This window comes from Camarhynchus parvulus, chromosome 27 (assembly GCF_901933205.1).
Source record: "Camarhynchus parvulus chromosome 27, STF_HiC, whole genome shotgun sequence".
NCBI lineage: Eukaryota > Metazoa > Chordata > Aves > Passeriformes > Thraupidae > Camarhynchus > Camarhynchus parvulus.
Window position 1 is genome coordinate 329939 of NC_044597.1, and position 70874 is coordinate 400812.

Genomic DNA, 70874 nt, shown 5'->3' on the forward strand with positions numbered 1-70874 from the left:
GCAAAATGAAACAGGGAATTGGCCCCTTCTGTCTCAGAGGGGGGTGCAAGCACTCTTAGTGATCCTAATACATCCCCTGGATTCTCCTGAACCTGCCAGTTTGCCATGTAAATCACCACAACAGAGTTGTGGAGGAAAAAGACTTGGAAATGTTCTTCCTAAATGGAAGCTCTACTGTAACTCAGAGCAGCAGCTGCCCAGATCTCGTTCAGCTGTGAATTCAGTGATGGATTTCTTAGGGGTGGAAATTCATACCCCAAAATCCCACATCCAGCCTAAAACTCCAACCCAGAAACATCCCTCTTGCTGGGGCATCTTTGACGGCAGGGACCATGGTGGGAATCCTGGTTTAACCCCAATTGCAACTCAACCTCTCACATCCCAGTGGGATGGGCAAAGAAAATCAGAAAGGTAGAAGTGAGAAAACTTGAGTTGAGGTAAACACTTCAATAAGCAAAGCAAAAACTGTGTGTGCAAGCAAGGCAAACTAAAGAGTCCATTCGCTGCTTCCCATCACAGGCAGGTGCTCAGCCATCCCAGGAAAACAGGGCCTCATCCCTGGCACGGTGACTTTGGAAGTAAAAACCCATCACTCAGAATATTCACTCTCTTCCTTCTTCCCCCAGCTAAGAATGACTCCATATGGTCTGGGATATCCCTGGGATCAGCTGGGATTAGCTGGGATTCTGGCTGTGCCTCCCCCAGCTTCTTGGGCACCCCCAGCCTCCCCTCTGGTGGGTGAGGAGCAGAAAAGGCCCTAAAGCTGTCAGCCCTGCCCAGCAAAAGCAAAACATCCCTGGATTATCTCCAGCACAAATCCCAACCACAGCCCCATATGAGTTATTGTGAAGAAAATTAACTCTCTCCCACCCACATCCAGCACATGGTGGGATGGGGACATTAATCTATTATATTTAGGCTGATAGAACTGATTCTCTGTTTCAAACTACTTTTAAAAAAATCCAAAATTTTGGTTTTGTTTGGATTTTTCATTGTTATTACACAAGATTTAGGTTCTTTCAATTTCATTTTCCAGGCTGCCTCTTCCTGCCCAGATATCACTGACCAGCTTTACCACAAGAAGCTCTGACTGACCTGAAAATGCATTTCCACTGCTCAGATAATTGATTTTCACTGCTGTCTGCCAAGCGAGAGCACTGAGTCATTCCATCCCCACCAGCCTGGTCACAGCCTCCCCCAGCCAGGCCAGTAAAGCTCTCATCCACAGAGAGGACTTAGCAGAGGGTTTTTTCCTGTATGATGGGAAAACAGAACCTTTCTTCATCTTCTGGAATGAACTTTTTGCCCTTCAGTAGAGAGGAGACCAGCAAAGAAAACAGGGTAGAGGAATGGTGATATATTTCATACCATCAGAGAGTCCCAGACTGGTTTTGGTTGGAAGAAACATTAAGGCTCATTCAGTGCCACCCTTGCCATGGCAGGGACACCTTCCACTGTCCCAGGGTGCTCCAAACCCTGTTCAACCTGGCCTTGGACACTGCCAGGGATGGGGCAGCCACAGCTGCTCTGGGCACCCTGTGCCAGGCTCTCACCACCCTCACAGGGTCATAGTATTCATAGACAGTATTCATAGACAGAAATGAACTTGGATAAAAGATCTGTCTAGTCCAATCTGCATTTTTTTTTCCCCTCTGAAAGCAGACAAAATTATTCTTTAGCTTTTCTGAGCCTTGTTTCTCCCCCATCACCTCAGGTACCCTCTCAGAGAACATGTGATGAGCAAAGGGCTCAGGGTAGGACCCTCTTTTGTCCCATCTTACACAAGCTGAAGGGACCTGTTAAGTTGGGGCAGCTCCATGGAGCAAAATGCCCGAGCTGCTCAGCTCTGCCAAGAGCAGCTCTGGGCAGTTGTTACTGTACTGACTTAAATCACCTCCAAAGGGAACACAGAAATCTCATGTGCTCTTCCTCCTCAGAAAGGGCAAGGATTTAAGATGAGGTTTGTTCTCTCAGTGCAGAAACAGCTCCTCTGGGGTAGATAGAATCCTGCTGAGAGTAAATACCATCATCTGGTCGAGTTCCTGTCTCTGCTGCTTCTCAGCCCATTGAATACCCATGAACTAAATCCCCAACATGCCCAGGGGGCAGAGTATTAGGCCTATGCAGCACACTGGGGAGCACAAATTAAATTACATGTTCCAGCTGAAAGCATCTCACGTGGCCTCCAGCAAACTTCACCCCTTATCCATGACTCTTATTTCCATAAAGTTCTAATCATGCCACAGGACACATCTCCAGTGTATCAATCTGTCCCCACAGCAAACAGTCCTTTCAGTCAACTCACTTCAGATTTCTGCCTTTGGGAGGTCCACCTGCAGAGCTGCCTCCAGCTCAGGGACCCCGGCTCAGGCAGGACCTGGAGCTGCTGGGATGAGTCCAGAGGAGGCCCCGGAGCTGCTCCAGGGCTGGAGCCCCTCTGAGCCAGGCTGAGAGAGCTGGGGGGGCTCATCTGGAGAGAAGCAGCTCCAGGGAGAGCTCAGAGCCCCTGCCAGGGCCTGAAGGGCTCCAGGAGAGCTGGACAGGGACTGGGGACAAGGGACGGAGGGACAGGACCCAGGGAATGGCTCCCACTGCCAGAGGGCAGGGCTGGATGGGATGTTGGGAATTGGGAATTGTTCCCTGTGAGGGTGGGCAGGCCCTGGCACAGGGTGCCCAGAGCAGCTGGGGCTGCCCCTGGATCCCTGGCAGTGCCCAAGGCCAGGTTAGATTGGGTTTCGATCAACCTGGCATAGTGGAAGCTGGGATTTGCTCTCAATACAAATGCAAGCAGAAGTTTTTTACCCATTGGTCCTGTCCAGACCCCCCAACACTCCCACCCTGGGCATCCCTGGCAGCGCTGTCCAACCCCTCCTGGAGCTCTGGGACCATTCCCTGGGGAGCCTGGGCAGTGCCAGCACCTCTGGGGGAAGAACCTTTCCCTGATCTCTATCCCAGATCCCCCTGGCCCAGCTCACACCATTCCCTGGGTCCTGGCCCTGTCCCAGAGCAGAGATCAGAGCTGCCCTTGGGGAGGAGCTGCAGCCCCTGAGCTCAGCCCTCAGTCCCCTCTACTCCAGCTGAACAGACCAAGTGCCCTCAGCTGCTCCTCATGTGGCCCCTCCAGACCCTTCCCCACCCTTGTGTCCCTCCTTTGGACACTTCCAACACTTTTGGGTCTCTGGCACAGAGAGATGCCCCTGGGGACCCCCAAGGACAGCTGTCCCCTGTCACCTCCCAGCTCTTTGCAATCCTTTGGCACCAGGATTGCAATTAGCTTTAAGACTGTTTTTTTCTTGTTTTCCCAGATCAGCCATTTGAAGAAGGACAATCAGGGTTGCCATGGTAATGGAAGGATGACTTCTTAATTTGTGGGATTCTTTAATTATTCTGAGAATTGTAATCCCATGAAAACTGCCCCCTTTGGAGAAATTCAGTTAAGAGCTGCACAGGCACTGAAGGAGAAGTTAAAAAGAAAGGAAAACTAATGAAGATGGGTTTTGGGCAAAAGAATGAAAAAAAAATTTGGTGCATTTTTTTGCTTGTTTCATGTGCCAACAAGAACAAATGTCTGGTGTTATCAGGAAACAAGGGCCTGAAATGGGTCCTAAACTTGAATTATTAATGAGAAATTCAAGGTGTTTTTACAGACTTTCTGAGAAACAAGAGTATCAGGCAGAACTAACACATATAACTGAAAATAAAACTGTGTAAAACTTAATGGATAACAAGTAGGATTTCAAGGGCTATTTAAATGGAGAGGCACCAGAGAAAATATAATTTTTTAGTACATTTTTTCATCCCCACATCTTAAAGCTGAAGACACAGAACAGAAGCAGCACCACTTTCATTTTGCATAGGATGAAGAGACACCATGGCTTGCTCAGGGTGGGCAGTGAAACACAGGCACAGGAGGATGAAGCCAGTCCTTGGGATGTCCCAGCTGGCTTTGGAGCTCAGCAGGTGCCACCTGTGACAGGAGCACCTTGGAACCCCAATGAACAGAGCTCTGGAGAGGGGCTGGTAAATCAGTTATTGCAGAGAATGAGAATGCCAGAGGGAGCAGGGCAGCCTCTGAGTGCTGAGAAACACCTCTGAAAATCCAGTATTCCCTCACTGGGGCCCACAGCCTCCAGGGGAGTATTAATGTGCTTTAATATTTCTGCAGGAGGAGGAAGGCACCTGGAGCATCCTCTCTGCTGCTGGGGAGAAATCTTCCCCCCCAAATCATTCTTCCAATGGAAAATGCTGGTTCAGCTCTCTGCCAATATGATGTTTTCATCACCACCTCTCTTTGGAGGGAAATGCACATGGAAATGGAGCATTTAATTGCCTTACTTTCAAACAGCTTTGTTGCCCAGAGCAGCTGTGGCTGTCCCTGGATCCCTGGCAGTGCCCAAGCCCAGGCTGGACAGGGCTGGGAGCACCCTGGGATAGTGGAAGGTGTCTCTGCCATGGCAGGGGGTGGGACTGGATAATTTTAAGGTCTCTTCCAACCCAAAACAGTCTGGGATTCTATGACCTTTCTTTAGAAGGCATTTCATGCAGCCATTTAAATATTTTTTGGTTTCTTTCAAGGAGACTTCTTTTTCTTTTAATTGCTTTCATTGCTTTCATTTTATACCCCATTATAAATTCAAGCACAATATTAAATGCACTGAAATAAAAATTTCAATTTTCTCTATATATTAAAAAGCTGTTTAACTGAGCCAAAGCTACTTTGGAAGTGATCAGATTTAATTTCAGGGGAAACATCAACATTCAACATTCAGTTCCTGTTTAGAAAGGTGGACTCCTTTAAGTAGCTGAGTCCTCTCTGCTCATGGGAGCTCTGTGTCCCCGCTTTGAAGACACTGGCAGTCAAAATTTAAGTGACAAGAGAGTCCAAAAAGATTGGGGAAAGCCTGAGAAATGGAGGGGGAATTACAGATCACGAATTACTTAACCAAAGTCCTTCTTCCAGGAGTCATTGTGGTTGGCCCAACGCTCCCTGGCTTCCCTTCCAAATGCTTGTTGTCCTTTCTGCCTTCAGAGCCCATGGCAAGAGCAGCATCCAGTGAGATCCCAGTGGGACACTGATGGGACATTTCTCATCAATGCAACCACAGAATGATCTGCAGCTGGGCCAGGGAAGGATCTGGAGCAGCTGAGGGAGCTGGGAAGGGGCTCAGCCTGGAGCAAAGGAGGCTCAGGGGGCCCTTGTGGCTCTGCACAGCTCCTGCCAGGAGGGGACAGCCGGGGGGGGTCGGGCTGTGCTCCAGGGAACAGGGACAGGAGCAGAGGGAACGGCCTCAGGCTGGGCCAGGGGAGGTTGGATTGGACATTAGGGAAGATTTCTTCACTGAAAGGGGTGCATGGCTGCCCAGGGCAGGGGTAGAGTCCCCATCCCTGCAGGGGTTTAAAAGCCCTGTGGATGTGGCACTTGGGGACATGGTCAGTGGTGGCCTTGGCAGTGCTGGGTCAACTCAGTTGGACTCAATGAAATCAGAGGACTTTTCCAATCTAAATGATTCTGTGATTGTCAGACAAACCTCTTCCCTGGACTGCAGCCATCATTGCCTCATTGCCTTTTTTTTTTTTTTTTTTTTTTTTTTGTCTTTTTTTTTTAATCCTTTTTCTCTTCAAGTCCAGAGGGGAACATCAAAAGAACAAACTGGCAGAAAAAACACAGAGATTTCCAGGGTTAAGGAGAGGGCTCTGGCTCAGGGCCGTGGGGACTCTGTACTGAGCCACATGGGGGACCAAAGCACCTGATTTTCTTTGTAAAACATCCCTGTGCTGGGCCTGTGAGGTCAGTCCTGCGTTTCTCATTGCAAACCCTTTACCTGGGCTGTGCTCCCGGGAGGGCTCAGGTGGGGCTGTGGAAGCAGAGGGGCTCACAGAGGTCGGGACCCTTCTTCATCCCTTTTTCTTCCTCGAATAGAGCCGTTTCCCGGTGTTTCGGGGTGGGATCCCAAGCACTGCAGCAAGTGCTGGAGACACAAGAGGGCAGGCACAGGCTGTGCAAAGGAGAGAGGGCTCTGCACAGCCTGTGCTTGCCCTCTTCCCAGCCAGCCTGGCCCTCTCCACTTCCCTCCATCTCTGCAAAGGGGTGAAAAACAGAGATACGTCTTCTGGCCCTGCCTGGCTCGTCTGCTGAAGCAAATTTGAAGCAGCATGTTCTGCGAGGAACATCCAGGGGCTGAGGCTAGGCTATAAGGTCCCTTAGCAGCTCCACCTGCCAGGGATGCTCCCATTCCCGGGCATTCCCTAGTGCAGGTGTCCTTAGCTGGGCTCTGCAACCTCAGGGGCTTTATGCGACCAGCCAGGCTGCCTTTCCTCCCCTGCGTGGCCCTTAGAGGGGATGTTCACATGGGTGGCCAGAGGGGCCATCAGCCCTTACCAGCCCTTGCTTCCCATGTCCCTCACCCTTGCTGGTGTCAGCCCACAGCCCATCACCAGGCACTGCTTTCCTTGGCTCCCAGGACATGGTGGCCCATGGCAGCTCTTGGGCACAGCCTGAGCCACCAGCCCTCACCAGACTGGGACAGTGGCCAGACAGCTGGGGCTGCCTCTGGATCCCTGGCAGTGCCCAATGGCAGGCTGGGCAGGGCTTGGAGCAGCCTGGGACAGTGAAGGTGGGGTTGGATGAGATGATCCCTTCCAACCCAAACCATTCCACGATTCCGTGGTTTGTCTCCCTGGTTTGTGCCCATCCCCAGGGGCAGCAGAGCCCGAGCTGGAGCCGGTGCCAGGCAGCTCTGCTGGGCATGGGGCTGTTCCCTCCAGGCTGCAGCCAAAGCTCCCCGCACAGTTCAACAATAAAAGGCAGCAGATGGTTTATGGTGTGAATTACAGCAAACGGCATTGCAAAGGCAGCACTAACCGGGAACAAATGAAAGCATTAACGGGGAACAAATGAAAGCATTGACACACGTCCTGGCCAGTGCAGGTGGGGAAGGGAGGGGGATTTGCAGATGGGATGGGAGTGGGTGGGAAAGGGAGCCCATTCCGGCCAGGGATTTTTTAGAGGAAAGGGTTTTGTCCCTGACCATGCAGGGGTGATGAGCACATGGGGAGACCGGCAGTGAGGTCTGGAGCCAGGAGAAAGGGTGCTGTGGCCACTCTGCTGCTTTAATTCTGGGCCATAGCTTGTTTGGGTGTGCTCAGCTCTGCCTTTTCCACTCTCCTGGAAAGGGCACCACAAGGTGCAGGAGGTTTGTGCTCTGTCCTTGTCTGAATTTCTGTGTAATGCAGAAGGAACACAGCTCTGTTTAGCCACCAATGGACTGTATTGAGAGCCTGGCTTCACTCACCGGCACAGATGCCGAAGGAGGGACCATATTTTGCATTTCAGGGCTGATGTGGATTTGTACAAGAGCAAACCAGACTCTGGAGGCAGCTCCTGCTTCCTCTGCACCCCAGCCATTCATGACAACAGAGTGCTGGAGCCTTCTGGCTATGGAAGGAGGCTTCAGGGCAACCACCTGATACAAAAAGTTCTCCTGGGAAAACCACGTCGGGGCTCCCAAGTCCTTTGTCCCCTCTTTGCCTCAGATTCCCTGGTGTAAAATGGAGAAAGTAGTGTTGTAGCAGGGTATGGGTAGCTGAGACTGAGAGATATTCCCACAGGAATATCCATGCTGGGGGATGCCACAACTCCCCTCACCTTTGGCTGCCAAGGCCAAATGTGGAGACAGCAAAGCTGAAATTATCTCATCTCTCGGTGAAAACCGTCAGGAGGAGGACAGGGTGGCTGACGGCCCAGGGACAAGGGTCTTGGGGGTCCATCAGTGAAGTCAAGCACCTGAAAGGTGAAGGGGCCAAATGGTGCAAATGGTCTGTTGTCATGGTAACTGCACTCAGGGTTATAAATTCAGAAACTGGGCTCATTTAATCTTTAAAGGCGGCTGAGAGTCATGAGGCATTGCCCTGCAGACCCTGACAGGCTCTGCCTGTGCTTCAACCCTCTGCTCCCACCTCATTCCAACTGGGAAAGTCACGTTCTGGGCGCTTCCATGCTCGGGGACCCTCACCTGCTGTAGGGCTGGGTGCTGTACAGAGACAGAAATCCTGGGGCTTCGTTCTGGATCTGAAAAAAGGCGAGCAAAGCCCCTGCTGTTCATGGAGCCGATGTGGGAGGGAGTTACTCCGACCCTGCTCAGACCCAGCCCCTCACACCTCTGGTGTGGATCCCCCTCGTTCGCACTTCTGCAGTCGCACCACGCATGCACCGAGGCATCGTCACGCATCTGCAGCATCTCCTGGGTAGAAAATCCAGTTTTCCTCCCCTCCACCCCCTCCTTCCCAGCCTCCCGGCTGCATGCACATCTGGGAGCGCCTTCCCCAAACACATCCGTCACAGCTGCCTTCGGGGCACATGGAACATCTGGAGATCCTCCGGGGGCCGAGCCAGGAGCTCAGGAGCTGCTGGGCATAGCCCCGGCCTCGCCGAGGCACAGCCAGGGCCGGACGGCCCCGGCTGGAGCTGCGAGGCTCGGTCCCTCACCCTGCCCGGCCCGGCCCGGCCCGGCCCGGCCCTGCCCGGCCCAGCCCGGCCGCGGGGCTCCGGATCCCTGTACGCCGCACGGCTCCCAGCGCTTCTCCCCGAGAGTCCTGCAGGGCAGAGGAGCTCTGAGACAGCTCTGAGGCGGTTCTGAGGCAGCTCTGAGGTAGCTCTGAGCTCTGAGGCAGCTCTGAGGCAGACAGAGCAGAGACAGACATAGCAGAGAGCAGAGACGCTCCAGCCCCGCCGCTGCCCGGCTCTTGCCCTGGCTGGGTTTTGCTCGGAGCTGCCGTGTGAAAGAGAAGCGGGTTAATGCACCTCTTTCCAGTCTGCGTGCGTGCGTGCGTGCAGCTGAGCAGCAGTCCCCTTCTTTTATTTTTCAGCCTTTCCTTTTATTTTTTAGCCTTTCCTTTCCCCTCCCCCTTTTGCTCTCCTATTTCTCCCTCTGAATTAGCTGCCCACCTTTCCCTTGCAAATCACACCGACAGCACAGGCTGGGTTTTCGGGGTGGTGTTTTCTGCCCAAAATGGAGAGGTGGGGAGGAGGAGAGAAGCCTGAATCCTGCAGCCGCATCCCCGGAGCTCGGGGAGCATCTCCCGGTCGGGCTGAAGATATGCGGGAAGCAGCATGCTCAGCTTTCCGCACTAGTTAACAGCCTGGAAGCTGCCTCCGCTTGTTTTAGGCTCGCTCGCTTAATCTCAGCTCCCCTCGGCGCGTGTGTGCTTGTGCGTGTGTGTGCAGGGGGAGGACTTTATTGCCATTGGCTCAGCTTTCGCTGCCCACCCACATCTCTTCCACATCACCTTGGTGTCTCCCTAAATAAAACCAACCCTCCTTATCGCGCCGAGGAAATCAAGAGCAAGAGTTTGAATGGATTTTATATAAATATTTACCCCGACGAAGCTACTGCTGAGCTCGTGGGATAAACTCGCGGCAGCTGGGCTCACTCTGCTTCCCTCGCCTGCCTCTGAAAGGGTTTAATTACTTTGGAGAGGAGAGGGGAGAGATCCAGATCCCAGTTCTGGCTCCAGACTGACCCAAAAAGCAGGACCAGGATTTAAATGAACTATGGATCTGAAGGACAGCACCAGCGAGGGCAGCATGGGCAGCCTGCAGCCTTCCAGCATCCAGATTTTTGCCAACACCACCACGCTCCACGGGATCCGTCACGTCTTCGTCTATGGGCCGGTCACCATCCGGCGCCTGCTTTGGACCTTGGCCTTTGTGGGCTCGCTAGGTCTGCTCCTGGTGGAGAGCTCGGACAGGGTGGCTTTTTATTTCTCCTACCAGCACGTGACCAAAGTGGACGAGGTGGTGGCGAACAGCCTGGTGTTTCCTGCTGTCACCATCTGTAACCTCAACGAGTTCCGCTTCTCCCGGCTCACCACCAACGACCTGTACCATGCTGGGGAGCTCCTGGCTCTGCTGGATGTCAACCTGCAGATCCCCAACCCTCACCTGGCTGACCCTGCTGTCTTAGCCACCCTCCAAGAAAAGGCCAACTTTAAGCAGTATAAACCCAAAGTTTTCAGCATGCAAGAGTTCCTGGCACGGGTTGGCCACGACCTGAAGGATATGATGCTGTACTGCAAGTTCAGGGGCCAGGAGTGCAACCACAAGGACTTCAAAACTGTGAGTATGAGCAGACACTCTGCTTTTCTCTTCTCTCAGCATGTGGACCGTGGTGTTGCAGGACCAGGACAGCCCTGGAGGTCCCTGGCCAAGCTGTGTGGGTCCAGTGTGGTGAGACAGTGGCTGCCAGGCTCTGGCATGGCAGAGGAGGAGCAGGAGGAAGCCTGTTGAGCTGAAGTTTGTTTGTTGGAGTCCTAATGGGGGTTTTATGGGGCCAGACCTGCAAAGGGTTTGTAGCAGGTCCAGCCTCCCTGCTGAGTAAGGCCCATGGCTCCCAGTGTTTGCTCAGGGTCAGATGGATGCTGCTGAGCATCACAGGGGGCCTGAGGGTGTCTTGGCATGGCCAGTGGATGTCAGCCAGCTGAAGGAAGCAGAGAGGGCTGGACAGAGCCAACAAGAAGGGCAGGTGCTCGGGGCTGGTCTGAGCAGTGTCCAACTGTGTCTCTCCAGGTGTTTGCAGTGTTACTGGAACTCTAGAAGGGGAAATTTTTCTTCTTTTTCCAGGTGTTCATGGCTCATAAATTCTGGTTTGCTGCAGAATGTGGGTAGCAGCTGGGTACCTGCCTGGTGCTGTGTCCTTCCTGTGCTGTGTTAGATGAAAGGAGGGGAAAGAGAAGGAGAGGAAAAGCAACTGAGAGGCTGAGCTCTGATCCTGGTCTGCTCTAAGTGGGGGGGGGGAGGTGGAGCGAGCCGGGTGCTTGAGCATGCTGAGGGAAGTAGCTGCTGCTGAGTTTCCAGCTTCTGGCTGGCACCCTGATGGCCGTGCAGGCTGGCCTGGGTGCTGTGGTGGTAAATGTGTCAGTGTAAAATAAAAATTACTAGGAGGTTGCCTGGCTGAAGTGATGCCCCTCTGTGCCACTGGGGCAGGTGAGCGGACTGGGCAGGGGCTGCAGAGGGGGCTGAGCCCCATCCTGGCTGGGCTGGGGTGTGCTGGGCTCTGGGCTAAGTCCCACTGTGCTCTCAGGCCATGCTGGACAGTGCCTTGTCTCTGTGATTCTGGAGTCAGGAATGTTACAGGTTTCAGGTGGTTATTTCTTGGGAGTTCTGCTGGTTGTTCTGCTAGTTATGGTGTGTCCTGCAGAGAGCAGGTCCTGGGCAGGGTTTGTGATCCCCTGGCTCATGAGCAGAATCTTTGTCTGGTTTTGGGAGAGTGGAATATTTTCTATCTGTGCTGCTTTGGATCTCTTAACAAATGAGTCCAACTGACTCCAGCACCAAAGTCATTGCCATCTCCTAGGCTGTGCTCTCTTTACACCTCGGAGCAGGAACATAGAATTGTACACTTCAGCTATTACCTGTGCATAGCTCCGATGTGTGTCTATTTCAAACTGGCTATTCAGGCAAACTATTCCCTTATTTCTGCTCCCTAGGCAGGTCTGGGCAGGGGTTGGGTCATCCAAGCTGTAGGAAGGTGTCAGCCAAGTTCCAAGGAGAGGAGCTTAACTAAAGAGAAGCCATGTGTGAGCAGGTCTGGAGAATGGGATAAAAAAGCAGAAACAGATCCAAAAGTCCAGGGGGCAGAAGAGCTGGGAAGTGAGGTCAGAACCCAGGAGAATGGACAGACCTCTCTTGACTGTAGCAAAGTGTGGGGAGTGGGAGCTATTCTGCCTGTGGACTTGCCAAGAATGAAATAAGAACTAGCCAAAAGCAAAAACCTCAAAGCCAGGGACAAACCAGCATTTTCAAAGCACCTGCAGGGCTTAAAAAAGAACTTTGAAAAGCAGAAGACAGGAGCTCTTGGCAGCCCCCCTGGGACCCAGCAGGGTGTCACCCCTAGCTATTGAGTTTTTGAGATACTTGCTTCTGAAACAATGATTTTAATTTTTTTTTTCTCATGGGGAATACGGTAGTTTCCAGAAAGACAAACATTCCCTGTCTGCCAAATAAATGCTCTGCTAAAACAGATCAGGGCAAGCTAGAAAGAGACAAGATATTATGGACTGACAGCACTTGTCCTTGTCAAAGTGAGAGATTGAGTGCAATACTTCAGCCCATTCTGCAAAGCAGCTCCTACCTGAGCCAGAAGACAACATTGTCTCTCATAGAGGCAGGGCTTCCATCTCACTGACTCCAGGTAATCCCCCAGGTTATGGAAATCCAGGAAGTAGCACTCAACAGGGACACAACAACCTTGTTTTTCTTCCAGATTTTACCTCTCAGATAAAAGGCAGGGGAAAGTGTTTGAAGGATGAGTAGGTGTTTCCACAGGGAGAATGCTGTAAAGGTCTGTGAGCTGCCTCCAGGCTGAATCAGAGCCTCATGTCCTGGATGAATTTTGCATTTAATAACCACCAACCTGTTGCAGCTGCACACGGGCTCAGTGACAGCACATCCATCCTGCTGCAGCACCCGCTGGAGAAGAGTCATCACTGGAGCCTGATTTGTTTCCTGAAGGGAAACAGGGTGTAAATCCCAGGGCAGTTCTGCAATATGTCATCAGGGTGAAGAACTACAAGGGTTTTATATACACTGCCCAGATTCTGGCAGCTGGGAGCAGAGGAGGCAGGAGCTTTGCAGCAGAGGGCTGCACCAAACTGGAGCTCTGCAATAAGGTGCTGCTGGGGGAGTCCGTGCTGTGCTGCCTCTGGTCAGCTCTGCCCTCTGGTGCGTGGGGGGTTTGTGTGCAGGGTGTCCCTGAATAAAACCCACAGTGCTGTTGTTGCTGCTGCTGCTGCTGCATGGAGAGCAGGAGCTGAAACGGCAGCATCTTGGCACTTTGAAAACACTTGACTTTGTCCTCCTTCCTCCTCCACTGCCCTGTTTCAGTCCTCTGACACTGCTTTAATAACAGGACTTGAGCTGTGTTTTCCCTACACTTCCTGTTCCTTCTCCCCCTAATACCTCTCAGACAGCATTTCCCATGTTAAGGTCTGCTCACTGGAGTGAGTACCCACAGCTTTTTTTCAGAAATACCCCAAAGGGAACAGCCTGGTCTTAGCAGGATGTGCTGATCCTGTGCTAGCATTGCCATACACAGAACAGCAGAGAAGATAATGCAGAGCTCTGCTATAGGCAAAGCCAGTGAAGAAGAGAAAATTGGCAGAACATGCTTTAGCAAAGCTATTCCCTTGGAGTATGTGGAGGAGGAAAGCCTGAGAGCAGCAGTCAAGGAAATCCCCCCCTTGTTTTCTGCATTGCTCCCCCCAGGAGGTTCTGGTTGGAGCTGACCTCGCAGATGGCATTTCCTGGAGGAGCTGTGCTCCTGCTGCTCCATGTAACATCAAGGTCTTCATCCCACTGCTGCTGAGCCTGGCACAGCTTGGGCTCATCAGCCCTCGCCACAGCAGTGTGATGTTCTGGGAGTCCCTGTGGGTGTGTGGAGCAAAGCCTCTTTCCCAGGGTACTGGGGTGGCTTTCACTGTTCCAGCCTGGGATGATGCTGGGCAGTCACAGGGGACACTGGCAGGAGGATTTTGTGTGGGGCCCAGCAAATGTGGGGGGCAACGGGGAGAAAACCTCTGAAAACCCTTTCAGGGCATGGGGCAAACACGGAGTGAGAGATGGGATGGCCTGGGAGTGGATATTGGGAATATGAGCAGCAGAAGAATGGGATCCCTCAGTCCCCCCTTGCTGAGAAACGCTCCCCAGCAGCACAGCCCTGCCCAACACAGCCTGGCTGTGGCTCTGGGGGCTGTTCTGGGTGTGTGCTCTGGGTGTCTGGGGTGGTACCGTGTTCTGTTTACTAAATGCAGTGTTGGGCTGTGCTTCCTTACACGTCCAGTCATTCCAGCTAGCACAAACTTTTCCCTCGTGCCTGCTCTGCCTCATCAGGTGTCTATTTATTGCCAGTGGCCATGACAATTGAAGGATAGAACTCATTTATTTTCAATACACATTCTTCTGACCTACAGGGTCCACATAATGAAGTGTATCTCATGTGAATATAGCTATTTTAAGACACGAGTTTCTGTCAATCTATCTGGCTTTCTCGATACATATTTTTTCTGCCCTTCCTTCTAGTATATCTATCTAGCTTTGGCTTTTTAGACTAGCTAGTCCATTCTCATCTGTTATACAACTTTCACTTTTTTCAAGGAAAAAAAGGCAGGATAGTGCATACTTGATTCAGAAAAACATTACATTTCTTATTTACCAATTTTTCTGGAGAGTCACAACTTTTCCCAAAGTTTGCTCCACAGTCTGAGATGCCATAATGAGATCTGCCGTTCTGAAATGTGCAATAATGGGATGTGCAATTCAGTGATAACTTTTACACAAACAGGCTGTTCTTCCAGTAGGAAATTGTGTAGGAAATTCAGTCTGCACTGGAATATCTCAATTTTGCAGATACTGTTGAGGGTCTGGGTGTGGCCACAAGCACTGAGGGAGTGCAGGGTTATAATTTTGCTGCTGGTGGTATCTCATTGGGTGTCTAAAGGGAGGTGGATTGCTCCTGGCTCAGGTATCTAGCAAACCCTGCCCTTGGAAATGCAGACCCTTGTTCCGCCCAGTGGTTTATTGGATTGAATCTCTCTGTCCTGTATGGATTTATGGGTGTGGTAGTTCCCTGTTACACTGATGGGGTTTATATTTCCTTTATTTATTAAAAAATGGTAGGATAATATTTTATATTTTGAAGGAAGTTTCATGGTTGGATGCCAGTTGGGATCAATGCTCATGAAAAACCATTCCTGGGTTGGAATGGTCAATAGAGTTAAAATCTAATGAAAGCTCTGGAGCTTCAGTGGGGCCTTTTCACGGCAAATCCAGTTTTAAATCCTTTAATACTATGTGTTGGTTTGGCACAGCCTGGTTTTTCATAGCGGGGGGGCACAGGGGTGGCTTCTGTGAGAAGCTGATAGAAACTTTCACCATGGCTGACAGAGCCAGTCTCTGATGGCTCTGAAGAAGGACATGCTGCTGGCCCAGTTAGAGAGGTTGGTAACACCTCTGTGATGACATATTTAAGAAGAAAGTAAAAAACAGCATCCGCTGTTTTTCCCAGGGGTGTCCTGGCAGTGCTGCTGGGGCCATCCCAGAGGTGAGCCTCCCCTGCCTGGCTGCCCCTTGCCAGCTGTGCCAGGCAGAAGGGCAGGAGCAGTGGGGGCAGCTTCCCCTTGGCAGTGCCCTGCATGAGCAGAGGCGTTAATTAGCACCCGTGTGGTAGAGGTGGGGCCACGGGGCCAGCAGGGAAAGCACAATGAGCAATTCCCAAGGCAGAAGCTTGACAAGATCAACGTCTCAGTGCTGCAGGATTTTGCAATATCTTTGAATTGGTAGAACTTGTTGGCAGTGGTACCTATGGGCATGTCTTGGTTTGGAAAGCCAGGTGTCTGCTAAGGAAGGCAGGAGCTTCCCCTGAAATGGAAAATGTAAACCCTCCCTCTGAATTGCTATAATTTTGAAATGAAAAGGCTCTCAGGGAAGGATATGGGAGCATGAATAGCAGTTCTTTATTAGGGAAGAAAATAGAAATAAAATAAAATAAATAATGCAGTAATACAAACCAGCACTGACAGAGTCAGAACACAGCCTGACACCCTGTGGGGCAGGGTGTTGGGAGCAGTCCCATTGGAATTGTGGCTCAGCCCTCCTGCAGTGTCAGGGGTGGTTCTGCTGGAGCAGGGATCCTGGAGAAAGGTGTAGTTTTCCTCTGAAGATCCAGTGGAAGAAGCAGCTCTTCCTCTGGGAATCCAGTGGAAAGGCTGTTCTAGTGTCCCAAAAACTTAGATTATATCCAGGGAGGAATGCTTGGCTCCTCCCTCTGGGCGGAGCAATGGGATGCTCTAGTTCTTATTAGCCATGCAGTGACATTCAATAGCCTCTTATCAGCAGATGTCTCCCTGGAGGGAGGATTGGTTGTGGAAGAGATAAAGAAAACTGCTCAATTAACAGCAGATAACTGCCCCACCTCTGACAGATGGCAATAGAATACACATTGCCTTGCAATCTGGGACAGGGCAGCAGCTTTTCTTCTAGTCAGAGAAGAGGAGGAAGTGAGGACATGTGAGGGAAAAAACATGGTGGCACCAAGGTCAGTGGAAAAAGAGGGGGAGGAAGTGCTCCAAGTGCTGGAGCTGAGATTCCTCTGCAGGCTGTGGTGAGGACTGTGGTGAAGCAGGCTCTCTCCCTTGCCATGCATGAGGTCCACGGGGATGCAGAAATTCACTCACAGCCTGTGAGAGAAGTGGTCATACCAGAGTGGGTGGATGCTGGAGAAAGCTATGATACAGTGGGAGACCCAAATGCAGAGAGAGGGTTCTCCCTCTGTCTAGAGGGAGAGAGAACCCTTGCTTCCAAACTAGAGCAGCCTGTCTTTAGAGGACTGCACCTTGTGGATGAGTGACCCATGCCACAATAGTTTTGGGAAGACTGTTTGCCCGTGGGAGGGACCCCATGGCATAGCAGAAAAAAATACTCCTCTCCCTAAATGAACGGAAAAAGATCTGGAGTGCTGAACTGACCAAACCCCCATGCCCTGTCTCCTTGTGCTGTCAGTGGGAAGGAGGGAGGGGCTGGGGGAAAAAAAGGTGTTTTAGGGGCTTATTTTACTTCTCATTATCCTCCTCTGACTGTGTTAATAATAAATTTACCTTATACCTTTAAATTTAAACCTGTTTTTCCCTTAGAGTGTTTTTCTCCCAGTCCTTACTGGAAGTATAAATACTGGGTGAAACAACTCCAAAGGAGAGAAACTGCAGAAATGGGCTGTAGGTTGTTAACTTGGGGCATTGGTGCTCCACATTTGGGATGCTGATCTGACTGCAGACCTGACCAGAACAGTGACAATCCTCCTTAAGGATCTTTGAAAAGGCTGTGTTTGGATGTGTTTTGAGCTGTTTCGTAGCCAGGCGTGCTGCCCTCCCTCACTCAGGCTTTGGGATGGGAATAATTTAAACAAGTGGGAAGTGTCAGGAAGAGCCAAAGTGTCGGAGCCAGCTGGAGAGCAGAGGGGGATGGATGATGAGGGAGATGAGGCATGAGGAGGGCCCTGGGAGAGGAAGGACAAAGAATCTGTGTGTGTAAGAGCCAGATGTGGGCTCAGCTTCCCTTGCTAGAGCAGCTGGCACTTGGTTTGGAGGAGAGCAAGAGCCACTCCTCACTCCTGAGTGATTCCCATTTGTATAGAGTTATTTATCAGGAGTCCAAATGAGAGCTCCTCCGTCCTCCACACCCCACCTGCCCAGGGATTTGCACTCCAAATAGCAGCTGGAGCTGGAGCAAAATGCAAATCCGCCCTTGGGATGGGGAAGAACTGCTGAGCAAGGGGGGTGGCATTGGAGTTCCAAGGATAGAGGAGATGTTTGAGGGCTGCCAGGGTTTATCAGAATTGTCCTGGGAATTATGTGAGGCTTTTCTTAGTGTTGGAAGTATCTCTGAGTGCAGCTTCTTGTGCTTCAGCTCATTTCTCCTGGACAGACACTGAGAACTGAAGTGCCCAAAGCAGTGGAGAGCCAAGGTTGTCAACAACAGAGAGCAAATCTGATAATCATCTGGCACAGTGTCCTGGTGCCTCCTTTGCCCCTGGCTCTCTGTGACTAACACAGTTCATGTCACAGGGTCTCCCTGACAACTGGCCTTGTGTGAGTTCTCCTGGGTACAGTTTTCTGTCTGCAGTGGGTGGAGGGTGAAACCACAGGAAGGTTTCACGTGTACTTGTGCTTTCTCTACAGAAACCAGACTTAGTCTAGTCATGTTCAAAGCTAGAAGTAAAGGCCAGGAAAGACAAGGAATATATAAAAACCCCAGCATGGTTTCCAGCTGGAGAGGTAAAGTAGAGCAACAGAGCTTATCCATACCCCTCCATGCAAGTGCCCCTTGGAGTTTTCTTGGCAGATAATAAACAACCTCCCAGATGTCCCCTCTTGAGGAATCTTAGTGTTTATTTGACCAAATGCAGTGATGCCCTGGGAAAAATCATGGTATGACTGCTGTGGGTTTAATCTAAACCCTCCCTGAGAGGTTCTGACTACCAGGTCCATGATCCCCACGGACAGAAATGGGTAAAAAATCTAAATCAGTTGTCATGAAGTTAAACAGGAAAAATTTTCACTTGATATAAAAAAAAGAAAACAGGTCTGACTTCAGTGAGGGCCTCTGGCCTTCCAAGGTGAATTATGATTCTATAACAGAAAGCAGGTGCAGACCTACTGGGTCTTAAATCCTTTTGCTATTTTTGGAGCATCTAATTTTTTCATAGAAACATAGAACCCTGGAATGGTTTGGGTTGGAAGGGACCTTTAAATCATCCAGTTCCGCTCTCCACTATGGGCACCTTCCACTATCCCAGACTGCTCCAAGCCCCATTCAGCCTGGCCTTGGACACTTCCAGAGATCCAGGGGCAGCCGCAGCTTCTTTGGGCATCTTGTGCTGGGGCCTCCCCACCCTCCCAGGGAAGCATGTTCTCCTAATATCTTATCCAAATCTGCCCTTCTTCAGTTTAAAGCCATTCTCCTTTGTCCTGTCCCTACATGCCCTTTTCCTCCATCTCTCTTGGACCCCTTTGGGCTCTGGCAGGGGCTCTAAAGGAGATCAGTCTCTCCAGAGCTTCTCTTCTCCAGGCCAAACAGCCTTGCAGGACCTTGCACTTGGCCTTGATGGACTTTGTGAGGGTCACACATTTCCAGTTCTCCAGTCTATCCAGGTCCTGTTGGATCCCATCCCTTCCTTTCAGCATGTCACACAACCTGGTGTCATCGAGCTTGCTGAGGGCAGCCTCAATCCTACTGTTCATCACCAACAGTGATGGAAACCACAGCTCTAACCCTGAGCAGCTCTGCCCATCTCTGATCTGCTCTTGTGCTCAGTTCACCGTCAGCCTTCCTGAGAAATGAAAGACAGTTTGAGAAGATGATCACCTTCCTCTCTGTGAACTCTGTGCACGAGTTTGCATTATTGACCTAAGGACAAAAATTGGTCTAAAATGCAGAGTTGTTGACAGCTCTGTCTGCACTGGGCATTGAGGCATTCACAGCTCTGATTCCATAATGAGTCCACCACAGTTTCTCTGAGCAAACCCCTGTCTTTTCCCATTTTCTGAAACTATCCCTATTTGCTTTAGAAGCAGACAGTGGTGATTCCATGAAAACAAACAAACAAACAAACAAACAAAAAAACCTCAGATCCATCACTAAGCTCCTGCTGACAAAAAATGTGTCTGGCAGCTCCCGAGGAGCAGCAGGATGGGGCGGTCATGCTCAGCATCTCCATCTCCTCTGGCAGGGTCTGGAGTTCCTCCTGTCACTACAGGACACAAAATGAAACTACGTGGACATGCAGCTCTCCAAGGTAAAAAAGAAGGAAGTTTAATTTCTGACTCCAACATTTATAGATTTCCAAAAGTGACAGTGGATTGGAGGGTGACAGTGCCACCTCTCCAATGACACTGGACAAACCAGCAGTCCATCAAATTTCTCCTCCTTCATAAAATAATGCAAAACAATAATTATTTACATAAAGTGCATGAGAAAGTTTGTTACAAGAATGTAAACATCAGAAGGCTTAGAAAAACTTAAAAAACCAGGGGGACACCTCCTATGCCTTCCCAAAGGCATTTGTCACAGGATTTATGCCTGGAGTGCCATCCAGGCTCAGGCTGGCCATGCAGCAGAGTTCTGCACATCCATTGGCGTGGTCAGGGTGAGGGCAATGAAGGTGATAAGCTACTGCGATAAGGGGGGTGTGTGCGCAGGGTGTCAGGTGACTGAGTTGCTGCCACAGCTACACCAGCTCTATATGGGACTCAAAAATACAAAAACCACTCTGCCTGCTGGGCTGATGAGACCCTACAGCATTCCATAGGAAGAGCTCTTTGGGAAAACAGACCCATGGAAAACTTTCTTGCTTAGAAAGTGATGACAGCTATGAGAGGGCTGGGAGTGGGGAGGACTCAGATCTTCCAGAGGGAGGAAATGGTAATCTGTGGCTGAATGTGAAGGTTGTGAAAGTCAGTGTCTGTTTTGACACCTGCATCTGCTGAGAGGTCATGATGAGAAGCCTTAAACAGGTTGACTTTGTTGAGGGATGAGTGCCACAGAATGGTCCTCTAGAAGCTTGTTGGGACCTCCTGACCTATGGAAATCCGTGAGGAAACCTCTCAGGCATCAGAAGCTCAACAAGCTAAGAGGGAAAATGAGGTAGATGACGTGGTCATGTCTGACTCCATCTGCCATGGATTAATGTATGAGACCTGCACCAGGAAAACAAAATCACCCTTGGAGGTAAAAGAGACTGAGTTATTTCAGCACGACTGACACCAGTGTGCTCAGGGCCATCAAGAACCAATTTCCACCCAGCCATGAATATTTACAACCAAGCACATGCCATTACTTGAAGAAAAGCTGAATTGTTTTGATCATTTGTTGCTGTTGTGCCATGGAAGGAAGGATTTAGCTTGTGTGTTAAAGCAAGGAGCATGAAGTGAAGGAGTGAAGGGTAATGGAAAATGCATATATATTTGCTCAGGGTGAGATGGATGAAAGGAGGTTTAATCTGCACTTGGATTTCCCAGAGGAGCCCATCCAAGGGAATGGGGCCATCAGGGATTTTCATGTGCAAGAGGAGCTGCTCAGTTGTCTGCTCCTGTCAGAGGAGCTAGTTCTGCTTCGTGATTTCCTCAGAGACTGAAATTTGAAAAGAAAATCAGAAGTGAAAAAGACTGAGTCAAATTTCATCTCCTCCTCAGGTGCTCCCCCATATTGGTCTGACCTTGCTCGAGAAGGGGATTTCAGGCTCTTGTCTCATGCCAGGTCTGTAGGCTTCCCTTTCAGTCAGTCCAAAGGTTGTCAAGATCTCACTTCCAGTGTGAGTTTCTTGGGAATTGGAGTCTTTCCTGAGGGAAACTGATAGAGATGAGTCTGTCCACCTTGCCTATACGAAAAGAATCCCAAACTAAAACCCAAACCCCCAAACTAAACCACTGGAGGTCCAAAAATTTTAGAAATTTAGTGGGAACAAGTTTTATCTGCTCTATAAAATGGAGTTTTCATGATGCTGTTTCAGTGATGATGAAGACTAATATATAAATGTAATATGGAGATGGGCATGAAATTAAAGTAATTTAAAATGAAATTAAAATTAAAAATTATTAAAACTTATTTTGCTTTTTAAAGGTTTTGTCATTATTGGAAGAAGAAAATCAAAGCAACCCATTTAGACATTTTTTGGTTTCTCATTCCATTCATGTTTTCCAGGCTCTCTGAAGTCCCACACTTATGCAGTGGAGGAGTTGTGCAAAAATTTCACTTTATGAAAGGGGCTGAATCCCATAACAAACAGTGAATCCCATCCCATAATAGGGATTCAAACTTTTGGTTCACCTGAAGTTTCGAGGGACATTAATCTTAGGCCAGGAGAAGAGAATAAATAAACCCCAGCAAATGCTCTGGGTGATTCAGCTGTGTTACTGTGAGAGGGGTAATTGAAGGGCTCTGGGACAGGAGGTTTCTCCCAGCTCAGGAGAGGATGATGAGCTGGAGCTCTGGAATAGCAGGAGGACGGGGCAGGACAGGATTCACATGAAGTTGCTCCATGACAGCCCAGCAAACATCACTGCAGTTGCCATAGGCAGGACTAAATTAATTGCAGATGAGAGTTAATGAGCAGTGGGAGGAATTAATAGAAGCTTAACCCTTGGTTATCTAAACTTCCAACACCACCCTCCACTGCTCCCTAGCACTGAAATGGACGGTGACTCCTGAGACATCCAGGAAAGCCTCTCCATCCCTTCCAGGGCCTCCTGCAAGGCTTTGGGAGAGCAGCTCATGGCTCTGTCATGTGTGAAGTGGTGTCAGCAGAGCTGTGAACTCCTCAGCAGCTCTCCAGTGATGGAGGAACCTGTGAAAGCTGAACCAGGATGTCAGAGAGGTGTCAGTTCAACCTTGAATGGGGGATGGAATTATGGTTTGGGAGGTGGGGGGGACTGTAATGGGATGATTTAGCTGGACCATCCCATTACAGCCATCTGTTATAGGATGGTTTAGCTGCAGGGGACCTTGGATGGGAGCTGACATTCACCACCTGATTTCTTGGTGTTTCTGTGAACAGGTAAACGAGAATTCTGCTCAGAAGCACAGTTTCTGTTCATCATACTGGTATTTTTCTCTGGATATACTGCTGGGATTAGGGTTAGGGGTAGGGATCAGGATCTCACAGAACATAACAAGTTGTGTCCTCTTCAGCTCAGGAGCTGCTGGGGGATACAGTAGTCACACAACCCTGATATATAAATTTCTTCCTTTGAAGCATTTACTGTTTGGGGATTTTTTTTTTTTAATGAAAAGTGGCAAGTTTTCCCATAAGGCTTTGGGAAAACTGCTGCTGTGGACATTTCTCAAACGTTTCCATCTAAACCAATCTTTATGTAAAAGATGGGAGCAGTTTCCATGGATAGCATGACCAGGGTGTGGAGATCATGCTGGGGAGAAGGAGCTGCTGTGCTGGATGTTAAGATTGATCCTTGTTAATTGAGCTGCATTTTTCATCCTCTACCCTGGTCTCAGATGCTGCAGCCAGCATCCCTTCTGCAGATGCTGCAGGATCACTCTAAATAGCCATTAACTAATGCTAAATTATGATGAAGCATCTCCTGAAATACATGTGACTTGCACACGAATAACAAATGGATTTGTTTCTGTCAGGTATGGCAGGAGTTTGGAGCTGATCCACACCAATCCCAGCAAGGCCCCCTGTAATTCCAGGACAGGCATGGAGAGAGGAGGTGCTGGGCTGCACGTGGCAGCTCAGGATGAGCTGTGGGAGGAGACAAGTTCCAGGCTGCCAAAGCAGTCCCAGTTTATAGAACCCCAGTGGAGTTTGCCTCCTAAAGACATTAATGAGGGTGAGATCCCTTTGTTAGCCCCCACAACTGCAGCCATCCCTGCAAAAAGAATTCTCTCCTCATTATCTCGTGGTAGAACAAAAAGACCCTCAGAGGTCAGCCTTGTGATGATGTCTCTGTACATCTGCATCTCTCTGGGGAAAAACAGGTCAAGAGGGAAAGGATTTTTCTATGGTGTTTGTGCAGAAAAATGTCTAAGTGTCTCCTGGGATGAGATTTTCCATGTGAAAAATGAAGGCTTTTTGTCTTAAAGCATTTATATTTTCCATGAAATTAATTAAAATAAAAATCTCAGTGCAAAATAAAACACTGAAACCCTGGGATGCCTCATTAAATGGATCATCTGGTTCAGAATTAAGTCGTGGAAAAAGTGATGCAGAGCTGGGGAACTTTTCACCATGTGCTGCCTCTACATCTTGGTCTTGTAGGTCAGCAGGTTCTATTGCACCCAGGTTCTATTTTATAGGGGCTTTGAGGCAACCCCTGGTGTCATCTGAGTTAGTGGGGGGGAACCCTGAGTTACTTATTCATGTCTGGCTTTCCCTGAATAGGAGGATTTAATTTACTGCTTTCAAACGAGTCCCCTCTTTCAAAGGGCAGTCAGAGCAAGATGCTTCTGACAGCCTGACCTTTGAGCTTTCTGGAGATGGTTTTAGGTTTATTTCCTGATAAGAGAAAATTTCAGCAATTTTCCTTCATTTGAAAGAAGAGGAGAAGTCTCAAAACCATGTGATTTCTACGAGTTTCACAAAATCTGGCAGCTGGGAGAGACCCAAACTGGAGCCCAGAGAGGAAAAACAGGGTCAGTGCTTGTGTTTTACATAGTGTCTGACAGGGACCAGCTGGCCAACAAACACGTGCCCCACTTTCTCAGGGAGCAGCCTGGCAATAATGAGACAGCTCACGCTTCTCTGGCAGCCCAGCACAAGCAAGATCAAACGAGGGTGCAGAGAGCTGTGCTCCCCATGGGGCAAAGGGAACCATGCCAGGGGAGGTGTGGGTGTGAAGGCAGGTCCTGGGTGTGCAGGTCGGCTCCTCCTGGTTCCTTCTGATGCTGCTGTGGGGGTCCTGAGGAACAGAGCACGGAGAGGTTAGAAAAGAAAATCCTCATGAGCACGAGCTTCATTCATTCTTCTGTTTCAAATTCTGAATAATTCCCAGCACTGGGAGGAGGCCCACGGTGCTGCAGGACTCAGAATGAATGGAGTGACCTCAGCTCTGCATCCTACTCCTCAGGTCCTGGGTGGGAAATCCTGCCCTGCTCGGAGCCCCCCACAGCCCCCCAGGCTCAATCCAAGGCTCTCACTCCTCTCTTTGGGTTGGTAATAAAACTGCCATCTCCTTGGGACAAGGGCTGTTTTTCTAGTTTATGTTTGCCATTAAACATTTATTATTAAAATTGATTGAACTTTAACTGAGGGAGGGGAATTGCTTTAACCTGCTGCAGAGAATGACGCGGGCTGTGATTTTGTATGGACACAAGAAAATCCATCATTCCTGGTTGGAAGGAATTGAAACCAAACAAATTTTTCTACAAATGTCTTCACTCAAAAAGCATTTTGAAAGCCTTTCTTACTGCATTTGCAAATCAGGTACAAAGAGTACCTGAACACCCCCAGCTACTGCAGCTCTGCAAACCCCAGAGAGCTTCTGCAAGTGCCTGCAGGCTGAACAGCATCCTGAGGTAAAGCATCACCTCCCTTCCACTTCGGAATGTTGTTAATGTTGATGGGGATTTCTGAGCCTAAATCACTCCTCCACTGGGGGTGCCCATGGCTGTTTGTTGGAACAATTAATTGCAGCATATTTTCTTCCCATGTTTCAAACCCATCTAACACCAGGTGTTACAGCACAGTTACCACAGGTAAATTCGTGTGACAAACTATTTCTGGAGATCAGGCAAGGACAGTTCAGTTACTAGGGGCAGGGAAATATGGTGTGCATTAATTTTGTTGTAAATAAGGCAGGTTGGTACAGTCCTCATTTGCAAAGTAATATTGAAACCTGGGGAAGAGCTGTCAGTTGTTAACGCAGTTACTGTGAGTCCTTTGTGTATTCTGGTCTTCCCATGGTTTTTTTTGTTTTTTTTTTCTGTCAGGAAGAGAAAAAAGTGTCTGAGTCAAGTATGTTCTTGTAATCCCACTTGTCTTTCAAAAAAGACACACTTTCATTAAACCTAACAAAACCAGAAACCAGCACTGTGGTCTTAGTGCTGAGAAACCCTTTGGTTCACCCCTTCTCTGAGCTGTGCCTGAGCAGCTCCATCTCCCTGCAGTACTTCTCACTTGGAATAATTCCTCTCCTCTTTCAGTCCAGGCACATCCAGCTGTGTGATATTCCAGCTTTTTGGTGTGCACCAGGATTCTCCTGTGGTGTTTGTCAGTCAAGGTGTGGGCACCTGATTGTTAAAGATGATGATGGTTCAAAGATGCAGATGATGAGTTTGTATCAGTTATTGCAACAGTGATGCAGTAAATCCCAGTTTTAGGCATATGATCCTTGCTACTCACAGGGAATCTCACATTCCTAAAATATCAAGGGCAAGAGATAAAACAGCATCAAGTAGCTCCAAGGGAGGTTTAGATTGAATATTAGGGAAAATTTGGGAAAATTTCTTCACAGGAAAGGTTGTTAAGCATTGGAACTGAGGCAGGGCAGGGCACTCACCAACTGCCCCTGGAAGTGTTCAAAAAATTATGGATGTGGGACTTGAGGACAGGGTTAAGAGTGACCATGGGGGTGGTGCTGTGGGTTGGACTTGGTGATCTCAGATGTATTTTCTAACCTTAACAATTCCCTGATTCTGAGATCCAGCTGGACATCCCCACAGCAGAGGTTGGTGTCCTGTTCCTGAGCTGAGTGTCTAGAAGCTGGGGTTTTCTGCCCTCCCAGTGTGCACTTGGAGAGGGAGAAAGGGCTGGAGGAAGGGGAATGGTTGGGAGCAGTGCCTGGGCTGGTGGGGATGGGGAGGAGATGCAGGGAGGCAAACAGGAGCAGAAGAGGACATTGCAAGGGGCCACACTGGCATGGCCAGCCCATTCCTTCCAGGTACCAGGAGGGGCTGAGGGAGCTGGGAAGGGGCTCAGCCTGGAGCAAAGGAGGCTCAGGGGGCCCTTGTGGCTCTGCACAGCTCCTGCCAGGAGGAGACAGCCGGGGGGGGTTGGGCTGTGCTCCAGGGAACAGGGACAGGAGCAGAGGGAACGGCCTCAGGCTGGGCCAGGGCAGCTCAGGGTGGGCACAGCAGGAATTTCCCCATGGAAAGGGGGGTCAGGCCTTGGCACTGCCCAGGGAGGGTCGGAGTGCCCATCCCTGCAGGTGTCCAAGGAATTCCCGGTCATGGCACTCAGGGCTCTGGGCTGGGGACAGGGTGGGGATCAGGCACGGGTTGGACTTGATGATCCTGCAGGTCTTTTCCAACCTCAGTGTTTCTGGGATTCTATGATTGCTGGAAATAATGCTTATCTATATTCTTTCTCCACATTTTTCATGCCAAGCTGACATAAAGAATACTTTGATGCTGCATTTCATGCCTTTCCTCCCTCCCTTACCAGTAACATGGAATTATATCCCCATTCCTTTAAAATTCTGAGGTTTAGCAAGTGCATAAAGTACACTTAAACCCAAGCCCTGACTGTAAAGCAAATATTCATTTTTCTCTCAGGAAACCATTTCTTTGACTTTTTATTTTGAGCTCCATCATGGTTGTTGCATGCAAAGGCAACTTTGTGAAAAAGAAGGTTAAGTGCTAAGGTTAAAACAGGTTCAAGTATAATCCAGAGTGCCCTTGGCAAAGACAGAAGGGTTTTAGTGGGTCTCATTTATCATTGCCTGACTGCTTAAAGTGCTTGACTGGCTCATTATTGTTTTTATATGCCTGTAGAAGAGCTGCAAAAGAGCCAGTGAGAAAAGTATCGCTGTTTTCCTCGTTTAACCCACACTCAAAACGGAACAATAATATTTAAGACTTCAGAGTGTAAAAGGTTTCCTCTTCAGAAACCAAATTCCCCAGCATGAGCCACGTGGAGCAGCTCGGGCTCAGCTCCAGAGGGGAGGTTCCTGTTGGTGTGGAGTTACATCTATGGAAGAATTTTAGAGGTGAGAGCCTGGAGCTGCTCCTGCCAGCTGGGGTTCCCAGGCCTTGCTGAAACCACTGCCTGACCTTCAGCCTTTCCTCCTCGGCCATTCTGCCAAAGCTTTGTCCTCCCCCCACAGGGGCTGTGGGCTCTGCAATGGAAGGAATGGTTGGACCATCCCTGGAAGGCAGGGAGCTGCTGGAACAGTTTTCCCAGGAGGTTGTGGACTCCCCATCCCTGGAAGTGTCCAAAGCCAGGTTGGACAGGGCTTGGAGCCACCTGGGACAGTGGAAGGTGTCCCTGCCATGGTAGGGGGTGGGAATGAGAAGAGCTTTAAAGTCCCTTCCATCTCAAACCATTCCATGATTCTGGGATCATGGAACACTAAAAAGAATATTTTGGAGCACAGATCTCAAATATCAGTGATCAAAGACCTTCTCCATGCTCCATCCTTGCCTGTTTGTTTTGCAGATGGATCCTGGGGGATACAGGCAGTGCTTCCAGTGTTCTGCACCTGGCTGTAGCATTCACATTCTCTGAAAAAATCCCTTTGCCCAGGATTTTTCTCCTGGGAAGCTGAGAAGCCTCAGAGAAAAGGAAAACAATTCTATCTCATTTGCTTCTCCTGTGTTATGCTCATGTGGAATGTGCTTGGAGATTGTTTACCCACAGGTGATTGTTTCATTGGATTCTGCTGGGAGTTGTTTTCACTCTTTGGCCAGTCAGGGCCAAGCTGTGTCAGGACTCTGGAGAGAGTCATGAGTTTTCATTGTTATCTTTTTAGCATTCATTAAGTATCCTTTCTGTGTTCTTTAGTATAGTATTCTTTAATACAATATAGTATAATAAAGTAATAAATGAGCCTTCTGAGAACACAGAGTCAGGTGCATCATTCCTGCCTTCATCGGGGCATTCCCTGCAAGTACAATACCTGGGGATTTGTGTGCAGTTGTGTAAATCACCAGGATGATATGGCAGAGGTCCTGACTGGGAGTGGGAGGTTTAATTAAGTGTCTGCTTTAATTCATGGTACCTTGCCAAGGCTCTTTACAAAGCTCTTCTGGAGCTCAGGAGGTGTTAATGCCGCTGGAAAAGGCAGTGGCTTCATCCCACAGCAGCTGAATCCAACCTGGAACAGGTACAGAACAAGACTGGGAGGAGGATTAAGGAAAAGAAGCACCTGTTCTAGAGGGGAGATTATGAGAATTGAGCTTGTTTAAGTGAGTCTGGCAAAGGCTGTGTGAAGGACTGGGATAACTCTGGAGAAATCCATCAAGGGGATGATGACTGCAGGGTGGAGAAATTGAGCTATTTCAGTCAAATCATGGTGCTGGATTTGGAGCAAATGGTACAAATTGGTCATGGATAACTTGGTGCTGGAAGTTGGAAAGGTTTTTTTATTGTTATTATTTCTTGAAGGGACAAAATTCTGAAGTAACGGGGATAAAGAGCCCAGCAGGGTTTTGACCAGGATCATCCCTTGAAGGTGGGATTGTGTGAGGTGGCTGCCAGGAGCAGGAGGGTTCAAGGACCTCTCCAAGTCCATGGACAAGCTTGTCCTGGACTGAAGGAATGGGTTGGGTGCACACCTGGATTGTGGGAATCAGGCACCTCTCACCTGGGTTAAGCAGAGTGGTGGGGTGCCTGAGAAACCTGGAAAACACAGCCATGTCCTGGAAAGCTCTTTCCCCTCAGTTCCTGGAGTCACACAGTATCAATTCTGTGTTTCCTGATCCTGAGATTTTAATACCCAGCTTATGAGTTCTCAGAATGCATTTAACTCAGCCCCTGTCTATGTCTGCATGGAGACAGGAATATTGAGTCCATCGGGGTGGAAATCCTATGAGTGCTTAACCCTGGCCAGGGCTGGGTGAAGATCCCACGTGGAGGCTGCAGCAGCTTCCCTTGAGGGTGTTCAAGCTGCCTGCAGTGAGAATCGCCCCAAAACAAGACACCCCAACTGCAGACACTCTCTGGTCTGAGCTTCCCAAAATTACAGGTTAATGTTAATGTTGAGGACACCCATGAGTGTTACTCAATTTCTCCCCTGCAAGGGAGGGTAAGAATACCTTGGGATCCTGTTAATGGCCAATCTGACTGAAGTCAAGGCATTAGATGTGGCTGGGTTTTTGTTTATCCATATTCATATCCCATCTGGGAGCCCCTGGGATGCTGTTGTATTGGACATCACACAAAAATGGAGCAGAAATGTGGTCTCTCCTCTGCTGCTTAAAAAGAATAAAATTTTTTTCTCTGATTTATGGGCTGTCTGAGCAGCAGGGGAGAAAAGGGAGGGACAGCATCAGTTCAGTTCATTCGGACCAGTACTCACAACAGAGACAAAGGGAAAACCTTTTAAAAAGTATATTAATAAATTTCCTCTGCAGAAATGAGTTACTTGGGCTCAGTTTTACCCACCTGGGAACTCTGATTGTTGTCTCATGAAACAGAGCACCTGCTCTGTTATCCCATAAATAAGGGAGAGCAAATGCATTGTGTGCTCATTCCAAAGCCTGGCTCCCCCGCAGGGCTGGAATGTGCTGCAGCAGAGGGAAGAGATTTGGAAGTTTGCCCTCCGGTTTCCTAGAGAGACAAGGCTGTGGGAGCAGTTAGCGAAACATTCACTCTGCCCGCCGGGGTTCCCTCCGTGGCTCAAAAGTGGTTGTTGCTGCTGTTAATTAGAGCTGTGTGGAAACATCCCCGGCAAAGCTGGAGCCGCAGCAAACGTGCCTGGCAGGGTTTTGGTCCAGGCTCCAACTGCAAATCAGCTGCCCTGCAAGATTTGGGAGGGAGCAGGAGAGCTGGAGCTCTGGCATCAGTGATGTGGGAATGCTCTTAGGACAAACCAAGGTCCAGATGTGGACTAATTAAGACCCACTATGTGTTGACTTAGTGGATATTTAGCTAATGAAGATGGGGCTGGCAGCCCAGCTTTGTGCTGAATGTGCAGTTCAACCTCCTTTCTCTTGCTTTTAGTGGCAGCACTGGGAGTTTGCTCTGAGTCCATCCTGTCCCTTTTGAATCCTAAATTGTGACCTCAGAATCTCCACTGGAAGCAGGGCAGTGATGACCCTGCTAAGAGTCATTTGTGCTGACGTCAGAGCTGGTACTGCTGGCACCCTTGGGTGCTTTGCAGGGTTCTGTGACCCATCTCCAGAGGGATTATCCTGAGGTAAAGGATGGATCAGGCTGCTAGAGCTGGGCTGCTCCTGCTGCAGAAGGAGGGATGCTTTGCTTAGCCAATGCAGAGAGCCTAAGAGGTAAATCCATGCTGGTTGTTTGGGATGAGGGACAATAGAGCTGTCAGAGAGGGAGGGGGTGGCTTTGCTGGAGCTGCCTCAGACACTGAAATCCCATCTGGTTAGCAGTACCAGGTTCATGCTGTGAACACAGCCATAAGTGTACAGGATGTGCCCCAACCCACAGCTCAGCCTCACCCTGAGATCCATGTCAGACTGGGAAGTGAGAGCTTTCCATCTCCTGCTGCTGTGTTCCAGATCATTTGCTGTGACTCTGGGCATGTGTTGTCAATTCACCAGCACCTTTATGCAGTCAGTTATAATTCACATTTGCTGGGTTTTAATGAATGTTTGTTCACTGGAGCATTTGCCAGGGAGTGTGCGTGGTGTGCAGAGCCAGCCCACATCCCAGCAGCCTCCAACTTGAGCTGAGCTGAGGAATCAAGCTCAGGAACAAATCAGGAATATATTTTGTGACACGCACTGCCTGCGGTGTGAGACGGAGGGGACTCTGTGAATAGGAGTCTTGCAAGAGAGTCCCAGCAGCCACATGGATGGAAGACTTTCCTGCCAAAGCAATGGAAAATCCCAGAGATAACCAGGGCCCTGCTGAAATTCCCTTAAAATCTAAATAAATACAGGCTCAGTCACTACCACTCTGGACCACCTCACTGTCTGCTGCTCCCACTGCCAGGTTTGTTGTCCTGCCTGGTATTCTCATCGTCTGGATGGGGAATGGAAGCAAACCAGGACATATGGAATGCATGGTGATGAGGGGCCTTTGAGGAACATCCCAGGAGTCCCAGATTCTCAGGAAGGCATTGAGAGACACAAGGAACACTGTGATATTTTTGGGGTCCCCAGGATGAAGGAGGAAGTGACAATCTGACTCCATGTTCTTAGAAGGCTAATTTATTATTTTATGGTATTATATTATAATAAAGAATGCTATACTAAAACTATACTAAAGAATAGAGAAAGGATACAGACAGAAAGCTTAACAAGATACTAATTAAAAACTCCTGACTGACTCCTCAGGGTCTGACACAGCCTGACCGTGATTGGTCATGAAGTAAAAACAATTCACCTGTTGGATAAACAATCTCCAAACCACATTCCAAATCAGCAAACATAGGGGAAGCAATGAGATAATATTATTTTCCTTTTTCTCTGAGGCTTCTCAGCTTCCCAGGAGAAGAATCCTGGCAAAGGGATTTTTCAGAAAATGTGAGAGTGACAGAATACAGACAGAGCTAAGGCTGAATGCGATTGTTGTAAAGATGCAGGACTCACTCAAAAAGGGAATGTGGGGATTTGGGAAACACTTGACAGTGTTTTGGGAGCCCAGTCCACTTTGTTGGTAGAGACAGCAATAGAAATTCATAATTACTGTAATAAACGTGTGGGAGTTAATTACTTCTCCCATTTGCTGGCTGTGTAAAAGATGCAGTGAGGAACAGGGACTGCTTCCCCTGTCCTTTGACTGGGAGAGCCAAGGCTGCAGCCTGTGCCAGGGAAAGATGTGTCAGGAAAACCAAAGAGCTGACAAAAGAGTAGGCTACAAAGTTGAGCAGCTCTGAGTCCTGCTAGGCAAAAACCTCTGACCAGGAAACTGGATTTCAGCAGCTTCTCCTTCCATCTCTTTGCCTTCCAGTGCAGCTGCTGCTTGGACAAAATCAGCCTGGCTTTAAAGTAGGTCAGAGCTGAAGTCATCTCAGGATGCTCTTAGAAGAAGAAATACATGTCAGTGTGGCACCACTGTGGCTTTTAATAGAGTTGTTCTCCACTGGCTGCTCCGTGGGACTCAGATCCAGAAGAAAAGCTGCAGCCAGGTGGGACAAGCCATGGATCACAAATCCTACCTGAAGGGATGCACTCCAGCAGAGACGAGGACAGCGCAAGGGGAAGGTGGGAGTGGAGGTCCAAATTCTCAAACTACTTCCAAAAAAATGGACTTGGAGAAGCATCAGGGTCCTGAGCACCTTCTTAGCAGCTTTGGGGTCCCAAAAACCTAATTATCCACTCAAGAGTCTGGTGTCGTATTGAGTAATCCAAGGGGCTTTTTGGACAGACTGACAGCCATCCAGTCTGGGCTATTTTAGTAGCATGAAGACATCCTGGGTGCTGCTTTTAAGTCTCAGACACGTAATTAGCAGTTCCAGGTTCTGAGCAGCTCATTAGTGTTTGGGCAATCAGGAAGTACCAATGAGTTGAAATCATAACCAATGAGTTATGATTTCAAGCACCTGCTCAGCAGCTGGGAGTTTTGGATCTCTCCTGATAGCGATGCCAGCAAGTTCCAAACCTGCTTTCAGGGAAGCATTTTCATCAGGCTGGAGAGAAATTCACACTTTTTTTCCCTGTCGCTGTCCAGCAGCCAAATTCTTGTGCCTCGTTTCCTCGGGAGGAGTGCTCCAGGCTGAGCTGCAGTTTGACTGGGCTCTAAAAGCTGCGTTTAGCTGAACACATTAAGCCCATCTGCTTCCCAAACCCAGCAGCAACTCCAGCCCTCCTGGGCAGCTTGGCAGCGCTGCTGTTCTGACACAGCTCGGGCAGGAGGCTTTTTGGGAAGGCAGAGGAGGGAGGGAGAAAGAGGAGGAAGATGTGAAAGCAGATCAGCACAGCACCTCAGAGGAGCTCTCCCTTCTCCCGAGCCACCCACCACACCACAGACACACAAAAGAGAGGAGAAAACCAGTATTTACTGACTCTCTGAGGAATGCGAGGCTGGATCGAGCTCCATGTGAGGGATCCATGCATTATTTATGGCTCTGGGCTGTGCTATCCCCTGCTGGATGAGCCAAGTGTTCTCTCAGAGAACGGCTCTTACCAGGCAGTTTAACCCCCTTCCCTCTTGTCTCTGCTGAGCTGACACTGCAGGACACAAAGGCAGAGCCCAGGTGAGCACAGCCAGGAGGGTCTGAGCCGTGCCTGGGATGGGATCCCCGGCCCTGGAGAATGGAAGTGCTGCCAGTGCCCCCCAGTGCCCCCCCCAGTTCCCCCCCAATGCCCCCTCCAGTGCCCTCCAGTGCCCCTTCAGTTCCCCCCCAGTGTCCCCCCAGTGCCCTCCAGTGCCACCTGAGCCAGCAGCGCCCAGATAAAGCAGCTTTTTGGGACCAATTCATGTTCTCTTGCTCCATAGTGCATGTAAAATCCATCAGAATAAAAATCAGAGCAACACGAGGTGTGGGCTTGTTTGCATTTTACTCCTTTATTACCATAAAATATGGAACTGTGTTATAACATGATAAGGTTTATACTGTGTTACACCTGGCTTCATAGCTTATAAAGAATTTGTATTAAATATGAGGTTAAGTAGGTTTCAAGCACATTGTATTAAGGGGATATTTAGTATATAACAGATGATTTCATTATTATAAAATGCCATCAATATTTCAGTACAACAACCTGTTACAGATTAGAGACAAGTTGGAACTGTCTGTTTTACCAGCCCTGAGTAAAATACTTCAGCAGTTTTGAAACTAAACAAGAAAACCCATGTGATTCATTTGGACTTTTGATCTGAAGTGGATTTCACTAAATCAAATTGACATTTTGCAGTGAAATGTTAGAAATGAGATGAGACCACATTTTCCTCTCATGGGTTTTCTGATCTTCATGGAAAGGGTGGTCAGGGATTAGAAAGGGCTGCCCAGGGCGCTGATGGAGTCCCTGTCCCTGGGGGGTTTAAAAGCCTTGTGGATGTGGCATTTGGGAACATGGTCAATGGTGGCCTGTCACTGACATATTTTCTGAAAAATCCTTTCACTACGATCTTTTCTCCTGAGAAGCTGGGAAGCTTCAGCTTCTCCATGTTTTGCTACTTTAGAATGTGATTTGGAGAATTGTTTACCCAGCATGTGAATTGTTTCTAATTAATTGCCAATCACAGCCAGCTGTGTCAGACTCTCTGAGTCTCATGAGATTTTATTATTCATTCCTTTCTAGCTTTCTGATGTCTCCTTTCATCTATTCTTTTAGTATAGTTTTAGTACATAATTTTCTTTTAATATAATATAACATCATAAAATAATAAATCAGCCTTCTGAAATGTGGAGTCAAGATTCTCATCTCTTCCCTCATCCTGGGAACCCTCAAACACCACCACAGTGGCCTTGGCAGTGTTGGGGATGGTTGGACTCAATGATCTCAGAGAGCTTTTCCAACCTGCACAAAGCCATGATTCTGTGATCATTTCCCCACACAGCCCCTGCCCAACATCCAAGCCAGGGCCAGTGGGCTTTGCCAGGCTGGCGGCACAGTGGGAGCCCTCAGAGCAAAGGCTCTGAGAGTTTGCAGAGGAGAATGTTCAGTGCCTTGAGAAAAACAGCCATGTGTGGGCTCATCCCCCTGTGCCTCTGCATCCTTGTCTCCTGGGCTCTCCACACCACTGGCATTCCCCAGGCAGCAGAGGCAGAGCAGCAGGGCTGTGGGAGCTGCTCATGTTGCGTTGTGCATCCAGAGGGAGCAGGGGAGGGTTCTCCAGGAGAACAGGAATCCCAAAAGACCCTCCATGAGCTGGGAGTGACCTGAGCCCCTGATGCACAACATTCCACAGAGACACAGAGGGAACACATGCCAGAAACACACCAGCACTGATCCAAACTCTGGGTTTGTGGCGACTGCTCTGGGGTGGTGGTGACTGCTCTGGGGCGTTAATGCCTAATGCCTTCCTTGTTGGTATAAGCCTGTCTGAGTGACGGCCTGGGACAAAAGGATTTGTTTTGCTTTATTTTGTCTCTGGATGTTGGATTTCTAAGGAGCCTCAGGAAGTGGAGCAGAGAGAAACTCAGTGAGGCAAGAAGCTGTTTTGCCTCCCTGGAAAAGGCTCCAGAAGGCTCATCCAGCCCCATCCAGCCACAGGAAAACCCTCTGAGGGAGCTTTGGGCTGAGTTGGGGCCTCAGACACTGCAGTGGTGAGAGACATCTGTGCCAGGGGAAGGCTGGAGCTGTAAGGAAAGCTCTGGCTCGGGGATCTGCAGGGATCTGCTGATGTCTCTGTTTCCTGGCAAGACATGGACCAGGGGAGGCCTAAGGAAAAGTTAACAACAAAGGAGTGTGAGTGCTGGGAGGCAGCAGGGACCTCTCTGTGGCACAGCAGCTTCCAGCAGGAGGAAGAGAAGGGAAGTTTGAGGAGCCATGAGGAATTTCTGAGGCAGATGCTGATGGGTTTGGGCTCAGACAGCTCAGCAGATCTTCTAAATACATCCTTCAAGGAAGGCAGTGAAAAGGTCCTACAATTTGGGCCAGCAGATCTGAGAGTGCTTCGAGGACATACTTGATTTTGGAGCTCCTCACCCTAAACTGGACTTTCCCCAGTAAGAAAGGGAAGCTCTGAATCTTTATTCTTGTTGTTAAAACAGGAACAATATGAATGTGATTTCTTAATCAGTGGACCATAAACAACCCTTCTTCCTAAGGGATGATAGCTCTTATTTTTTTTATCCATGGGGGAAGTAGGAAAGAGAGATTTCTTTTGGCTCTGCAACCCATCTGTGATAGAGAAAACTGTTCCCTGAATCCCATCCTGTCACTGATCAGGGTCTGTGTACAAATCACAGACGGGACAGGACTGCTGGGGACGGCGTCTCAAGCTGTTTTATTTTCCAGCATCAGTCTCATTACATGGTGATGACAATGGGAAGACGCCAGCAGCTCACGTCCCCAGCAGCAGACCAAGAACTTAATGTTACAACTCACTTTAAAAGTTTTTTGACCAATCACACAAAGCAAAAGCACATTGACAGTAGTTCTATCCAACCACTATAAGCACAGGTACCTTTGGTTAAAACAATGCTTGGTTATTTCAAATACAATACCTGCTTGTGAGCCTTAAAACACAATGCACAGAGCTCCATTATTAAGCTTAAAGCTTTCTTATATCTTGCTAGATAAACTTTTCTGTAGCTTAGGGAGTTATTCTAGACAAGCGTTAATACACAGATCATTGTTCTATTTGTCCTTGCTTTTCTACATTTTACATAATTTTTCTGCTGATCTATCTCATGGCTACTGCTTAGCTCTAATCACAGTTCTGCTGTCTCTGAGGCCTGCCTTTTACAGCTTTCCCAAAACTTTTTGATTTATGGATTCCCACGCACCCTGATGGTTCAGCCCCTGCCAAAGCCCCTGGTTATGGGCTGCCATGGGGGTGTGCAACCAAAGAGATCACCTTGGCTTCCAGCAAGGGATAACTCCTGGCAGAAGAGGAAATACAGGATATGAAGGGGTAGGGAGGTGTCAGAGCTTGGTCCAAGCACCTGGGAGGTTCTTCTCCTGACTGCTGGAGGATTGTCCCACCCCCTGGCTTTGGAGCCAGGAGGAATTGGTTTTCCCAGATGCATTTGTCAAGGGCTCCATGGCACCACAAAGAGAAGCACTGCAGATCTGTCAGCATGGCCCTGGGAAGACATCTCCAAGGAAAGCACCATTTTTCCTCTCTCTTCGAGGGTCTTTCACTTTTATCCCATACCCACACAAGGCAAAGGTCAGACTTGTGCTGCAGAAGAAACCCCTCATCCTTTCCAGGAGGCTTTCAGCCAAAGGGATGGGCTGTAAATCACCCTTGTTTCCAAGTGCAGCTCTGGGTTTTATGTTCTGGGCTGAGGAGATAAACACACTCCCTACTCACAACAGAGAGAGTGTGTAGCATTTATTTCCAATCCTGTCCCCCCACATGCCCACCCTGGCATGACAAATCAGAGGCTGTAATTTTCTGGGAGGCAAGTTTTATGGGAAGCAATGCATTTTTCTGTCCCAGCTGCTAAACAGTCTGTGGCTCTGCAGCTGATACCAGGTTTGGGCAGTTTATTCTCTGACAGACTTGCCATGATTTTCCAATTCACTGATGTAACATGGGATGATTAAGAGAAGTCTTCCCTTCTTGCTACTGTCATTCTTCCCCTCCTCTATGTAATTCTTTCCCAATTTACTTTTGAACAAAGAGGGCTCTTCTGTCTCCACACAGGTCTGAGTTTTTTGTTTTCTTTCTGTCTTATTCCCATGTCCCAGAGAAAGTTCAAGGAGCAGCTTTGTGTGGGTGTCTCAGTCCTGTTGAAGTTCAGTGTTTTCAAAGCTGGGAATTGGGTGTTATTTAAGGTCCCTTCCAACACAGGCCATTTTAGCATTTTATGAAACCTGAAGAATTTCTGCTGTGACCTTTAACTCTTTAAAGCCATTTAAAAGCACAAGCTCCCCAGAAGAGGGGGATATGCAGCAGATGACCCCAAGTCTGAGGCACAACTCTTAGCTGTGTTGAGGATGTTTAGCTTTGGATTAAGATAAATCAGCTCCTGAGAGTGATCTGTGCTGCCACCAAGCACTGTTTTATTTAAAACAGCCCCAGGTCCCACCAGCCGCAGGGCTCTGTCATTTTCAGCACTGTTTCTGTGGAATGTATTGGCATGTTTGGCTCTTTCTGGATCCTTGTGCAATCTCTGCTGCTGATCCTGGCATTTAACTGGCCATCATCATTATCCTGATGCAATTTGAATGCAGTTGTGTGGTTACAGGTTATAGTGCAGATCTTTGAAGCACAAACACAGTCCTGTTCCTCCCCCTGGGAAATGACAAAGAACTTATTAAAAAATATCTGTTGTAGTGAGGTGAGGCAGGGCTCTTCTCCCAGCTAATGAGTGACAGGATGAGAATAAATGGCCTAGAGTTTCATCAGGGTGAATTTAGGTTGGATATTAATAAAGATTTCTTCATGGAAAGAGTTATCAAGCACTGGTACAGGCTGTCCAGAGCAGTGGTGGAGTTCCCCATCCCTGGAGGCATTCAAAGAAGGTGTGGATGTGGCACCTGGGGACAGAGGCAGCGCTGAATGTGGTGCTGGTGCTGGCCTGATGGTTGCACTTGATGTTGTCCAACCTCAACGATTCTGTGATTCTATAAAAAGGGTTTGGGTTTTTTCCTGATGGTAGAGAAAGAATTACAGACAAAGACATTGCACTGGGTTCCAGGGAAGCTGAGATTAAGAAGACCATTTCCTGCTTTTGTTTTGAGCACAGCATAGCTGCATCATTCAGGGGAATGTGGTACCTTGACTCTCCTGTGCTTTTTATTCACTCTCTGCACTGACTGGAGGTTGCAGAGTGCAAGGACCTGAAGGGCAGGCTGTGCACACTCTGTGAACTGACGTGGGAGCACAGAGCCAGGGATAAATTCCCTCCTGTACTACAGGAGCGTGATAATCTTCAACACCAGAGGTAACAGGAGCTACACAACTGAGACACAGCAGCACATTGCCAGCCCAGCCTTGGTGGCTCCTGCTGCATTCAGAAACAGCATCATCCTCGTTTGTATTTGCTGTGTGTGTTTGTGTTTGTGTTGCTTCTGCTGAGGGATGAGAATGCAGCAGGAGAGAGAGCAGGGAGTGGCAGGGGTTATCACTGGCCTGGGGGCAAGTGGAGGACACCACTTGGGACTGAGAGGGAAAAGGCAAAGGCAGATCAAGGCAAAGCATCTCAAATGGGGACACAAGAATATTAATGCAACTGTACATGAAGAAATTCCAGTCACAGGACCAAGAATGGATTTCCCTCGACCCTCCTCAGGCTGCCCCCTCTGGCAATACCCAGACCTGGCAGCAGCTGAAAAGCTTCAGCAATGACAGCTCCAGAACAGTGACCACAATGTCCGTTCCCTGGCAGGGGCTGTTTGTCCATGAATGGATCATTACTGACCCAGCAGCTCCTTCAAACACAGTTGGGGGCTGCTGGGACAAGCTGGTTGTGGGAGGGAAATATTATCTTAAATGGGAAAGTTAGGAGAGCCCTTCAGCCTGTGAAGCACCTGCAGCCAGGTATCTGTGTCCCTACAACTTAGTGGGATGAAAGATGGACCTTGAGCAAGGCCTGGCAGTTGTCCTTGCAGTGAATATCCATAACACCCTTTCATCCAGTGATTTCTCTTCAAGGCTTAGCTAATACCAGAACAATTTATCTGTGCTACATTCTGTCCTTGCAAATGTAGGGTCATCTGCCCCTGTTAAAAGCATGAGAGTGGAGACAAAGTCTCTTATGGCAAGGCCTTAAATCTAGAGAGAAGCCCAAGTGTGCCCCAGGTTCTCCCTTGAGAGCCCGGCCTTCCAGCAGTCATTCATTCAGTTTCAGGCCCTTCCAGCAGTTAATTAATTCAGTTTTAGGCCCATCCACGTGCTTGGCTCCAGGGATGCCAGTTGTACCTGTTCATTGGATTTGCAGCTCACCCTCTCTGCTGGCCCAGACAGGATAATCACTTCCCATTATTTATTAGTGTACAGCATCCTTCTCATCTCCAAAGGCATTTCCCCAGACTGTGGCTCCCCAGTCATAGGGGTTTGTGATGGGAGATGATGCTTGGGCTGGAGCTGCAGCACCACAGAGAAAACCTCAATGTGTTTGTGCTGCATTTACAGGCAACATTCCCACAGTTCAATCCCATGGGTCTTTGATTCCCAAATACAATCAGGTGTTTGGGTTTGCATGCCACAAAAGGTACTTTTGCCCCATTTTGGGGTCGTAACTTGACAGATGGCACAGGTGGTATGAAGTGAGCCAGTGTAGAGGAATCTGTTAGAACTGGAAAAAGGGGATGGGTATTTCCAATGCTCAGAGTGTCCCAGCTTCCTCTGGAATAGGAATTGCTGCATTTTCCCCAATATCCTGACTGCAGAGTTGAGCAGCTCATTTCTGTCAACCATGAGAAAACAGAGCAAGGAAGACAAAAAGAGACAACAAACCACTACTAGGTTAAAGGGAAAAAAAAGGCAGGGAAAAGTGTCTTCTGCCTTTGGTGTGCCACAATGGCTGCAGCTTCCAACAAGATTCAGGAAGGGATGAGATAAAGACAGCAGAAGAAATGAATGCCAGGCAAGACAGGCTCTGATCGTTGTAGGAATTTTAACCCAGCCTGAAGCTATGCACTACAAAAGTCTGAAAGCATAACCTCTCCCTGACCTTGGAAAAGATTTTCCCCTTCTTGAAAATAAAATTCAGAGGGGAAGAAAGGAGGAAATTGGTAGAAAAAACCCTGCAGCCTTTAAATACAGGCATTATGAACACAGCGCATGCAAAGCTTTCTGAATGCCACAAGCAATTCCTTATGAAAAGCCCTCCCTGTTCCTGCATCTCACCTGCAGCTGGGAGTGGCTGGCAGGGGAGCAGAGCAGAGACTGAGCACCAAGGTTTGCAATCCTTGCAGCAGGCAGAACAGAGGAAGGCTTGGGATGAGGGGTTGTGCTGTTACCTGCCTGCTTGAAATGCAGATCCAGCTTCTGCAATTCTTGCCAACACCTCCAAGCTAAAAATAGAAACATTTCCTTCACAGTTGGCATGCAGGAAGAATCTGAGTCTGGGGAGTTGGGCAATTATGAAGTTTTATGGGAACATCTCTCCTGTGCTGCGTTGGAGCAGCAATGGCAGAGCAGCAGCAGCAATATCAGAGCATCACCAAGAAGAGTTGGCACAGAGCCTACAGATGCTGCAAGATCTAAGAGCACAAACTGAACATCAGAGATGCTTCTGTGGGAGCAGAATGTCGGGCAGGAGGCACTTGGCCTCTGCAACCCACGGGAATGGAGCATTTTAGCTCCCACCTCCACCCTCCCTGAGTGACACCAGATGCCCAGAGGAGCTGTGCCTGGGTGTTTCTTTGCATTTAAAGCTGGGACAGGTCCCTGCAGTGTCCCAGCCTGGGCAGCTTCATGGTGTCTGTGGATGGTGCAGCTGGAGTGGCCAGAGCCCTCCTGTGTCAGTTCTGGGGACAACTCCAGAGACTGCTGAGGGCAGAATGAGCTGGAGAAGGTGTAAAAATCCCACCCTGGCACTGGTCATAACCAGATTTTGGGTCAAGGTGAGTTCCTGACAGGCCTGTCCAAAGAAAGCTTGGCTGGGGAGGGCAAAGGGATTCCTACCATGGTTACTAAAGGGAAGGGAAGGTGGAAACACACCACACTTAAACCAGTTTCTGTACTTTATTCCATGATCAAACCACTCTCTACAATCAATTCACCCACATCCAACTCATTAGCCCAGGATCCATCTGACTTGCCACCAATGCCATCCTTGCAGGTGAGCTGGGCCATGATGTTCCCTAGACCACACTCAGCAGTGACAGCTCCTGATATTTAGCAGCACTCCCTCCTCCTCCAGCCCACTGTCCACAGGATCAACATCTGGACTGCCAATCCCCAGCAGAGGATGCCTGGGGGCTCTGGGCCTCTTTGGGAATCTTTGCCCCTCCTTGGGACCTCTGCCACAGAAGGACCAGCTGGACGATGTCAGCAGCCTGCCAGGAAGAACAGCAAGGCAGCTTCCATCCTCTGGAACTGTAGGAAAACCTCAATACCTCTTCAGCCCTGTTTCAGCTGCCCTCAAACCCTGGTGATCTGAGAGGATTCTCCCTGCTCTCCTGCACCTGACACTGCAGTGACAACAGTGCAGGCCCTGGGAACCCTGCAAGGGCTGTCACATTTGGGCTTTCCCAGCCTTCTGAAGGACCTGCACCCATTGCGGTTGTTCAGAGGGGACAGAGGGACTCTGAGCTGGCAGGACCTGCTCATGGAAGGAAGCCAGTTTGGACTGTCCTTGTTGAAATACACACTGTTAGAGTGTTGCTGCGTTGTCATGTTTGTTTGGGGCAAAGCATTGACTGGGAGTAAGTTTCATCTCTTTGGGGTTTGCAGTAGGGGAGCCCCCTTCTTTCTCTGTGTGTTGGTGAAACTCTCCTCAGTTTCATTCATGAGCAGGGTGACCATGCTGTGAAATGCCCATTTACAGCCACACTTGCTCTTTTTTAACAGGTCCTTTTGCTCCAGGCAGGACACCCAAAACCCCCTCAGCAAATGTTAGAGGCCGGAGGCAGCCCAGCTCTGCTTTTCCTTTGGGAGGCTCAGCCCTCCCATCCGTGTGGTCCTGCTGCCCATTGAGGAGCTGAGGGGTGTGTGTGGTAACGTGTGGCCCAGGAGGAGTCAGGTCCTGTTTTGTTTGCCACTTTCCCAGTGATGTCTCAGGGATGTGGCACAATCTGTCCCCCATTTGTTAGACCAGAACCCTGGGGTGGTGTCAAAGCATCAACAGGATCAACCTGAACCTTTTGGACGTGGTTTGCTGTGGAGGGAAAGGGGGAGGTGAGGTAGAAGAGATGGAAGGGAAGAGTGCAAAGCTTTTTATGCCAAAGGGAGAGGAGATCATGACCCTTTCACTTGGATACTCTCCCCCCCCCCGACCCCCAAACCAGGCAGATCGGGATGGTGGCATGGGAGGAGCAAGGATTCTGTCAGTGTCATCTGTTTCCTTTCTCCACAGCTGCCACTGGATGGGAGTAACATGGAGCCCCAAACAGCACAGGTGTGTGGTGTGGCCATGCAGGGAGGAGGAGAAGCCTTGAACCCAATACTTGGCACCACCCCAAGCTCGGACCAGCCATCCAGGGAGGGATTCACTGTGGGTGTCTCCAGCACAGGCATTGCCCAGAAGGTGCCATCTGCTCAGGCACTGCTGTGAGAAGAGGACAGTGGTTCAGGAGTGACTGCAGGAGGAGCAGAGCACCCACTGCACTGAATCCCACAGGCTCTTGTGAAGAACCAGTTCACAGCCTGTGCTTTGAGGAGAGATCATTATACCCGAGTTTGGATTTCAGACAGCCTTTGGATATCATCTTTCCCTGTTCCCTGAAAGAGCTGTCATCTCTAGGTTAAGAAATAACTAGAAAACACAATGTCAAGAGCAAGGCCTCCTCCACCAGCTCCCAGAAGATCCAACTGCTGCATGACAGACTCACATCATCACTTGAAAACTTTTCCCAAACACAGCTCCTCTGCATCATTTGTTTCTGGCCCAGGTGGACACCAAAGTGCAGACACTGAAATGCTCCTGAATGCATCCCTCAGTTCCTTATTCCTGTGGCTGTGGTGGGATCTCTTGTTATTGTGTGTCAGGTTGATGTGAAGGTGCAGTGTGAGGTGCCCTCAGGTGCAGTGTGAGGAGGAGAAGCTGCTCTCCCATGAGGTATCTCCTCTGTGGCTCTAGGTGGGGATGTCTGGCTGATGGCTGCAAGATTTGGGTGATGGTTGCAGGCAGTTCTTGTTCAGGACAGCTCAGGCTGTCCCCTCACTCTGTAACACCACATTCCTGTCTGGGCTGAGCAGGACTGGGGAACAGATGGGCAGGTGAAGGTGGCTGAGCCCCCTCTGGAGAGGGGTCAGGGTGGCATCTGCTCCCAGGCCTGCTCTGACACCGGTGGAATGTGCTGAAAGGGAGAGATTTGGGTTCCCTACTTCAGTACAGAATGGGCTGGGAACACAGAGCATTTATCCAGGTGTTTCACAAGTGATACTGGCACTGAACAAAACACTGATGACAACTGCAAGGATTTCACTAAAAACTCTCCTGGCAGCATGGTGCCTCTTCAGCTCCAGGAGTGTGCCCTTCCTGAGTCTTTGGAAATGTCCCTCCAGCTGCCAGATGCAGAATCTGAGGAGGACAGGCACCAGAATGGGGGACAAAAATGAGGATATTTGTTATTATCTGGTAAAATTTTAGGAAGCTGTGGAAATCAGGAGTATGGTTCAGTTGCCCCATGATCATGGAGTCATGGAACGGCCTGGGTTGGAAGGGATATGAAAAACCATCCAGGGCCAGCCCTGCCATGGGCAAACACCTTCTACTGTCCCAGGCTGCTCCCAGCCCCAATGTCCAACCTGGCCTTGGGCACTGCCAGGGATGCAGGGGCAGCCCCAGCTGCTCTGGGCACCCTGTGCCAGGGCCTGCCCACCCTCCCAGGGAAGGATTTGTTCCCAATATTTAATAATTCTGCAGAGAACAGACATTTCCCAGCCTGTGTCAGTGCATGATTGGAGGGGTTGATGTAGCCCCTGGAGCCCATCACAACCACCCCAGAAAGAGGGCACTCCTGTGTTCCTTCTGGAGAAACCTTTTATGGATCCAGCCAGCCAAGCCAGCCTTCCCATGGATCCAGGCCAAGAACTACACTTGCTAGAAGGTGCTGCAGAGATTTCATATTCCCAGAGAAAGGGAGGCATCATCCAAATGTTCTGTGCCTGGGTTTAGAAGAGAAAGATTGAAATGAATCTGCACAGAAAATGGATTGCTTTAAATCCTGGTTATTTTAGAACTACATCAAGCTCATGACAGAAAACATGTCTTGCCATGGCTAATTCTGTCTTTGTATTAGCTGGGCCAGGGTGGGGAATTGAGCCAAAAGGAGCCAGAAACTCCTGCTCTCAAGCACTGGCTCCCATTTGGGAACACCACAGCCAGCTGTGCTTGTGGGATGCTGGGCTGTCACTCAGGAATGCCTTGCACTGATCCTGGCTCCTTGGCAGACTCAGGGAAGGAGGTCAGCAGGAGAGCAAAGGAGGCTTTGGAGGCTGCCCTGCTAAACCACACTGGGGCTTGAGGCAGCAAAGCTCCCAGGGGGAGCAGATGGAGTGGGAAGATCCCCCAGCACCTCCAAACCCTTCTCATGTCCCCGTGCCAGGGACAGCATGGGCCAGGCAAAGCTGGAAGTGACCATTCCCTGGGGAAAGCCTGTGGGGCTGGAGCTGGAGCTTCTCCTCTGCCAGCACAGAAATCCCTGAGCTGATGGAGCTGCCTTCCCTCAGGGCTGCATCCTGCACAGCTTTCCTTGGCAAAGGCCTTGGCTCCACCAGCACAGCTGGCTCAGGGTTTTCCAGCTCAATTAGCTTTTGTCTGGTTTATTGAGATTTGGGGCTAAAGTGCAGACTTTTGCTATTTTTGAAGGTAAGTTTAGGAGGAAGAATATTCTGTTTGCCACTGGGACAGCAAATCCTGGATGGTTTTGGTTCACTCTGATGTCAATAAGATTTTTCCTTTTTTTATAACTTCCTTTTTTGTTTTATGCAAACCCCTACTCAGAATAAATAATCTCAAACCAAAATATTCCATCTCAAAGAATTCCCTGTCCCTCTTCACCTCTCCATTTTTGTCCCTCTCCACCTCTCCATTTTTTGCTTTTTTTTGTTTTATTTTAATTTCCGTTTGATTTTACTTTTTTCTACAAAGAGAAACTGGCAAAAAGCTGGGATTTTCAGAGAGGGTTCTGAGGATTTTTTTAAGCCCATACCTGGCAGTTCTCTGCAGTCTCAGGGAACACAACCCCAATTCATCTATTTCTCCTTTCCCAGGGGCTGAATTTCCCTTTCACCCCACACCTGCACTGAGCTGAGCAGAGGAGCAATTGGATGGTGACTAAATTGCTGGTGACTAAATGATATGAGGAATGATCCTCATATCATTAATGAATTGAAAAAATAATTTTAAAAACCCCTGAGAGATGAACTGGATAAATCTCTTACAATTCTGGCATTTCTTGAGCAATTTTCAGCTAATAAGTCCAATTGAAGGAGGTTTTGAAATGAAACATCACTTCAAATGAAAAATAGAGCTTATTTCTTCTCAAAGTGCCAGATTGACACTAACACTAAAAACCCCTGAAATGTTTATGTTCTTTTTTTTTCCAATTAACAGCATGAATTTACAGCATGTATTAGTAACAAAGTAATTTAGGTTTTTTAAACTGGAAAAATTGATTCCATCTTCCTTTCTCCGGACTGACAGAGCTTTACCTTCTCCTTGTTACAGTTTTATTCTGCTGCCAGATTTCAAACAAATCACAGATTTAGTGTCAAAAAGCAATCAAAAGGGAGGAGCACCCGATAAAGCTTTTTGCTCAGATGAAGTGAGGCAGTTGCTTTGCACATGAAAGTCAGCATTAGGAGTAAACTTGAAAATAGCCCTTTTCCCGAGTCATGCCTCTAAATCAATATCTCAGCCGAGGATGTGTCTCAGATGCTGAGCAGCACATGTAGCACTGGCTGCCACAGCCTCTCCAATGGCCCCTTCTCCACCCTCCTTGAATAAACTGCATGGGGGCTGCAGAAACTCAGAGGTGTTTGGAAAGCAGCGCCCTGCATGCCCCTAATCCTGTCCTTTGCCCCTAATCCTGTGCTTGATGAAAACCTTCTGTGGTGGGGAAGTTCAAGATGTCAGTGCTGAAGGGATGGGATTGAGGGGTGGCACAGGGAGCTCCTTTCAGGACACTCCCAGCTGGGGAAGGCTGTGCCAGATACCACAGAGAGCATCACAGGATGAGTTTAGACTCTGAACTTCTGGATATTTGAAACCCAGCAAGAAACCCCACACTCAGCTCCTCTGCTGCCATCCTTTTTTTTTGGAGATAACAGCAATGCTCTGTTTTCCAGAGAGGTTGGAAACATTAATGCAGCCTTCAAGTGCAGGAGGGAGAACAGAGAAGAGAAAGGCAGAATGAGTTCTCCTGGCACATGGGGGACAAGAGGAGGAATAACCTCTTAAACAAGAGGTTTAAGTTGTAGGAAAGAGATTTAGGTTTGATGTGGAAAACCATCTAGGAAAGTTGGACAGACAATTTGAGCCCAAGGAAGCAACACACAGACCATGGGACCCTCCTCTGGCACAGGCACCTGCTCACTCCACACACATTACGTGGGGCACATCTCTGGGATAACACACCTCCCTGGAGCAGGGTAACTCACACCTCCCTGGGAGCAGGATGGAACACCTTCCCTGGAGCAGGATAGAACACCTTCCCTGGGAGTGAGGATTTCTGGAGCACTTGGAGCTGTGCCAGACTCCAGCATCTGGTTGAATGGTCTCCTTTGGCAAATGACAGAGCTGTTTCTACCCCTAGAGCTGAGCAGGAGCTGTTGTGCCTGAAAGGGACCTGTGTTGAAAGTGCTGAGTGTAAGCAAGTGATGGCTCTGACAGGTGTGGAGCAGTCCAGCTCTGAACGAGTTAAATGTTTCCTGCTGAAATCCTGGACTGCTATATTTTATTTCTGTTTCCCTCCAGTGGAAAACTTGCTTCTGAAATCATTTATTGGACATTGACAGAACGTTTCTCTTCCTCCTTAACACAAAAAAATTTGGGAGGTAAGAATTAATCTTGTGTGTAAGTCACAAGTTTGGCACTGAAGCCATCCAGCTAAGTTTGGGCTTAAAGTGCCTTTCTCAGCTTTAGTCCTTGAGCTGGAAGGCAGAGTGCAGGCAGCAGTGCCAGTCTGGAGTGCACACACAGGAGATCTCTCCAGGTCTGATCCCTGTTCCTCACTGCAGCAGGAACAGGCAGAGGCAGTGCTGAACTCCCTGGGTTAGTGTCTTTGGAGAGCTTGAAAGAGGAAGGACTGTTCAGGAACTGACAAACCTGGTGCCTCTGAGCTCTGGGCTTGTGGCCTTTGATGAATTTGCTCAGTCATCTCAGTGTGAATGTTCTGCTCTGCCAGGTACTGAAGAACACAGGCTTTGAAAAGCCACCAAGGCCCACCACACTGTCCAGGGTGCAGAGAGGCTCTGCCCCATCCCCAGAGTGCCCGTCCTCAGCCATGGCAGCCCCAGCCCCAGCCCCATCCCAGGGGCTCTGCCCCTCCTCAGCCATGGCAGCCCCAGCCCACAGCAGGGCTGGAGCCTTTTGCAGCCCCTCATGGACTGAACCCCATTAAAGCACCCACTTCCCACAGCAGAGCACAGCCGCCCCTCTTCAGGGCTGGGGTCTCCAGAGCCAGGAGAGGCCATTCCTGCACCAGGCCCTCTCTCCAGCCTGGCTTGCCTCACTCCATCCCAGCAGGAACCAGGCTGGCAGCTGGCAGGAAGGTGCTGCAGCCCTCAGTGCTGAGCTGCACGCAGAACATCTCCCCATGCTCAGGGAGCTGGGGCTCACAGGGGCCCAGGGCAGCAGGGCAGTTTTTAATCCAGGGCTTTCTGAGCTGCTGATGTGCCCTGAGGGCTCAGGGGTTTCTGTTCATCAGCTGCAGGTCGGTGTCTGGTGCAGGTGGAGGTGTTTGGCTCTGCAGGGAGGAGGATCCTCCCTCTCTGGGCTCAGGCACTCCTCCCTGCCCATCTGGGGTTTAGAGGGCACAGGGAATCCCACACCCTGCTCCGGGTGGGGGCTCACTCACACTCCCAGGGTGTCCAATCCCAGCTGGGTTTTGGCAGTTCTGTGCTGGGAGAGGGGCTCATACAGGGGATTCAGCCTGAATAACCATTGGGCCTGCCTGAGCCAGGGAAGAGGCAGAAAAAAAGGAGAGTTCCATCCCTTTTGAGAGAGGGGAGGAAGAATAGGGGGTGTTTTCCCCTTTCTGAAGAGCAGTTTCCTCAGCAGGACTCTGACAGCAGGAAGGGGGTGCCTGGTTTGTCTGGTTGGGACCTTGACCCTGTCTCTTCCCAGTATCCCTGAAACTCAGGATGTCACCACAGAGTATCCAGAGGCAGGACAGAGGCCCCAAAGCCCCTGAAAACACAAGCTGGGGAAGATTCTGCTCCCAAACCCTCCACTCTAATCCAGGCTCAGCTTCCAGAAGCATTGCCCAGGGCAGGTGCCAGGTTTGGTTCCTCCTCAGAAACACAATGTGCTCCTCACAGATACATCCTGCCAGCCAAGCCTGTTGCCTCAAGGATTATCCATGGCAGAGACAGAAAGACATTCTCATTCCCAAAGGGAGCAAAAGAAAATACTTTATTTATCAGCCAAGTCCAACAAAGCAAATACATCCAGGTTAATGAGCATCCCAGTGGCACACACCTTATCTAAGCAGGTAGATATTTCTGACCTAATTGAAAAGAAAAGCTGTTCACTAGGCAAAAGTTCTTTCAGGGACTTTCTTTATGCAATTAAACTGCTAATGAGGCTGCTTAGTCCTTCCTACTTTTCTTGCAGTATCTTCCCAGTGAGGCACCCCCATGTTCCCAGGGACCAGTAGACAAACAGAGGCAAGTTTCATTTCTTGGAGGCAGCTGGTGGAACCTGGGGGGCTCAAGGCTGGCAGGGAGGGGGGTGGCAGGATCTGTTCCTTCTGGGGATCAGGGCTCCAGCTGTAGGCTCTGATTTCTCTGCTCTTATATCCACAAATCCAGCTAGAGCTGCTTGTGTCTAAACTCTTCCTTGGGGTGAATGTCACTTTTTCCAGTGACAGCTCTGTCTATTTAAGACATTGGAGGTGCCTATAACCATTCCTTGAGAGTCTCCTTCCCACCTGAGCTGCTGGGCAGAGTCTGCTTCTCTTTAATGCAGTGCTAAAGGAGATGGATACTGTGGCAGGGAGCTCTGCTCTCTAATCCCTTAAATGCTGTGAGCCACAGACCATTTGTGCCTTTCAAGAGTGAAAACAAACCAAAAAATAATTTCCTTTAGCCTAAAACTCAGAACCAGGATTTCCAGCCCAGGTGAAATAAGGAATTTTCTATTCCCTGCAGTGAGACTCCTGTCTTATCCAGAGGGGGGTCCTAGTTGGGCTTGGGGTTCAGCAGGAGCCTTGCAGTGCAGTTTCCTTATTCTGCCAAGCACTGAGGCTTCTGTGGATGTGACTGGGCTTGCAAGTGCTCAAACTCTTCAGGGGAATTGCTTGTCATCCTTGGCTGCTTTACAGCTGTAAACATCACAAAGACAAAGGCGTTGGAGTGCTGTACTCACATTGTACCTGCTCTGCTCATAGTTAACAGGAGATGGACTGCAGAATAAATAACAGCAGAATTCACAGTTCTCCTTTTCTTTTTCCCTCCTGAGTGGCAGTGAAATCTTTGCTATCTCCCACACCCACTGCTTTTGTTATTTTATCAATGCTCAGCACTGCCACAGAAGTGATGGAAACATGGGATGGGCTTTATGAGCCACCACCAGGCATGGCTACAGATCTAATTATAGATTCCTGAAATTTGCATCAAAGTGTTTGGAAGCCCTATGGAAGGGCAGAACACAGCTGTACTAAATAGGAACCACAGCAGCCTCTTGCCCAACATTTCAGCTTAAGTAGAGAAGGCAAGAAAAACATGGGGATTAATTACCTGGTACCAAATATGTGGTGCAGGAGGAGAATGGAGAGCAGGTGAGTTCAGGCTGAGTCTGTCCCATGGATCTGTGGTGCAGCCAAGAGGACAGCCTGGCTGGAAGGCAAATGGCTTCATCTGTCTGATCACTTGATGCCATGTTCTTCCCAGTGTCCCAGAATGCCAAAAGAAGGAATTTATTAAATATGGAATCGCAGAATGGCTTGGGTTGGAAGGGACCTTAAAGCCCACCCAGTGCCACCCCTGCCATGGGCAGGGACACCTTCCTCTATCCCAGGCTGCTCCAAGCCCCATCCAGCCTGGCCTTGGGCACTGCCAGGGATGCAGGGGCAGCCCCAGCTGCTCTGGGCACCCTGTGCCAGGGCCTGCCCACCCTCACCACATTCCCAATATCCCATCTAACCCTGCCCTCTGCCAGTCTGAAGCCACCACTCCTCTGTGCTCTCTCCAAAATCTGAAGAAAACCTGTGCACAGTTTGCAGAGCTCAGGGATATGTGGAAACAGGGAAACACCTGAGAAAAGTGACAGCAGAAGCCGAGAAGGACAGAGAAGGGACAGAGGAGCCAGAGGCAGCTGCTGAGGGAGTCCCTCTGCTAAAAATCAGCAGATAATCAGCACATCTAATCATGTGTGATGGGCTCCATCTCTTTGGCTCTTCAGAGCCAGCAAATCTCTGCACTGCTATTGATTTTCTGTCTGTCCCCTCAGGGATGGTGCTCACTGAAGATAAGGGCTTCCCCCTCGGGCTGCAGCTGAAGGCTCTCACTGCTGGAGCACAAGCTCCTCCTGCTCAGAGCTTGCTGCAGAAAGAGGAATTGTGTGCAAAATTCTTGTCTGCTTGTCTGGGGCGTTTGTGTGTGCCCAGCAATGCAGCAGGAAGGACTGACCCTGCCCTGAGCATCTTGTCACTGTAGGGACTGATGGCCCGGGGACTTGGGAGTGCCCTGGCTTGGGGTTGCAGCTGCCATCTCTACATGCTGGATGGTACAGTTCACTTGGGCTAAACAAAAAGTTACTCTGATTCAAAAGCAAGAAAGGGACTGTTTCTTGTGCATAGAGGAAAATTTATTTGTTTCAATGTAATGGAAATCCTTCATGTCCTTATGATATTAAAAAAACCTTGGATAAGTTGACATTTTTCTAATGGGAAAAAACTTGCTGTCAAAAGAATTCCGCTCATTTTACTCCACTTCATCGAGCCCTTGTCACTCCTTGTGAGTTTGTTTTACACTTGACAGGAGCAGGAGACTGAGGCACCAGCAGTGCTGGACCACTGCTCTTCTCTGTCCCCTCCCCTGTGTCAGCTCTGCCCTCTGGGGCAGGAATCCGCCTGTGGGGAGTCAGGAGACAAAGCCTTGTCAGACTCCTGGGCTCATCCCAGAGCTACTCACACCACAGGCTTTGGGACCCCTCTCCTCAGGCATCACCTCATGTTGTCCATGACCAGCTTCTAATAGCTGAATAGCCAAAATTGGGTTTGCTGCTTTTATTCCTGCCAAGGGGCCTGGAGTCACCTCACCAAAGCTGGGAGCTGGGAGGGAAGGCTCAGTGGATGTTAACAGCTGCAGGGGGACTTTCCACCTGTTAGGAAAATTAATCCACAAACACCAGAGGTTTATGTCCAAAAAGGAGACAGAACAGTCCTTTCTGGCTTTATTCAAATAAAGGGGCATTCCCCTGGGGTCTCTCAGATTTTTGGAGGACGCAGCCTCCTTTTTATCCCAGTTTCCCAGCTGCATTTCCCTTATCTTTTTCCCCATTTCTGATACCAAAGATTTCCCTCTAATGTATAACTCTCCCTTTTAATTTTTAATTCTTATGGAATTTAGGGGTTTTTCTTCCTCATTGTTTCTTTCATCTTTCAATGTCTAATTTAATTTCTCAGCAAACCTAAAGTTTATTTGTAAAAGCAAATATCTGAGGGAGCTGGGAAGGGGCTCAGCCTGGAGCAAAGGAGGCTCAGGGGGCCCTTGTGGCTCTGCACAGCTCCTGCCAGGAGGAGACAGCCGGGGGGGTCGGGCTGTGCTCCAGGGAACAGGGACAGGAGCAGAGGGAACGGCCTCAGGCTGGGCCAGGGCAGCTCAGGGTGGGCACAGCAGGAATTTCCCCATGGAAAGGGGGGTCAGGCCTTGGCACTGCCCAGGGAGGGTCGGAGTGCCCATCCCTGCAGGTGTCCCAGGAAGGCCATGGTGTGACACTCAAGTCTCTGGGCTGGGGACAGGGTGGGGATCAGGCACGGGTTGAACTCGATGATCCTGGAGATCTTTTCCATCTTAATGATCCTGGGATTCCCTGACCCAAATCACTGCCTTGTGCACCACAGGACTGTCCTGCTGTGGGATGTTTGTTCTGGGATATAAACCACATCCCTGGGATGTTTGGAGAGGGAAGAGGCCGTGCCCTGTGTCTCCTCCAGCAAAATGTGAGAGAGCATCTGGAAAAACTGTGGCATTGGTAGAAATCACCTTCATTTTAATCTTTCATGAGCAAACATAGGGATGCCTTGGGAAGGTGCACATTAATGACATATCAAAGCAATATAAAACGGGCTGTGCAACAGGTTCCACACTCCAGCCCCACTCCTGGGCTCCCCAGGATTCACTTTATCAGAATTATTTACAGCAGTGTCTTGTCCTGTTATGCAAAGAGCCTTTTTGTCCCCATTTTGGAATGTGCAATGTTCCTGTGGTTGGCAGGATGGCTGTCCTATGCTGAAAGAGTCAGATAAAACATTGGGTGATATTCCTGGCCTATTTAAGTGGAAAACTCCTAAGTGGTGTTGCTTTTCTCACAGCCCAAAACCATTTTCTTTCTCATGGTTGAAAGCACAAGTTGTGTTTAATCCTACCCCGACAATTCCTCATATCTCGCCCTGAGCATGCCAGGAATACCAAATTTGCACTTATCCTTTTGAATTCAGCTCCTTTTGGATTAGTGTCTTGTTTGTGGATTCTCTCCTGAAGTCCTTGGGTGTATTTGCTAAATAATCTGGACAAGCTTCAGCTCTGGCAGGGAGTTATCGAGCCCCCAGCTGCCTTTGCCAGGAAAGGGCTGGGAATGTACACTCCAGATTACACAGCTGCCAGCTCCCCTGATTTCACTCTGAATCTTGCAGAACTTCATGTTTTCCTAAAAGCCTCAGCTCCTCAGCTGAAACATGAACCTGCCCACTGATGTCATTAGAGAGCTCTGCACTCCAAGCTGCAGGAGAGAGGCTGGAGGGGGGACTGAAAAGGCTGAAAATCCAGCCAGAAAATGAAAGTGACTCGTGGCCATTGACATCTCCTTGCTTTAAAGGCAGATCTCATGATTGTGTGCATAACTGGCTGGTTTGGTTGGACTTGTGGAGGGTCAGAGAGCTGAGCCGCTCCCCAGGCAGCCACGGCCACAGACACAAGCATGGACCAGCAGAGCCTAAGTGTGTTGAGCTGTTGCCAGGAGAGAGGGGTAGGGCTTGTGCTGCTTTTCCACAAATCCCTTGGAGATGCCAAATCCTCTGCTGCTCCTCCAGCCCCTGCTTGGGCTCTGCCCACCCTCTGCTCCCTCCCTGAGCTCTGCAGTGCTCAGATCCATTCTCTGAGCAAGATCTTCCTTGCAGTGTCTGGTTCCAAGTGTCTGAACCTTTAAATGAGACAAAACTCCATGTTCATCCCTGGAGATCTTTGTGTCTTGGGCTTCTCTTTCCCTCTGTCCCCAGCATGTGGAGAGACAGACAGAGCAAACATTTGACAAAATAGTGTGAGCACCTGCAAAGCCAGTGCCCAGTACCCAAAGAGAGTGCCCAGTGCCACAGCACAGTGCCCACCTGTGCCAGGTGGGCAGCCCTGGCCAACCCCTCCTGGTATTTAGAGAAAGTCTGAGGGTGTATGAGAAGGGTGGAGAAATAACAACTGCTGCTTTAATGCCAGCTCCAATCACGGGATGTCCTCTGGATGTGCCTTGGATGGCAGCAGAGCAGGAATCCATCTCTGCCCTGCACTTCTTCCCAGCCCCTCAATAGGACCTCAGCAAGAGAGGAAATGTCCAGGCAGGGGGGTTGTGATGTGGCACATCCATCACTGCTCATTCAGGAGGGATTCTGGAGATGCCAACAAGAGGTTTTGTCTGTGGAACTGCCTGGGTTGCTATAAAGCCCTGAGATTTGTGCTTCCAGGATGCAGGAGTGCCTGGAAATGGTTCTGGCAAACAGGGCAGGCAGTGGTGCCTGGCAGGGGAGTGAGAGTTGGGAACAAAGGGGTTCCCTTCCCAATGCTGAATTCAGTGGGGTCAGGGGCTGGGAGAGGCAGGAGTGCTGCCTGTGCAGACTGCATCCCAAACTGGATACAGGTATTTTCTGGCAGGTTTTCATCCCAAAGAGGTGCAAAGATGTACCTGGGCCAGACCCCAAAGTCCTTCAGGCTTTGCCCAGTGACCTGTGGTGAAGGAACCTGACCTGCCCCACGGGTGCAGGACTGGCCAGGATGAAGGATCTCCAGGCTGTGGCCTCAACAAGCACTGGAGGACTCTGGAAATAACTCCTGGTTTTTGTCTCCTGAGAGCTGGGGCCTCTTCATGGTCTGGGCTGCATCCCAGCTTTTTCACTTGAGCTGCTGCTTTAACCTGTAACAAAACCTCTGCCGAGCCAGAGTGAGGGAGAGCCTGGCTATGGTGGGACAATCAGCACACAGCCCATTCAAAGGGCTCTGAGGAGGAGATCACTGAGCCTCTTCCACTGGAGGAAGGAGCAGATATTTTTAAAAGCAGCTGTGTTTCCATAGAAACCCCAGGAAAGGGTCCTGCAATCCTATGGGGGAAGGGTGGTTTTCATCCAGTTCAAACAGCTGCTAAGAATTTCAGTGCTGAAGAAAATACAAACCCCCTGTACCACAGCTGAGCTGGAAGGAGAAGTCTTTTCCTTTTCCTTTTCCTTTTCCTTTTCCTTTTCCTTTTCCTTTTCCTTTTCCTTCCCATCTGTGGAGAATCAATTCCATCCTTCTCTGCTCATCCTCTGAGCTGGGTGTAGTTTAGGACTGGGATATATCCTACAGCTGGGACATACCCTATTATTATTATTATTATTATTATTATTATTAGTCTGCAAACATGTGCAGCAACCTGGGGAAACTTCTGCTCTGCCATGGTCTGACCATAAAACAAAGGGATTTCCTGAAAACGAAGAGGACACAATTTAACCCCCCCAGCTGTACTTCCTACTGTGTGTTCAGAGCTCTGAGGAACAGCTTTGTGCCAGGAGCAGGGAAGAGGGATTGGACTCACAGCATCCATCAAGGTGAGGTCATTCCCAACTTCCCGGAGATGCCTCAGCTGAAGCTCAGGGGTGGTGAATGACTTGCCTGTAGACAAACAGCAGGGCACTGGGGACAGTGGGCAAAAATCTTATTGCTTCTCAAATCAGATGGTGTCACGCTTCTGCTGCTTGTGGGCCACAGCAAACAGTGCTGCTCTCCAGTCAGGCTGGATAATCCTTCCAGGCCGAAGTGGAAAATGTCAGCTCACCAAATCAGCAGCACCATCACCACTTGAAATTGGTCCCAAGGCCAATCCAGTTTTGCTCCCACTCTTTAGCACCCCATAGCAGGCCAGGGATGATAATGAACTGCACTGCACTTGACCCTAATAATTCAATTTTCTGCCTTAGTGAAGCATAAGAGCCATATTTTGAAAAACTCATCATAGTCAGGGTACCTTTGGCCTGGGAGTCCAGGATTAGAGACATAAAGTGAAACCACCTGGAAGTAGTGAAACCACTGGCTCTCCATGACTGATTGTAGAACAGGAATACTTGCTGGATGTAAAAGCAGTCTTTGCTGGAGAGATTAAATTTTTGTCCTATTTACAGCAGATGAGATCATGTGAAAATTGACATTCTTGACAAAATTAAATTTCTCTTTTTGCACAAGGAGACTTTCTGCTTAAATCCCTGTGAAGCTTCCAGTTCCAATTCAAAATGGACAGGAGGATTTGATTCACACACCTTAACACCAAGAGCACCTTGATCTGGGTCTGAAATTATATTTCATTTTCCAAATGCTTCACAGAAAAGTCCTTTCAAGTCTGAAAAGAAACATTTTGACTTAAAAGGAGAGTTGTAAATATTCCATCTTGGCTGCTTCCACTTCCCCACTCTGTTTTCTGTATAAATTCATGTACAGAAGGGATTAGAATTCTGCACTGGACCCTTTCTGACCAAGTGTTGCCCTGAATTCCCAGCCAGGCCCCAGGACTGTGAAGGGCTTTCCAAGGCAGGTGCATTTGCAGTACAGCAAATTGCACAGATTTGACACTGGCAATGGTGAATAAAATCCTTTCTACACTTGTTAACTCTGGCAGAAGAAATGAGTTAAGCTCATTTGTCTCCTTCCTGAGATGAATTTTTCATTTTCTCTTCCAAGCCTATTGACATTTGTGAAATGATTTTCTGGCATTTGTTCAGCCAATAAAAGCTGGGGCTGGATTTGGAGTCAGCACAAAGCCCTGCCTGCACCAGCCCTGCACAGGGGCTGTGCCCTGGCTTAGCACAAAATCTTGGATTCTTACCTCATTTGGATACGCTTTGGGTATTGGCTTTTTGTGTCTGTGTCGGAGCTGTCAGCAAGGCTGGGAACATGGCTGATGAATTCTGCTGTCTCCACCTCTGGAAAACAACAGAGAACAACAGCTCTGGAGCTGTAAGGGAATCAGCAGCAGCCTGATAAAACTCTCAAACACCTCAGTTTAAACTCAGAGCCACTAATTCACACCAAACTTACATTTCACACAGTCTGATGCCTCAGTATGAGGCTCCATAGCCTGGGAAGTTTTTAGGCTGAGTAAATCATTGAATCCCGGAATATCCTGGGCTGAAAGGGACACCCAGGGAACATCCAGTCCCACCCCCAGCCCTGCCCAGACCCCCCAGCACTCCCACCCTGGGCACCCCTGGCAGCCCCAAACCCTCCTGGAGCTCTGGGACCATTCCCTGGGGAGCCTGGGCAGTGCCAGCACCTCTGGGGGAAGAATCTTGCCCTGAAATCCATCCCAACCCCCTGTGACACAGCCCCAGGCCATTCCCGGGGTCCTGTCCCTGTCACAGGGAGCAGAGATCTGGATCCAGAGAACTGGGTCCCAAACAGTTTTTCAAATTTCAAACCTTAGTTGCCAGTTTGTAAAAAGGGGGAGCAAAAGTCTCCTGTGACATATCAAGCATAATGTGGAACAGGGAAGTAATTTCCTTCTTCCCTGGGCATCTCTCTGAACCTCAGAAGATAATGCTATTTTCCAGCAAACCTTGGACAAGATAACCTGGACTCATGGAAGGTGTCCCTGCCCTTGGAGGGGGTTGGAATGAGAAGATCTTTAAGGTCCCTTTCATCCCAAACCATCCCACGAGTCTTTGATTCTATGACTTTTCCTGCAAATACAGTAAAGCAATGATTTAACAACTAAATAAGGCTTTCTGTTGGCTCACCCTGTCAAACAGGGGGATGAATGAATAGGAAAACTGTTCCTTTAAACATCTCAGTGCTTAGAAATGGTGGGATCTGCCTCTGTGCCCTTTGAATGGGAAAGTGGGGGAGGCAAGGGGGGAAATCTCCCAATGAGCTGCCAAACACTGAAAGAATTAATAAGTATGGATTGTTCTTATTGGCCTGACCCAGGGTGCCACAGAATTCATTGGGAGTCTCAGCACTGATTTCTGAGGATGCCAGGCTGAGGAGAAGAGGAATAGAAGAGGAAAGGATTGACTTTGAGAAGTCAATGGGGATCTATTGACTTGTGCTGCTAAAGCCCTGCCCATCCTCCCTGCCAGAGCACGGGGCTGGGAAGGGAGCAGCCTTTAATTAGGAGTGAGACAGCTCCAGCTCCATACTCTTATCTCCCCCTAATTAATCCCAGGATTAATTTTAAAGTTTTTTTGCTCTTTTTGAAAGTTTTTATTCCAGAGATGTCCTTTTTCTGCAGCCAAGAAGAGCTGTAGAACACTGCCTGCAAAGGGCTGCTTGGGAAGGGGAGCAGGCAGCAAAGAGAGATGAAATGTTCATTTTTTAAACTGTTAAATACCTAGGTAAACTTTACTGCCACTTTCCAGCCTGTCAAGTGGTGCTTCAGTGTGTTTGTGGAGGGTGTTCAGGTGTTTGGGGACAGATCTGTAATTAGAAGAAGTAAAACTTGCCATCTGGAGAGAAAATCTGCTTCCTCCTCACTGTGGTGAGGTCACAGCAGCTCCACATGTACTGCCAGGAGAGTTTGCTTCCTCAGACACCACCTGCTTGGTTCTCTGTGTTTATCAGTGAGGGAGGGCTTCTTTTCATCAATCTGATCTGGTTTGGGTGAGGGGTTTGCTTTTTCTGCAGGGAAAGTCAGGCTGATTGAAAATCGTCTGAGTTATGGGTTCCGGGAGATAGCCCAGGACAATACTTCCCTTGCTGGCTCTCCTGCTGGCACTGCCCTGAGATAATCAGTGGCTCTCTGAGTTCTTTTGTGAATTGGTGATATGAAGCTTTTTGCTCCAGCAGAGTTCTCCACTGACTTGGTTGGCAGGGGAAGCTTGAAACTGAGACCCAGGAATGACGTGGAAGTTGAAGTACCAGAAAACCAGTGAGAGAAGACAAGATTTATTTACGAGTCTGGTGCCCTGGGAAGATTCTTGTTACATGTTCCCTGCCCTGACCATCTCTTTGCCCCATGGCCCCACATTTTGGGAAGGAGAAGGAGCTTTGCTGATCCCTCTTGGAGCACAGAGCAGAGGACGTCATGTTTGCTGTGACTTGCATCAGGAGATTGCACATATGCAGCTCATCCCTCACTAAAAAACAAGGAATACAGGTGCTGAGGATGTTATTTTGGTCAGAAAAAGGTTTCACTGGAGAAAATAAACCCCCTTTTTTAATGCAGTAGTAAGGAGGCTTCACACTCTGATCTTGCAAGTGTAACAGAAACTCTAATGGGATCTCCAGCTTCCTGCCAAGCTTGGGGATTTGGCATCACCCCCTGTCATCAATATGCAACTAATGACTCAAGCCATTAAATCATCCTGGGTGCCTTTTCTTGCTGAGTACAAGGAAAAGACCTGTAATGGCGATTTTGGGGGTGTGTGTCTGTTTGTCTGGAAGGACTTGGAGCTTAGAGGGATTAATCTTCCCAAATAAATTACACTGGAAATATTTTAGGTGAGTAGTTTCCTTCCCCGCAGTTGTGTCCTTGTGGCAGTGCTGAGGTGGCTCCCTGGTTGTCCTTCCCTGTCCTTCTGCCCTTCTTGTCCTGCTCTGCCCTGCGGGAGCACAGCAGGACTTTGCTCTTGGTGTCCTCCGGAAGTCCTGAAGATGTGAGATCCCCTGTATCTGCAGTAGGGGTGTGGCCAGCACTCCTGACATCCCAGGATTTCTTGACCAAGACCCAAACACACCCAGGAATTGTCAAAGGCTCTCAGTCACCATTTTAAAAAGCAATGTGTTGACAGCGCAACAAAAAAAATCCAATTTTTTTCAGCTGAGTCATCCAAGTGCTTGCCTTGACTCGGGGCTGGATTTCTTCTTTCCACCCTTGGGAAGCAGATGACACTCAGCATCTTTTCTTTCCCTGTTTTGATTCCAATGAATCACCTTTCAAATGAGAAGATTCATCCTGGAGAGGTCTTGGCTTTGCTGAAGGTCTAATTTAAGGAGGATACCTGAGCATGAGGCTCCATGTCAGTGCTGCTTGTTCCTTCCAGCTCTGCCCTCTGCCTTGAGGGGTTTATTCCCACAGTTCTCCCAGGGCTCTGGCCTTGGGAACATTTTGGGATGTGTTTCATCTCCTCAGGGACACAGAGCTGGAATCAAGCATCATTCAGGCTCTGCATGAGTCTAAAACTGTTCTTTCACTCAGTGCAAGAAGCCAGAATTCAGAACTAATCCATGCATTTCCCAATTCATAACCTGAATTAACTGTTTTAGATGCTGCTGCTGCTGGAAAAAAAGTAACTTGTCCCATCTGCTTAAGGGATTCAGAATTATACAAAAGATAAAGAAATACTGCTTTAAAGGGCTTTTCCACAGAAAGTTTAGGGTTTCAAAATCACTTGGGGAGAACCTACCATGACCTGAATGTAATCTCATTGTTTCATATCTACTTCTAAATATCACTCTACACATGGTCCAAAATGTTTGTTTGTTATTTCTGTGATTTCATTTGAAATGAAGTAAGGGTCATTGAAGTCTGCAATGAACCTCGAAGTGTGTGGTCTCCAGTTCTGATCAGTGGATGTTCAGAGAACAAGGAAAGTATTGTAAAGAATAAAATTATTCAACTGCTTCCCTTGCATCTCCAGCAATGGGGTTTGTTTTAGTGCTGGGATTCTTGTCAAAGCCTCACCAGGAGACTCGTTTCCTCCCTGAGAATGCCTCTAATGGCTTTTTTAAGAAGCACCCAAATAGCTAAAGAATCATCCAAATCCTGCTGAAGCATTCCAAATGGGCTCTTTTGGAAAAGGAGACAAGGATTTATGGCTGGGGAGTACTTGTTGCACTGAGTGTGGAGAACTGTTGCTCCAATACAAGGAGATTTATGGCTTCCAATCCATCAGAGCCCAAGCTGCACCAGAGCTTTTTATGACTGGAACTCTGTCAAGACAATGCAGGCACCTGAAGGTGAACGCTCTATTTTCATGAGTAAAAGTTACAATTGAACAGTTTTGGTTGTCAGACAAGATGCCTCAATCAGCTGTCGATTAAAGGGAAAACCAGCTCTCCCAGAGGGTTTATTTGGTGCAAAGTGCAGTGAGGGCAGCAAGGCTGGGGGATTCATGGAATCAAAGGATGGTCTCAATTTGTGTTTGCAAAAGGTTCTCCTGTGGGTTTGACACCTCTTTGGGTGGCTGCTAAGAAGGTGCTGTGCTGTGTCCCAGAGTCATGGAATATCCTGAACTGGAGGGGATCCCCAGGGAACATCCAGTTCCACCCCAGGCCTTGCACAGACCCCCCATCAATCCCACCCTGGGCATCCCTGGCAGTGCTGTCCAAAACCTCCTGGAGCTCTGGGACCATTCCCTGGGGAGCCTGGGCAGTGCCAGCACCTCTGGGGGAAGAACCTTTCCCTGAGATCCAACCTGAGCCTCCCTGACACAGCTCCAGGTCGTGCTCATTGGGACCCAGGGCTCACTAAAGCATTAAGGTGAGCCTATGCCAGGGGGTGGAACTGGAGGGTGTTTAAGGTCCCTTCCAGACCAAACCATCCTGGGATTCTGTGATATAATTTCTAATAGAAAAAGAACAGCTGCCATCAAATCCCTTTCCCACTGGAATACTGCGACTGCGTTGTGTTGAATTCAGCACCCCCTGCCCCTCCTGAGCTCTGTGTATCCCTGCTGGAGCTCTTGGCTGCTCTGGATTTCCAGCTCCCTGCTCCTGCCTGCTGGAGCTTCCAAGCTGGTTCAGGTCTTTGCTGTGCTCACACTGCTGATGGAGAGCATCACCTTCATCCCAACCCAATAACACTTCCAAGAAGTGAGATCAGCCTGCCATGCCCCAAACCCCAGCTCTCCCTTTGTCAGGGTTTCCCAAGGCCCAGCTCAGTGTAGTTGGAAGCAGACTGTGCCTGAGCTGCTGCCTTCTTCTGTGATCCTGCCTGGCCTTGGCTCCCAGGGCTTTCTTTTCCTGGCTCCAGGGTTCCTCTCATCTTGATGTGCCTCTGAAGGAGCCTTCCTGGGCTTGCTTTGTAGCTCTTGAGGAGTGAGATGTCCTAGAGGGAAATTCATCTTCCCTACCCTCCCTCCACTTCCCAAGAGAGGCATCTCTCATCCTTCAGGGCTGCTCCTTCTCTCTGATAATTACAAAGGTGCCCACTCAGACCTGGATGGGTTTTGCTTGGCTCAGCCAGAGCACTTAAATGTCCCCACCTGTACAATTAACCAAAAAACCCACCCCAGTACTACACATGACATTGAGTAAAAGGACTGAAAATGGAAAAATGAATTCCCAGAGGTGCAGTTTAAAAGTACACTCCACTCTGCTTAAGCCTAAAGTTATCCTAAATAATTCCTCCTGGCAGTTTAATGGTGGGGATTTTGCTGTAATGCTTCCTCCCTGACATTTGCAATGACCCAGTTTACTGTTTTTACAAATAATAATTTGTCTTAATTTTCTCTTCGAAGTAGCAAGGAAAAGAATAAATGGGTGAAATCCAAACCTGGTAACCTTGCTGGATATTGTAGGTTAATAAATTATCTCCATGCACAGCTTAGTGTTCCAGGTTTCCACTTGAGTGGATGAGGGCTCTTTTAATGCTTGTTAAAATAGCAGAGATAAGTGATTGCAGTCTGAGGATGGAAAACATTGAATAATGCAAAGATCAGTGGATTTTGTGATTTTACTTGGCTGGGGGAGAAAAATCCTTTGATTCTTTCAGAGCTGGATAATAAAAACTTTCTTTTCAGTTCAGACTCTACATGTTTTTGAGCCAAACATGGCTCTGGAAAGTAATAATGCATTCCTAATGAAATGATCCAGTTGGGCTATGCCAGAGCAGGGCATTTCTGACCTGGTTTTCAGTTTAAAAGCCCAGCACAGGCTGAAGATTATTCTATTCTGAAGCCAGGAAACCTTGTCAGAAACACCATTTAGAGCTGCTAGTGCAGCTGAAGTTCTGGATGCAGGTTCTGGATGCTCTGGTGACCAGAGCTGGTGGCCAAAGGTGATTGACTCAATGGAGACCTGATTCTAAGAAGTCCTTGAAGCTGACATCACTCAAAGCAGGGTGAGGCTTGTCAAGGGAAACTCAGGAGTTTTAATGAGGCAAAAATGTTCATGGAATAAGCCTAATTGTATTATTATATGCAGACAAATAAAAATCTTCAAAGACACAGGCAACTTTTTGAAGACATCAAAAAGTTTTAGCAAGAAACTGAAAATTTTAAATGAAAACCAAGTTTTCCCCCTTTTAAACTTCCATTTTTCTCTGCAAACTTTCTGATGAACTGGAAATCATGTTCTCCAGGGCCCATTTCAACCTCCCCAAACATCAGTTTCATTTCTCCTCCTGTACAGGGAATGAAACTCATTTAGCCAATTTCTGGGGCTCAGCTCTCACCACAGATGGCCCTCCCTGCACTTGTGCTGTCTCAGCTGCCTCCTGGAAGCAGTATCTGAAATGAGGTCCATCCTTTGGAATCCCAGTGCCCTCAGTTGTGGTCATGGACTCACATTTTCAGCCCTGAAGAGTTGCACAATTTTTTTGCTTTCTGATAAGTAAGCGTCGTATTCAACTGTTCTAATATTTTATTGCCTTGTCAACATGTGAGAAAATAATAATTACAGCCTGCTCTGCAGGACTGGGAATTCTAATCAACACCGAAGCAGGATATGTACATAATTAGAAACTTGTTTTAGCTGCTTTTTCAGAATTTATCTCTCAAGCAATTGTCAGTGTCAGCAACATGGTTCAAACCAGCAAATCTAAAAGCGAGACTTTGTTGTTAGTGCTGCTCTGCAGATAAAATCACCATTTGCTCCAAAACGATGAAGACTAAAAACCGCTGAAAAAAGCACCCCAGATCAGTCAGAGGCACTGTCAGGTTGCCTGAAAGGTTTTGGGGTTTGAACAGAGCCAGGGTTTGTCTGTACCTTGCTGCTGTGAGATTTTGGGCTTTGCTGTCACCCCAGGTGTCAGGGAAAGGGCATTGTCCCTGTTTGAGGCCTGGAGCAGGAACAGACCCTGAAATCACATCCTCAGGACTTGATCTGGGAGCCTCGGTCACAAAAGGGACATTTAGAAATGGAGTTGAAGAGTCCAAAGAATTTTCATTTCACTGGAGCCAGTCCAGGGTTGGAACCCAAACCCATTTTCCAGCAGTGACCTGGCCCCAGCTGCCATTTGTTCTCTGAAATTGCTCACAGTTCAGGCAGTGATGGGCCCTGGCATTTCCCAAAGATCCACCTTGTGGTGTTGTGAGGGTTCTCAGGATGAGGTGAGAGATGAGCATTGACTCCAAGTTCTCAGAAGGCTGATATTATATATTATATTATATTATATTATATTATATTATATTATATTATATTATATTATATTATATTATATTATATTATATTATATTATATTATATTATATTATATTATATTATATTATATTATATTATATTATATTATATTATAAAAAAGAAAGAGAAAGGAGACATCAGAAAGCTAGACAAGAATGAATAATAAAAACCTGTGACACACTCAGAGAGTCCGACACAGCTGGACTGGGATTGGTCACTAAGTTAAAACAATTCACATGCTGGGTAAACAATTCTCCAAGTCACATTCCAAAGCAGCAAAACAGGGAGAAGCTGAAGTTTCCCAGCTTCCCGGAAAAGAAATTCTGGCGAAGGGATTTTTTTCCTAAAATACCACAGTGACACCACCTCCCTCCCTCCCTCCCTCCCTTCCCCTCGGCTTCCACCCGTGCCAGGCTCAGTGTCCCTGTGGCACCCAGGGCACACCGGGGGGGTGGAGCAGGTCCAGAGGAGCCACAGAGCTGCTCCAGGGCTGGAGCCCCTCTGAGCCAGGCTGGGAGAGCCGGGGGTGCTCACCTGGAGAGGAGAAGCTCCAGGGAGAGCTCAGAGCCCGGCCAGGGCCTAAAGGGGCTCCAGGAGTGTCACTGTAGTATTTTATGAAAAATCCCTTCACCAGGATTCCTTCTGAGAAGCCTCAGAGAAAAAGGAAAATAATATTTTCTCATTGCTTCTCCTGTGTTTGCTGCTTTGGAATGTGGTTGGAGATTGTTTTATCCAACAGGTGAGTGTTTCATTGGTTTCATGTGAGTTGTTTTGACTTAATGACCAGTCATGGTCAGGCTGTGTTGGGACTCTGGAAGCAGTCATGAGTTTTCATCATCATCATTCTTTATAATCTGTCTGTATCCTTTCTGTATTCTTTAGTATTGTTTTAGTATAGCACTCTTTCTTTTATATAATAGAGCATAATAAAATAATAAATCAGCCTTCTAAGAACATGGAGTCAGATTCTCAATTCCTCCTTTGTCCTGGGGGCACAGAGAATACCACACAGGAGAGCTGGGGGCAGCAAACATTTTAGCAGGGACTGTTGCAATAGGACAAAGAGTGATGGTTTTCAACTAAAAGAGGGTGGATTTAGACTGGGTATAAGGAAAAAAAATTTAAAACGAGGGTGGGGAGGCCCTGGCACAGGGTACCCAGAGCAGCTGGGGCTGCTCCTGGATCCCTGGCAGTGTCCAAGGCCAGGCTGGACGGGGCTTGGAGCAGCCTGCGATAGAGGAAGGTGTCCCTGCCATGGGTGAGCTTTAAGGTCCCTTTTCTACCCAAACCATTCTGGGATTCTCTGAGCTGGAATTTTGGCCATGTCTGATGCTGGAACACTCCTGCTCTCCTCCAGCCTTCAGGACAGGGAGGGCTGGGCAAGCTGCCACAGTGGGACAATATTTCAGGCTGCAGGAGCTGTCCATGCTAAATCAAGGGGAACTCGAGCCTTGGTGTGCTCCTGTGTCTGTCTGCACTGGCAGAAGGCAGCTGGTGAGCTGAAATATCATCAGAGATCAAATGTTTGGGATCTCACAGTGGGGAGAGGTAGGAAAGTGCCTGGGACAAAAAATCCTGAGCAGTTTTATCCCCAGACTGCTCAGAGGGTGCTGCCTGCATTGTTCTGTCTGCTCTTTTCTGCCTGGGCATCTCATTTATTCCCTCTCTGACTTTCAGTCTTTGAACTGCTGTTAATTTAAGATGCTCCCTTGTTCACCTCTCTTACAGATTCAAGAGCTCTTCTGGCTGAGATGTATTGGGATCCCTGGAAGGGCATTAAAATGCTGTGTATGGCAATGTTTTACCCAGCTCCTCCAATCCCTTTTTCCTGCATCTTGTTCTGCATTTGGATCCATGGGTCCAGGCCCTGCAGTGCTGCTCCTGGCACTGCACTGCCTTCATTAAGTGCACACACATACCAAATTCTCTTGATTTTTGCCTTTTTTTTCTCCAAGCACCTGAGAAGTCTGGGTAAATGTGGGAAGGCAGGAAAAGATCTTTTAAATGCATTATAAATCCTATTTTAACTCAACTAATTATAGCTACAGCGTAATTAAAATATTGTGAAGGAAAAGAAAATAATCCTGCTGAACTGAAAGTGTGTTAACACCTTGCATCTGCAGAGTTCTGAATCACTGCACCTTTGTACCTGACAGCAAAATGCTCAACAGCCCCTTCTGCCAGAAAGCCCCAACCTGCTGAGAACGGCCTTTCTTTCCTCCTGAGGGCAGCTCTGATCTCTGCTCTGGGACAGGACCCCGGGAATGGCCTGGGGCTGTGTCACAGGGGGTTGGGATGGAGATCAGGGAAAGGTTCTTCCCCCAGAGGTGCTGGCACTGCCCAGGCTCCCCAGGGAATGGTCCCAGAGCTCCAGGAGGGTTTGGACAGCGCTGCCAGGGGTGCCCAGGGTGGGATTGTTGGGGGGTCTGGGCAGGGCTTGAGGTGGGACTGGTTGGTCCTTGGGGTCCCTTCCAGCCCAGGATATTCCAGGATTCCATGATCTGTTGGCTCACTGGTCCTGGTCAGAAGGGGAACATCTCCTGATGTTGGGGAAGATGAAACAGGAAGGCCTTATAAATATAATTGTCTGGCAAAAGATTTTGAGAATATAGAAACTATAAGTGAGATTGAAATGAAAGCAAGCTTTGAGATCCCTCAGTTACTGAACAACTGGAAAACAATGGTGTGGCCAGCTGAAGGTGATCCCCTTTTGATGGAACAACACCCTCTGCTTGCAGACAGGCCCAAGGGTCAGAGCAGACCCTACAGCTTGGCAGAAGGGGCCCAAAGAGGAGTTTTTAGGGTTTAAAATGTAACACAGGATGGTAATGTAATGATTCTTACAGGCTGTATGTAAATGCTATAGGATTTGTATCTTGTACTGGATTGGTTAGTGAGAATTAGAATATTCAACAGAGAAGAAGATTTATTGTATTGGAATGGGAACTTTGCTCTCTTACCCCTTTTACTCTCTCACCCTCTCATCCTCTCTCCCCCGCTCCTCTCTCAGCCTGCTCTGAGCTGTGGCTGGCAGCTCCCAGCAGGGCCCTGCACCCAGGCCCTTTGCAATAAACCCCAAGTTCCTGACCTGGCTGCAGAGATCTCTCGTCTCCGTCTGTCCCGACTGTGCTACCCTCCAATGCTCCTACATCCTGCAGCTCCTGTAAACTCCTTCTTATTCCCTTTCCTAAAGGTGAGAATAAACACACTGAAATGTTGGCAGCTACAAATCAAAATGTCACACCAGAAGAAAAATCCTTGTTACATAAAATTTCTCCTTTTCTATTGATTGGAAAGTTCCAGCAGGAGAAATGAAAAATGTTGAACTTGATTTCATGAGCAGAGATTTTTTTTCAGTTACAAGCAGGAGAACAAGCCATTGTGCCTGCAAAACAAATGCAACTATTTCCTGACCAGCTCTACCTTCATGATTTCAAGACTAATAAATTTGCTGGTGGAAAAATATTATTACACCAAATATTCATCAGTCACAGAAAAGCACCAGATATGTCAAAGACTGGGGGTAATACATGTGAGATAAATGTCCTTATACAGGTCAGTCAAATCCCTTCAATCCCAAAGTGAGTGAATTACTTTGCCATATATTCCTGCTGCAAAAAAAGCAGGGAAGGATGGATGGTTTTCCATGGCTCTTATTGAAGCAGGGATTACGAGGTGCAGCACAGAAATTACAGAGGGAATTTCCATGTCCCATGTCCCACTCAGGTCAGGCAGGATGGGGATGACAATATTTCCTTCTGGCCTTAAAGAAATGCATCTGTGAAAACACAATCAGAGCTTATGGGTCATTGGATCCATGTGCTCTGAAATGACTTTTTTAGCACTAAAAATGACATTATCTGCAAGAACAAATAAGCTGTGTCTGCTGGCATCAGCAGTCGAGCTTGGAAATGGGAAAAGTTATGAGGAGAAAATCCCAGCCTGCTTAATTGCCTCACAAATCAAAGCTCTGGTCAATAACTCCTGTTCAGGGGAAATTCAGATGAGAAATATGATTACTACTCTCTGCAGGGGAAAGGCAGCACTTGGACAAAATGTGGGCTGTTTTTTTCCTAGTGATCCCTGTGCCAGGGCCTGACTTGCCAGAGCTCACTGGGAAAGTCAAAGCTTCCTCCTGTTTCAGCAGTTTGGTGCAGGGCAGGGGGGACTCGAGCTGGTGCAGCTTCTCCCATGGGCTGGGTTGATGTCCTTCCATGTGCACCAGGCATAAATCAGGGCACTCTCTGGGCCAGTCCATGGAAATTCAAATGTCCGTGGGAAAAAGAAAGATATGAATCTTCATTTTCTTTCCATGAAAACAGCTTGAGGTTTTAATAATGGGGCAGCTAGTAAAGTGTTTGTACATAAATAACACCTAAGTGAGCGTAGTGTTGGTGTTCACATGCATTAAACTTCCCGAATATTCTGTGCAGAGAACCAAAAATCTTACCAGTAGGATAAAAAGTTTGTTTTATTTGACCTGAGTTGTGCATAAATGCAGTGCCAAATGCCTCTGGCAGGCTCAGCCTGTGCTGGAGTGACACGAGGGCCAAGCTGGTATCTGATAGTTGGGGCTTTCTGGAGAGGCCATGAATGGATGAGAGCAATTCCATGTACCAAAACCACTCAGCACAAATATAAACATGGATATCTGGGTGCAGGGGGGTTGTGTGTCTTTGCACGAACTCTGGGGTTTGGGTTTGGCTGTTCTCTGCCTGTTCTGAGTCCATTTGCATCCTTCTCTGTCAGATCACTCCATGCTGGATGTCCCAACACTACAGCCTTTGTGGTTGTGGTTCTGTGCAGCCTCGGGGCAAGTGCCAGCCCTCAGCTCCCTCTGTTCCAACTCAGGTCTCTCTTTTTCCTTCCCATTTCCTCCCTCTGAGCCCCAGAGTGACTTTCCTTTTCTCTGGAGAGGGAAAGCTGCTCCAGGGTGGCAGAAGGACTTGCCCAGGGACAGGGGGGGTCTCATGGTATGGCTGGGCTCAGTCTGAGCTATGGCCACTGCTGGTTCCCCCAGCAGCTCCATCCCTTCCCCAGGGGATCTGCTCCAGGCGTGGGAGGAGCTGGGCTGCTGCAGCAGCTGGGAGGGGAGTGTGGGAGCTCAAGGAGAGGTTGGTGTGAAGGATGGGGTGAAACCCCCTCAGCAGGGCGAGTGTTGCAAGGGTGAAGCCACTTTCCTTTTTTTCTTGGCATTATTAGAGGGTTCAAGTGGAATTTAATTGGTGCTTTAGCCTTGAGCTGCCCTCAGTGTGGGAGCTGCAGAGCAGCCACTGAGTGCAGAGCCAGGGAACTCCAGCTCTCACCTTCCCTGTCCTCTCCAAAGCAAACAAACAACCAAACCCTCCAGTAATTAACTGCACACCCAGACTGTGAGGAGCACTGCTGGGAGATATCACCCAGGAGAGGGCAGGAGGAAAACCATCAGCCTGAAAAATCTGATCCAGGAAAATAATGAGCCTCTCCTGTGGAGGAGGATGCAAAAGGAATCTGGGCACTAAATTCCTCGTTAGAACTGTAGAATCAGGGATTTTTATAGGTTGGAAAAACCCTCTGAGATTATCAAATCCAACTGCTCCCCCAGGCCTGCCAAGGCCACCACTGACCATGTCCCAGGTGCCACATCCACATGGATTTTAGATCTGCCCAGGGCTGGGGACTCCATGACTGACTGAACCATCACTCTCCATCATCTGCTTGGAGAGGGTGGGCAGGTGGAGCTGCAGGAGGAAATCTTGCTCTGATTATCCACGTGAGGGATTCCTGCACAGCACCTGAACTGCTGAGTCACAACGTCAAGGAACAGCCCTGGGCATAAGGACTGTAAGAGATTCAGACCTGGGCTAAAAACCAGCTTGGGTTTGGACCAGTCCCAAAGGATTTTCCTTACAGGAATTCCTGCTGCAATTAAAGGAATAATTCCCATCCCACTGTAGAGAGAAAGAGTGGAATTGGAGTGACCTGAGCAGCTCCCCATGAGTGCCAGCAGTGCCCAAGGACAGTCTGGACACAGCTTTGCCATGCCAGGCACAGGGCACTGCAGGGTGATGGAGCAACAGCTGGAGGTGGTGCTCCAGGCTGAGCCAAAGCAGGTCTGGGTCACGCTGCCAGACTTGCACAGAAAGTTTGTTTTCCCTGTGCTTCCCTTCAGCTGAGTCATTGCTCTGGGAGAGTTCAGCAGCAGCTGCTCTGCAGGGGGGGCAAGGAGCAGGCACCAAATGTGCCACGTGCTGGATCTGGTGCCTTGTTTGCTCCATCTGTGGAATGGAGATCAGTTCTGTGTTCCTCTGCAACTTCCTGGGAGATGCAGCCATGGGAGTGTTAGGTGGGAATGGCTGTTCCAGGTCAGGCACAGATTAGGCTGGGAGGCTGTCCCAGTTCCCAGCTCCCAGGATTCCGAATCTGAGAGCACAACCCAAAATGTTCTTCCAGCAGATGTCCACAAACTCCTTTGTTGGCTGATCTGTGCCCAGTAGGGTTGGTCCTGGCAGAGCACCCCAGGTCCTCCCAGCAAAAGCATCTCCCACTATTCCAGGGCACTCCAGGACAATCCAGACTGGCCTTGGACACTGCCAGGGATCCAGGGGCAGCCTCAGCTGCTCTGGGCACCCTGTGCCAGGGCCTGCCCACCCTGATAAAGAATTCCTGAGCTCATGGAGCATCTCCTGAGTAAAGTCCTGGGTGTGGATCCGTGTGTGATGGCTACTGTAGTCAGAGAAATTAGCAGAACGCCTTTTCTAAATGTGTATCACTTGCAGACAATCCTTGAGCTTCTTCAAGTATTCCCTGTAAAAATGTGTCATGTCCAAAACAGTCTGAGTCCAGTCCAGATCCA

General features: G+C 48.8%; 1 protein-coding gene across 1 annotated transcript; it reads left to right on the top strand.

The window, feature by feature from the left end:
* The first annotated feature begins 9350 nt into the window (after window positions 1–9350).
* Window positions 9351–44805, top strand: LOC115914109 (acid-sensing ion channel 2-like). The gene is made up of 2 exons (XM_030966463.1): window positions 9351–10114; window positions 42496–44805. Exons 1-2 carry the CDS (start codon window positions 9551–9553, stop codon window positions 42691–42693), a joined length of 762 nt encoding a protein of 253 aa, XP_030822323.1. The 5' UTR covers window positions 9351–9550; the 3' UTR covers window positions 42694–44805.
* The last annotated feature ends 26069 nt before the right edge of the window (window positions 44806–70874 follow it).

Coding starts and splice junctions, on each gene's coding strand:
- LOC115914109 (XM_030966463.1), top strand. CDS start 9,551: ATGGATCTGAAGGACAGCACCAGCGAGGGCAGCATGGGCAGCCTGCAG. Junction 10,115..42,495: donor ACCACAAGGACTTCAAAACT/GTGAGTATGAGC, acceptor CTTTCTCCACAG/CTGCCACTGGATGGGAGTAA.